Here is a 71,921-nt window from a genome sequence, read left to right as displayed (position 1 = left end):
TACCCAGTAATGGGATCGCTGGGTCAAATGGTATTTCTAGTTCAAGGTCCCTGAGGAATCGCCACACTGACTTCCACAATGGTTGAACTAGTTTACATAATCATGTGATTTTTTCATTGGTTCTGTTTATATGCTGGATTACATTTATTGATTTACGTATGTTGAACCAACCTTGCATCCCAGGGATGAAGCCCAATTGATCATGGTGGATAAGTTTAATGCCCACAAGAGAAAGCAGGAAAAATCTAAAATTGACACCCTAACATCACAATTAAAAGAACTAGAGAAGCAAGAGCAAACATATTCAAAAGCTAGCAGAAGGCATTGAATAACTAAGATCAGAGCAGAACTGAAGGAGATAGAGACACAAAAAACCCTTCAAAAAATCAACGAATCCAGGAGCTGGTTTTTTGAAAAGAGCAACAAAATTGATAGACCACTAGCAAGACTAATAAAGAAAAAAAGAGAGAAGAATCAAATAGATACAATAAAAAATGATAAAGGGGATATCACCACCGATCCCATAGAAATACAAACTACCGTCAGAGAATACTATAAACACCTCTATGCAAATAAACTAGAAAATCTAGAAGAAATGGATAAATTCCTCGACACATACACCCTCCCAAGACTAAACCAGGAAGAAGTTGAATCTCTGAATAGACCAATAACAGGCTCTGAAATTGAGGCAATAATTAATAGCCTACCAACCAAAAAAAGTCCAGGACCAGATGGATTCACAGCCGAATTCTACCAGAGGTCCAAGGAGGAGCTGGTACCATTCCTTCTGAAACTATTCTAATCAATAGAAAAAGAGGGAATCCTCCCTAACTCAATTTATGAGGCCAGCACCATCCTGATACCAAAGACTGGCAGAGACACAACAAAAAAAGAGAATTATAGACCAATATCCCTGATGAACATCGATGCAAAAATCCCCAATAAAATACTGGCAAACCGAATCCAGCAACACATCAAGAAATTTCTCTCTTAAATGAACTTACTTTTGAGAGGATTCACAGCCTAGGCCCGAGCTTTCCATTCGCAGCTGCGCAATCGAATCACTTGGAGCTTTTAAAATATACTGACTCCCCAGGTTTCTCTCTCTGGGGATTTTGATTCAGTAGCGTTGGGTTGACTCCCTGATTCCTACACTGTTTAAACTGCTCTGGTGTTTCTGATGGGCAGGAGGGCTGAAAACCACACAGAAAGACATGTATGTAAAGAGGGGACCTTATGGGCTGTGTCATCAGAGACAACTTGGCAGGTTTGTTTGAGCCCCAGCTGAGGGCAACAGTGGCTGTCACTTCCATCACACAGGATCATGAGGAAATCCCTGAGCCAGCTCTTCCGCCACCACCAAGGAGTGGGAGGGCCAGTGGTGAGGCTCACAGATACAAGGCTCACAGATACAGCCTCATTTGTGGGCTCTTGGACCTTAAGAAAATTATTCAGCTTATGTAACCTCAGTTTTCCTATTTGTCAAAGTAGGCTAGTAATTGTGCCTACATCATTGGGTTCATAGATGATCAAATGAGTGTGTTCATGGGGGTGTGTGTGTTTAAAGTTAACTAAGTTCTGGTACATAGTAGTTCTCAATAAATTCTAACTCCCATTATCTTGTCCCACTTGTCATATATGTCATGGTTTGCCAGTAGTTCCTAGTTTAGAGCACAGCCAAAATCCACTAAATCACCTACTTTCAGAACTACATGGACACCTAGATACACCATTTCTCTCTGACATAAATGGAAAAAGAAATCCAGTTCATGATCTCTGAGTCTACAGACCCATGGACTTGGGCTTCAGGACTGAGACGTCTTTCACAGCAGACAGGTCTGTGAGGCATTCATCCTAACTGTGGACCAGAGCTTGTCCTGGCACAGGCTTGGCATTCACCTTGTCAGCTCTATGGTCCACCGGGGAGGATGTGTATCTCTGAGAGAGGACTGTTTGCTTGTACTTTTATCATTCCTATTGCCCTTAACACCTGCACAGGGTTTTTTAGTTTTCATCATTGATATTTTTAATGGGTCCCTCCTCCTTACCGAGTTCATGCAATATTTCAGTTCATTCTTTCCACCCACGGGCATTGTTGCCTGACCCCGATGCTTTGGTCAGTGTTGCCCTTTACAGACACTGCTGGAACCATGCACCTCTCATTTGCAGCAATTCCAAGGCTGTTATTTTACAAATGTGTAATCAGTTCATGGATACAAGTTTTCCTGGACTGTTAGCTCCATAATCACAGGGCCAGTATCTGCTTTTGCTCATCTTGGCTCAGCACAGCGGCTGGCATGGAGAAGAAGATCAGCAAACAATCTTTTAACAAATACATCATAAAATTATGAATCAACAAACTGCTAAATGGGTGACATTCATGTTCAGTGTAAAAGAATGCTCATGGTGCCAGGCTTCCCTGTGGGCAGTTGAGGGTGAAAGATGAGTAGTGTGGTGGTGACTGTGAAAGAAACTCATCGGTTTTCCACATCCCTAGAGAGAACAGTGAAACGAGGATTTTGCCGCATCAACCACTCCAACTCCTAATCTTCTAGTGGAAGCCAAGACTTCTAAAACAATTTCAGGGAAATTTAATATCAACTCACCAAGCTCTATATTGACTAATAGGAGCTCCTGTTTAGTTTCTCTTCTAATTAGGAGGTTCAGAGCTTCTGAGTTCCCAGGGTCCCAGCAGCAAAGCAGCCCATGGGGACAACTCCTCTGCCCTTCCCCAGCCATGAGCAGAGTGCTCCAGGGAAACAGGGGGAGGCATGGAACGTTCTGGGTGAAGGCACTGAGACGTGTTGCTGGGAATATAAAGGAGCATATCTGAGTGCCGCTCAGGGACACATCGGATTTGATTCACACACACACACACACACACATACACCCACACACAACACACACACACACAGACACACACATATGCACACATACACACAGACACACACATACACACAAATACACACACACAGATACACATACACACAGCCACACATACACACACAGACACACACAAAACATACACACATACACACACAGACACACACAAACACACACACATACACACATGCACACAGACACACACATACATGCAAATGCACACATACACACATACACGTACACACACACACACACACAAAGTGTGGAAGAAGCCCAGGGAACAACATGAGAGAAATCGACAATGTATAAACCAAGTGGCTTGTGAGGGACACCAGATAGCCAGGTGAACCTGAAACAGACAGGTGCACATGGTAAAACAGGGATGGGTTTGTGGCTGGAGAACAGGATGGGCCAAATGGAGGGGAGCTTCCACTTTCCTCTATGGCTTATGACAGCAGAATGGGTGTGAGAGGTGAGACACCTTCAGATTTTGCTACCCCACTGATTTTTTTGGTTTTCAAATCTCAGGTCAAAATAACATAGACTTTTCATACCCCTTAGGGTGCTATTATAAAACAGACCAACAAGCAAACTAATAAATTAGAATATAATATTGTAACAAGGATGTACAGAGGTAGCAATTCTTGTGCACATTTGGTGGGAATGTAAAATCTGCAGCTGCCATGGAAGAGTATGGGGGCCTCTCAAATTAAAATAGAAAATATCATAGGATGAAGGAATTTCTCCTTTGAGGATACATCCACAAAAACTGAAATCAGGATCTTGTAGAGATATTGCATACGCATGTCTTTAAGGACACTATTCACATCCATCAGGAAGGGGATCCAATCCATTGTTCATCCCCAGATAAATGGATGAAGCAAATCTGTGCATTCATGGAATAGAATCTTATTCAGACTCAAAAGGGAAGAAGATTCAGACACAGGCTGTAGAATTCTATATAGATGAACTAGAGTACATTATGCTATATGAAATAATCCAGTCACAAAAACAAACATAGTATGATTCCACTTATGCATGGTATTTACAGTAGCCAGATTCATAGAAACAGAAATTAGAATAGTGGTTTCCAGGAAAAAGATATTGAGAGTTATCATTTAGTGATAGAGAGTTTCAGGTTTTTAAGAGAAAGTTTCTAGAGATTGGTTGCACAACAAATCTCTCTCATGAATGTACTTAATACCACTAAGGTGCACACTAAGAAATGCTTAAAATGGCACTTTTTACATTTTCGTACCACAATGAAAAAAACTTAAATCACCTAAGCTTGAAATCAAAATTACACTTTCCAAGCACCTCAATTCTGAGCTACCTGCTTCTGTAAAGCCAAAGATTTACAGAAGGCCAAAAGAGCCTTGAGCACATTCTTTCCTAAGCCCTTTCTTTTTCTTGGCTCATTCATTCAGCAAACAAACCACTTTTTATTATTGATCACACAAACATTCACTTAACTTCATAGAATAGAATGTTCCATGAAAATCCAGCCACCAAACCAACAGTGAGTTCATTCTATTTAGAAACAGGGAGGTCCTGCAAGTTGCAAAATCTTCTGTAGCTAATGAGAATAGTGGTAACAAAAAATGGTAGCAATAGTTTTCGGTTTGTATGTCCAAACCTGCAAAACACAATTTATCATAATCACGTCCTTGTCACAAAATTATAAGATATAAGCTATTACATTTCCAAAATTATAGTGGAGGCAACTTACTTGCAGAAAAAAGAAACCTGTCCACAGTTGCACAGCTTGAAAGCCTGAAGGTCTGGCTCTGGCACTGATGGTGTGTGAGTTGTCAAGTAACCAAGTGCTTCTCTCAGTTGTACATCTGGCAATGGTGACATGTGAGGTGGGATGAAGTTGGATACAGATTAATTTCAATCTCAGCTCCTCCTTGCATTTCACTTTTGGACTCAAATGAATTCTTCTAATGATGACTCATACTAGCTCCTTCATTTAGTTGATTTCTTTTTTTATTCTTTATTTTTTTTCCTTTTAAGCAAACATCCTATACTGACAACACCATATGCTGGCGAGATGATGAGCAACAGGAACTCTCATTCATTGACTGGTGGGAATGCAAAATGGTACAACCATTTGGAAGACAACGTGGCAGTTTCTTACTAAAGTGAGCATATTCTCACCATAAATTCCAGTGAGTTTGCTCCTTGATATTGACCTAAATTAATTGCAATGTTATTTCTACACAAAAATGTGGACACAGATACTCATAGCAGCTTGATTGAAAATTGTCAAAACTGGGAAGCAACTGAGAAGTCCTTTAAGAGGTACAGGGATTATTAACCTTTGGTACACACAGTGGAAGATGATTCGCCACCAAGAAGAAATGAGCTATTATGCCATGAAAAGACAAAGAGGACTCTCAAATGCATATGACTAAGTGAAAGAAGCCAATCTGAAAGGGTTACCTACTGTAGGATTCCAACAGTATGGCATTCTGAAAAGCACATATGGAGACAAAGATCAGTGATTGGCAGAGGTTAGTGAGGAGGGGGCACAAAAAGGGAATGCACAGAGGATTTTTTAGGGCAAGGAAATGATTCTGAATTTTTTTTAAAATTTTTATTTCCTTAGGTTTTTGGGGAACCGGTGGTATTTGGATACATGAGTAAGTTCTTTAGTGGTGATCTATGAGATAATGGTGCACCCATCATCCAAATAGTATACACTGAACCGAATTTGTAGTCTTTTATCCCTCACCCCCTTCCACTCTTTCTGCCAAGTCCCCAATGTCCATTGTATCATTCTTATGCCTTTGCATCCCCATGGCTTAGCTCCCAATCATGAGTGAGAGCATACGATGTTTGGTCTTCCATTCCTGAGTGACTTCACTTGGAATAATAGTCTCCAGTTCCATCCAGGTTGCTGCAAATGCCATTAATTCATTCCTTTTTATGGCCATTGTGTATATATATATATACCACAATTTCTTTGTCCACTCATTGACTTATGGGCATTTGGGCTGGTCCACATTTTTGCAATAACAAATTGTGCTGCTATAAACATGTGTGTGCAAGTATCTTTTGCATATAATGTCTTCTTTTCCTCTGGGCAGATAACAAGTAGTGGGATTGCTGGAAGTTTTACTCTTAGTTATTTAAGGAACCTCCACACTCTTTTCCATAGTGGTTGTCCTAGCTTACATTCCCACCAACAGCGTAGACGTGTTTTCGTTTCACCACATCCATGCCAATATCTATTATTTTTTATTTTTTGATAATGGCCATTTTTGTGGGAGTAAGGAGGTATTTTATTGTGGTTTTGATTTGTGTTTCCCTGATTATTAGTGATGTTGAGCATTTTTTCATGTTTGTTGTCCATTTGTATATCTTCTTTTGAGAATTGTCTATTCATGTCTTTAGCCCACTTTTTGATGGGATTGTTTGTATTTTTCTTGTAAATTTGCTTGAGTTCCTGGTAGATTCTGCATAATAGTCCTTTGTTGGATGTATAGATTGTGAAGATTTTCTCCTACTCTGTGGGCTATTTACTCTGTTGTTTCTTTTGCTGTGCAGAAGCTTATTAGTTTAATTAAGTCCTGTCTATTTATGTTTGTTTTTGTTGCATTTGCTTTTGGGTTCTTGGTCATGCAGTCTTTGCCTAAGCTAATGTCTAGAAGGGGTTTTCCAATGTTATCTTTTAGAATTTTTATAGTTTCAGGTCTTAGATTTAAGTCCTTGATCCTTCTTGAGTTGGTTTTTGTGAGAGATGAGGATACAGTTTAATTCTCCTAAAGGTGGCTTGCCAATCATACCAGCACCATTTATTGAATAGGGTGTCCATCCTATCATTTCATTTTAGTCACTTTGAGATTTGCATCTGGTTATGAAAGTTAAGGCCTCCCTCTAGTGACTGGTGGCATATTGCAAATGTTCAAGGAGACTCCAGATTTTACACAAATGTCACCACACTGAGGTTAACAGTTTACACTCACTGTCAATTTAAGGAAAACTCATTATTCTAGTTCTGGTGCTAGACTTGGTGATTTAAAGATTAAAAAGACACTTTTTTGTAACCAAAGATTTCAAGCTCCTGGGATAGGCAGACCCACAAAGATATCCCTTGGTCACTATTGTACTGAATGCAACTGAACATCTGCAAAGGTCTTCTACGTAGGTGAGTTCAGTGCTTGGATGAAGCTGTGATCCAAGAATTACAAGAACGTGGAAAACGGTTACCTAAACCAGGGGGGCACTCAGAGGAGGTCTTTGGAGGGTGTGAATGAAAAGAAATGAAGAAAGGATGTAGGCTGGAATAACAGTCAGCCTTCAGCAACTTCACACACAATGAAAACAGGAAGACCTGATCTCAGTGCATTCTCAGTACTGAGCAACATGGACTTCTGGGGTAGGAGAGAAACTATAGATTGGCACAAAAGTAATTGCAGTTTTCGCCACTAAAGGTAATTGCAAAACTGCAATTACTTTTGCACCAAACTAATACAAGTGGTTGAAACTAAGGTTGGTGAAACTGCCATTCCTTTCGTCTATGGAGCAGGATGCAGCCTCTGTGTGTGTGTGTAGGTAGGTGTGGTGAGGGGATTGACAATAACCAGGCATGAGGGAAATACTCCATGGATCCTAAGTTCCAGGGAGGAGTGAAGTTCTTGTGAAATCTCTGGATCTATTTGGAGAGGCAGACAGGACCTATCTTGTGAGTTAGGACAACATAGCAGTGATTTGAGGAGAAGTTTTTGGGGTGTGCTACAAGCTCATTGTGGACTAGAAATCTTGAGTGGTTTGGCATCTGGTTAATAAGAAGTCATCAGAAATTCCTGGACGTCTGGCATCTGTGGTTTGCTCACCAGTGATAAAGGAGGGTGTTGTGAATCAGGAATCAATCACTGATTTTTCAGCTGACAGTGATTCACCAAGGAAGGGTACAGAATCTACTTTCCCCATCTCCACTGAGGAACAAAACAACCACTTGTCCTGTGTTTGTCAAAGTCCTGATGTCTCCTTCTGACCATCATCAGCATATTCACCTTCTACCCACATGCAAACATAGCATTAGTGCCTGTCCTAGATTGCGGTAAAAGCAGGCCAAGGCCAATTTTCGTGTCCTCAACTCCTGAGCACCTCCCACGCTAGGGACTGTGGATGGTGCCAGGGACTCCAGTGGATCGGGGAACAAAAACACCTCGCCCAAGACAGAGATAGACTTTCCTCTAAAGATTGAGGGCAAAGGAAAAAGGGTGAAAAAAATATACAGGAAATAGGGGAAAAAAAGAAAATGATAATTCTTCTCCACAATTTGGAGCAACTTTACACTTGTGAAAACAAAGGACAACAAACAATTTTTAAAAACCTCAAAACACCCACAGAAAAGACTTTTTAAATTTCTGTGGGAAATGGCAACTGTCACCCAATTTCAGGGATAACAGTGACAATGGTGAGGATATTCAATACCCAAAGAATAATGGATTCTGAGACAGGGACTGGCAGCATCGTATCTGCTGGTCCATAATCCCTATGAACCAAATCCTCATTCAGAGAGGTGGACTTCATCAGTGACTCAACTCTGCAGCCAACAAAGGACCCAATGTTATGCTTGCACACAGCAGGTGTGCACTAAATACAAGATAAACATATTAATATGATTGGAGTTCATTTCAGTCTGTTTTGCTGGAGTCTAGATTCTAGTTTCTGAACTTAATTTGGGCTTCTAAGTTAGTTTCCCTACAAAGCTGTCCCAGTTTAATGAAGATCCATTTGTGAATTTTTATTTTTGTTGCAACTCCCTTTGAGGACTTATTCATAAATTATTTCCCAAGGCTGATGTCCAGAATGGTGTGACTTAGGTTTTCTTCTAGGATTATCATAGTTGGAGGTATTACATTTAAATCTGTAATCCATCTTGATTTAACTTTTGTATATGGTGAAATGTAGGGGTCCAGTTTTAATCTGCATATGGCTAGACAGCTATCCCAGCACTATTTATTAACTATGGAGTCCTTTCCCCATTGCTTAATTTTGTTGACTTTGTCAAAGATCAGATGGCTGAAGGTGGATGGCTTTATTCCTGGGATGCATTGGTCTATGTGTCTATTTCAGTACATAACTCACAGACCCTATAAAACAACAACACAGTAGAAAATACAAAGTAACCAGCTAACAACTTCATGATAGGATCAAAACTACACATATCAATATCAACCTTGAATGTAAATGGTCTAAACATCCCACTTAAAATGCACAGAGTTGCAAGTTGGATTTAAAAAAAAGACCCATTCATCTGCTCTCTTCAAGAGCCCCATTTCACACATAAAGACACCCATAGCTTAAAGGGTTGTACAGAGATCTAGCATGGAAATGAACTCTTAACTTTGGATGGAAAGAAACCTAGGAATAAAAATGAAATAGAAGACAGGCCCTTCTGGCAGGGTGTGGTGATTCATGCCTCTAATCCCAGCACTTTGGGAGGCCGAGGCAGGTGGATCACCTGAGATCAGGAGTTCGAGACCAGTCTGACCAACATGGTGAAACCCCGTGTCTACTAAAAATACAAAATTAGCCAGGCGTGGTGATGCATGCTTGTAATCCCAGCTACTTGGGAGGCTGAGGCAGGAGAATCACTTGAACCCGGGAGGCGGAGGTTGCAGTGAGCCAAGATCGTGCCATTGCACTCCAGCCTGGGCAACTGAGCAAGACTATGTCACAAAAAAAAAAAAAAAAAAAAAGAAAAGAAAAAGAAGACAGGCCCTTGTAAGAGAGTATAGCTCAATGCAAATGGGATGAGGAGATCACAGAGTGTAATGATTCCAGGCATCACAATGCAGCCACAGTTGCTTGTAAGAAGAAAATGTAAATAGAGGATGATGACGCTCTCTCAGGCCTCATAGCATGAGATTAATGCTGTGCTTCACAGTTTCTGGTCCTCTCAAAAAACCAGAGGCCCTCTAGGAAGTGAAAGAGCATTGTCCCCAACCATCCCAGCAGGAGGCCAGAGTAGAGAAGGGCTTATCCACTGTTCTTGCCCGCCTATACCTGTCATCTCAGTGTTAGACAAAGATACTTAATACAAATTTCAGAAAGTATTTAATGACTCATTGATTGTTTAGTAGTCAGATGTTTAATTTCCAAGTTATTGGAGGATTTCTTGTTATCCTGTTCTTGATTTTAATTTGACTCAATTATGGTCACAGAACATGGTTTATATGATCTCAATTATTTTATTTGCTTTTATTTGTTTGTTTCTTTTTGAGACAGGGTCTCACTCCATTGTCCATTCTGGAGCACAATGGCATGATTTCAGCTCACTGCAGCCTCAACCTCCCTGGCTCAGGTGATCCTCTTGCTTCAGCCTTCTGAGTAGCTGAGACTACAGACATGCACCACCATGCCCAGCTAATTTTTGTACTTTTTGTAGAGATGGGGTTTGCCATGTTGTCCAGGCTGGTCTGGAACTCCTGGGCTCACACGATCCACTCACCTCAGCCTCCCAAAGTGCTGGTATTACAGGCATTGTTAATGGTGGAGGGTGTCCAGGTTCTTGGCATCTTGAATGAAGAATTGGACAAAACGCACAAATAAAGCAAGCAAGGAATGAAGGGATTTACTGAAAATGAAAGTATGTTCCACAGCGTGGGAGTGGGCCCGAGCATAGGGGCTCAAAGGCCCCACTACAGAATTTTTGGGAGTTTAAATACCTGCTAGAGGATTCCATTGGTTACTTGGGGTAAGCCCTATGTAAATGGAGAGGATGAAGTAAAATGACAAAGTCATTGAGTTGGCCTACGCCCTATGGAGAGGATATTTCCTCTCATAGCTGAAGTGTGAATTGGCCTTATGTTCTCTGCCTCCAGAACCTATTTTTCTGCATCATCTCCCCCGTGAGGGATGTGATCTCCATAAGTCTTTATGGGAGGCAGAGGGACTGATGGTCTTTTTTCTGTAACTGCTTCATGTTGACTTGGGGATCATGGAACTCTCACCCTGTTCTGTCTAGTGGAGGTGGAGTAGCTTCTTGATGGCATTGGGGCGGTGTCTTCACCTGGAATTGGCTGGAACCTTTGTTGCATGATTATCTGAAGCTTGAAGGTCTCTAGGCAAGAGGAAATGAATTTGGTTAAAAGATTTAATGGGAACTTCAGGGGGCAGATACCTCCGCTCTTAGAAATTTTCATTATAGAGATTTGCAAGAGAAAAAACAAAACCTGGTCTGTTCTAGAATCTATGTGTTTCCTTAAAGTCTTAGCACAAGCAACTCCATTTTGGTTTGGTTTGGTTTGTTGGGGCCTAGTGCATGACCTTAGTCCAAAACAATGACCGCCCTAGAATTTTGTTTTTAAAATTCCCCCTTTATGGACAAGTTCTCACTTAGGTGAGAGTGTGACACAAACTTAGGGGCTTAACGCCACTCTCAGTTACCATTATTTTGGGTTTCTGGTCTCAGCACATCATTTATAGGTTACAGGGTCCTCATGGTCGCACATTTCTTTTAGCCCCTGTTATTCCAGTTGAAGGGAGACCATATGACATTCTAGAGATGGCTGAGTAAAAGTATTTAAAACCTTTGAGAGAATACAGTGCACCAGAGAGACTACTGGGAGGATAATACCAAGAGTTTGCAGTATGCTCCTCACCCAAGGTCTCCATAAACCAAACCACTTCAAATTAAATAGATCAAATAATGAGCTAGATAAAGTTTACTCTCTTGACTAAGCAATTTCTTCATCAATCCCCTACCACTGAATTTCTCTAATCTTCATTTGATGTAATTCCCCATAGGCCAAAATTGCCAGCAGCTGCACAGGTACTTTTCTGGTTAGCTAATTCTATTATTTAGCATAACTTTCAGAAGAGAATTTAAAGTCTGTTGTGTAAGTGTGGCCTATACAGTAAAGTTTGCTATGGAACCTATCATGAGGGATACATTTCTAATCATTGTCTCTTTTACTTTAAACCACATAAAAAGGACCAAACAAATGATACCCTTCTGGAAGTGTGAAGGCCTCCTGGCAATGTTCTCTTTCAACCCATGATATGGGTTAAGAGGAGTGAACCAAGGTTTTGTTTTTGATGATTGTGAGGCAACGTGTGTACCATTAAAGTTTCTTACCTACCTTGGCCGTTCACCTTTTATCTATCAAAGTATAAGATTACCCAGGTATAAGGCTGGCTGCAAACTCCTTCACAAATAAGAGTATACCCCATAAGGGTGCATAACAGACCCCTTTTCCATTTCTATTGTTCATAGAGGCATAAGCAAGAAAAAAAATTCAAAGATAAGAGTTTCATGATAGTAGAAGTCTCGATCTGTGAACTTGGGAAAAGCTGTTCACATCAAGGATGTCATCTTCTTCTTGGGAGAAGTTTCCGTGGTTAGCTTTTCCTCAAGGGTTCCAATGAATGCACAGTTCCAAAAGCGGGGAGGGACCCCTTCTCAGTTGTGAGACCATGAACCCGAATCCCAAGGCCCCAAAATTTTGTTGTAGTGTGGATGGCAAGGATAGTCTTTTTCTGACGTTTCCAGGAGATTCAAACCATAAAAAGCTTTCTTTACCTGGTGAAAATACACTGTAGCATAATAATCTACTGTTATAACATCATCCCTCTTGCATGGGAAAGCTTTTATACAACCAGAAAACATGCACTGAAAATTAAAATGGGATGAAATCCCTTTATAAAATGTTTAAGTTGCCCACCAGGCGACCAAATGTACCTGAAGCTTTAATTGTTTTCCCAGGAATATGGGATCAAGCATCGGTTATAAATTATTTTAGTAATTTGTAAGCCACTTTACCAATGTATTCAATTGGGATCATTATATCTTTTCCACGATGAGTCATGGAATGCAGAAGTTTTAATAATAAAAGCTTTAAGGACTCAGGAAGGACAAGATGGCCATCCTGTTTCTCCATGAGTCCATGTTTAGTTAACATTAGACTTATATCCTCTTGGATACCAGTTGTTTATCCAAATTAGGCACATAACACTGGCAAGAAAATTTCATTATTTTTGTGGTTTACAATAACTTAACATAATAACCATAATTATAATTGATAGCATATACTTAGACATTAGAATTTTAGAAATCCCATACAATTTAGGAATATATATTAGTATTATTCACAAAAATATAACCTAAAGAAGATTGAACATCATTTTGGCCCATGTACCTAAACACATCAAATAATCCTGTTTACCTCTTTTCAAGATGTTTTCAGGGGCCCTCTGATTCATCTAGAAAGCCAGGAATTAGGAAAGACAATTTTGAAACTGAAGTTTGATTTTGGAATTCCAGATTACCATAAATTATTTATTTTGCCAAAATGATGACTCAGAAATCTTAAAGATGTAAAAACCTTTTATAGCCTCTTACAAGGAAAAAAAAACACATTCTACTTACATATCTTGCATGTAAAACTGTTTCTAGTGGTCTTAATTTCATGTTGTAATGAAGAATTTTAAGGTAAAACCTGGTAAATTACATTCTGATAAGTTTTGACTATTTGCAGCATAGCTAGGGTGTGGCCAATTCCACATGTTCCCAGACCTTACCTAGCTGGAAAGCAGGTAAGTTAAACAATTTTCAAAAGCCAAAGAAACAGTTTATGACCTTACAGCATTTAGCAAACCTAATATTTGAACATAATTTAGACTACATGTTTACATTTTGAAGACATTTGTATTTTACCCATAATCTTTTTCTTTTTTTCTTTCTTTCTTTTTTTTTTTTTTTTGAGATGGAGTCTTGCTCTGTTGCCAGGCTGGAGTGCAGTAGTGCAATCTTGGCTCACTGCAACCTCCACCTCCCAGGTTCAAGCGATTCTCCTGCCTCAGCCTCCCGAGTAGCTGGGACTACAGGCATGCGCCACCATGCCTAGCTAATTTTTGTATTTTTAGTAGAGATGGGGTTTCAGCATGTTGGCAAGGATGGTCTCGATCTCTTGACCTCGTGATCTGCCCACCTCAGCCTCCCAAAGTGCTGGCATTACAGGCGTGACCCACCACTCCCAGCCACCCATAATCTTGAAAAACATCTTTATTTCTCAAAGATTGCTAAAGTCACATGAACTAAAAGGCATTACACCTTCTACTTTTCTGACAAAATATTTAATTTAAGGTTTTATTATTATTAAACCAACTAATTTAAAACTTCACAGAGGAGATTAACCAGTTTGCACAGAGAGAAAGAGGCCAGAGACTGCCTGGTAAGAAATTCTTACCCTTTGGCTGGCATGCCAGGTTTCTGGGTTCTCTCTCCCTGAGCGGCCCTGGCAGCCCTGCTTGACTGTATGCAAACAAACACATTGCCATGAATTAAAAATATTCATAGACAGTTTACAAATTTTGGAGAAACTAGGCAGAGAGAGAAATATGACTTAAATTCTATTTGTAAGTGTATACTCAACACACTTAAAGTATCAGGAAGCCTAAAATCCAAAAAGTTAGTTTAAGGATGAAAAGCTGGTGTGCTCCAGTAATTCCTGCACCCCAAAAAAGGTTGCTTAGGAATTCCAGATAAATGGAATGAATGATGCCTTGCTAGAAATGCATAGGAAACAAAATAACTATTGACAGAACCAAATAAAAGCCTTCCACTGGAAACTAAAAAGCCTCACGGTTTTATATACATGCAGACACAAGCAAAACCAGAGAAGAATAAAAAGCAAATGAATGAAAATAGAAGCCAAAACAAATAAACAGGAAACCAACCCTAAATTTTCCTACTTAATTTACTCTAGAGGCTACAGTGTTACCTAGGGCCCCCAAAAAACCAACATAATGAATACTTTCTTTCTTTCTTCTTCTTTTTTTTTTTTTTTTTTTTGAGACAGGGTCTTACACCGTCACGCAGGCTGGAGTGCAATGGCACAATCTCGGCTCACTGCAACCTCCACCTCCACCTCCCAGGTTCAAGTGATTCTCCTGCCTCAGCCTCCCCCGTAGCTGGGATTACAGGTGCCCACCACCACACCTGGCTAATTTTTTGTATTGTTAGTAGAGACAGGGTTTCACTATGTTGACCAGCCTGATCCTTGAACTCCTGACCTCGTGATCCACCCACCTCGGCCTCCTAAAGTGCTGGGATTACAGGTGTGAGCCACCATGCCCAGCCTTGAATATTTTATTTCTGATATACAATTCAATATCTTAAGTTCACCAATATTATCATACATTCTGAGCAATCAAGAAATCCACTTTTAGCACATGGCCAATAAGTACTCCAACACTATCCATGCAAAACAGTAGACATAGTGTGAAGCAATGCAAGCATGTATGTGAAATTTGGCTCCACACTAAGTCCAGCTTCATGTTTAACTATATCAAAAAGAGAATTGCCAAACTGCTGATGCATTTTTGCAATACTTTTTATTTAACTTTAATTAAGACTAAGAGCTTTACTTATGAAAATGTTAATTAGCAAAATGTCTCCAATTCCCTATCAGGATTTGGAGAATGTTTTATTATTTAAACTTTTTTCACATCTTTCTCCTCTACTTAATGATTTCTCACTACATTGTTTCATAAATAACCTTTTCAGTCTGTAATTTGAACTAACTTTTAGATAATTTCTGAATTGCACAAAATTACTCTTTTTTCCACTAATAACATAACCCTTTCTGGGCACATTTTGTATACACAATTACATGTTAACTAAAATGTTTATCCTTAGTAACCTAAAACTTTAGTGAAACCCTAAAAAGCAAGAAATCCTGAACTATCAGATATGGACATTTATAGATAAGAATAATTCCACAACTTTAGAAACATATTTTCCCTATCACAACGCTTTCCTAATTGGAAAGACCCAGATATTAAATGAGCATCAAAAATAACTTTAAGATTTTAATTTACACAAAAAGTTTACCTAAAAAATTTATCCCAATCATTGTACTTAAATTTTACTTTTAACAAGAGAGACAGGAGATATCAATCAACATAGGTAAAATACATTGGTTTGGTCCAGAAAGGCAGGACAACTTGAGGCAGAGAAGGGGATTGGGGCCTTTCAGATCACAGGTGTGAGACAAATGGTTGCATTCTTTTGAGTTTCTGATCAGACTTTCCAAAGGAAGCAATCAGATATGCATTTATCTCAGTGAGACTTTGAATAGAATAGGAGGCAGGCTCTCCCCAAGCAGCTCCTAGCTTGAATTAACATTGACATTTTAAAATATCTAGCCAAGACAAACATAAAATTTAGACAGAATGTATGCTGACAACCCTGAAGGCATTTCTATTTTTATTCCACCAATAATTTTAAAGCTAGCTTGTTTAGTAAAGTCATACTTAGGTCATGTGAGCTTGAAAATTACTTAGACTTATTTACTTAATTTATGATGCCCTTATAAGCCAATTGGTAGACACAACATGTAACAATAAGTGTACATACAAATAAACACATCTGGACATGTATACACACACATAAATGAAGATTCAGTAGCTTGGAACCTTAGCCATGAGATAGCAATACAAGCTTGCCTGTTTTACTTTGCCCCAATAGATAATCCAAGGAAGGCTGTGAACCAAAATTTCAGGTAATGCAGTCTCCATGGCAGTTTGATTTTTAAAGGCTAAATGTCCCAAGACTCCAAGAAGCACTGGGGCCAGACAGTACTGCTGGAAGTAAATGTTCAGTGTCACAAAGTGAAACTAGTACTCAGGAAAAAGTTTTTTCAGCAAGGCAATTTACTTCTGTAGAAGGGTGCTGTCTGTGTCAATTACAATCCCAAGAGCCCACTGAACAAAGGAGGGAAGAGGCTTTTATTTTTAACATGTGGTCCCTACCTCTGTGTCACTCTCCCATGGGCTAGGGTCCAACCATACAATTTAAGCTGACCTGATTGGCTACTTGTGAATATTTTTCTCAAATAAGGAAGGGGGAAGGGGAAGGTGAGTTAAAGTGGTGGGATGTGTGGTTTTGGCAGGAGGAATGGGTGTAGAGTGAGTAACCAAGGAAACAGATGTGATGTATTGGTTAGCACTGATGGGAAGGTTGTTTACAGTAACTAGGGGCAAGGAGGCATGGAGAACGAGAAAGTTAGGTTCGAGAATAAAGAACAAGGAAGTCAACAGGCTGAAACTTTGAGGAGGAATTTTATTGTATCTTACAATTCCCCCCTTTTAATTTTTTACAGTCCTTCCTCTTTAAACCGTTTTAGCACATCTTGGCTTTGTTGTTTAACTTGATGTTTTAAAAGGAAAAGCTTATCTGAATAAGGTGGAGGAGAACTAAGGGAGGTTTTAGTAAGTGTTATTTTTATAAGTCTTTGTACTAGTTCACAGATGTATGGTATGACACAACACCCAACAAGAATGAGTACACTTATTACGACTGTAAAGAGAAGTGAGAATTGAGGCCATGATTCCTTTTTATTTACCAAACCATCTTTCTAGTCATTCTTGTTAGAAATCAGTTTTCAGTGTCACAAAGGAAATAGCACTTGAATATGAATTTTCCCAGCAAGGCAATTTTAATTTCTGCAGAAAGGGTGCTTCTTGGAAGCCTGATTGTCATGAGAGCACCCTGAACAAAGAAAAGCAGAGGTTTTTATCCCTGACACATTGGTTCCTTACTGCTGTGTCCTATCTCCATTGGCTGGAGCTGGACTGCACAATGTAGACTGATTCTGATTGGCTAAAAACTTACAACTTTCCTAAATAGGTAAATGTGAGATGGAGAACAAAGAAAGGAAGGAGGTTGTTTATGGGAAACTAGGAGAATAATAACATTTCCAAATAAGGAAGGGATGTAGGCTGTAAGCCAGGAAATGCCTGAGCATGTTGGGACATGTCTAAGCAGGATACATGCCAGAAAAAATAACTTAGTTAAAGTACAAGGACATAAAGTGTACTTATTCCCTTACTATATTTAACAGCTACATAGGGCTTAACAAAGAGTTATTAGCAAAAAGCAAGGAAGCTTGAAGAAAGTTAGCTTTTAAAAGAAACTGTTATTTCTAACACTTATTATTTACTATTAACAAAAAGGGAAACTTTGAAGAGGAACTTTTTACTTTTCACATTCTGAGAAAGGGTTACTGACTCTAGAATTTTTAGCTAGTTTATTGGATAAAGCGGTAAGTCCTTGTAAGGCCTTTGTTATGTTTTCACCAGGGCCAGTATTGTTTGGGATGAAGATATAACATTGAGTTTTAATCATAACACAAACTCCACCTTTTTCAGCTAACATCATGTCTAGGGCCATTTTGTTTTCTCAAGTCATTTTGCTAGTAGGCCCTAATCGTTTGGCTATTTTTTTTGACAGTATCTCTAATGTAATTAATAAATTGCTGTTGGTTATAATAGATGTAACTTATCTAATCTACATTTTTATTAATAGTTACCTGTGGTAATAATGATTTAAATCCTGTAGTTATTTGGTCTCGGGATTTGAATTTATCAGGTACTCCCTGTGGGACTCCAGTTGCATCTAAATAAACTTCAGAGTCAAAAGATCCATAAGATGCTTCTCTTATTTTATGGCGTTGTGATTTTTCTTTCTCTGGCTGATGAAATGTTAGGGTGAAAAAGGGATAGCCAATTGGACAAGAGCGCAAGAGTCGCTCTAGTTACCTGGCAGAGTGTCTAGTAAGGGTCCGTCAGAATACCACCATACATCCACTCGAGGATGGCTGAGGGCAGACTGATGGGGAAGCTCCTGGAAGGGCTTAAGCTCACTGTGTCCCATTAAGCTTTTAAGGAACGCCAAGTTTTCCCTTTGTCATGAGAGACACGAGGTGAAATTGACATTGGGAGATGGAAGTTGGATGGCCCTTGAGGGCTGACCCACAGGGTGTTGGACTTTGGGATATCGCAGAGAGCTTGGCATGATTTATTGTCTCAAGTCATAGAATTCTAGAAGAGACCTACCATGTAACCCATGTCTGGTTGACTGGGAGACCATCCGAGTGGAAAGGGGACAATCTGGGCCTCTGGCCGGCCGTGTGCACAAGCATAACAATTGTTTTTGTTTAACGTGTGGACAGAATATTTGATCCATTTCAACCAGGCATTTATAGCTTGATATTCTATTTTAATTGTTAAAGTTCATCTTAGATCATTTACTTTTACAATATTTTATATTGTAATATAATATAATATATAATACTTTAGTATTATCATTGTTTATTATTATATATTATTTATAATTGTTTATTATTATATATTACATATATAGTAATATAATGTATAATACTTTAGTATTATTGGGTATAGAAGAGATGGCAGTCTGATTAGAAGAAGCCTTAGAAGGAGAAGAGAGGCAATGGGGTGAAGAGGATGAGGGATTAATAAAATGCATTTTCAAAGACCCTATGAAGTCTGTGCCAGCTAAGTTGGCTTTTATGTCATAGAAGTGACTCAAAGTAGATCTAGGGTTGGTAGAGGTGATGTCAATGAGACCTATTCTTGATATTTGGTTGTCCACAGGACATCATTTCAGCTATGGCAGATCTGTTTTTCTATATTTGTTAAGGGGCAAGAGTCTTGGTAGGGGGATCCTCTTATTTTAAAGGGGCAGAGATACTTTTCTGAGGCTGAGAGTTGTCTTTGACTTTGGAGATCTCTACAGGGTATGACTAAACAAGTATCAAAAGTAATAACTTGGGGTGAATTTGATTTAGTTACATTGGTAATAAGGTGGTCAGTAACAGAATGGGAAAAGAAGAAAGATTAATAGAATAAATGGAAGAGAGTTAAACTTTTCTTTGCTTTAGTTTGAGGGAGTTTTCTCCTGGGATAATGGCCCATGACTCTGGAGGTGGTGGTGTTTTCTTGACTTGGGTGAGATGGGTCTATCTTTTTTCTGTTGTCAGGACTGTGGTTTCAGTGATTAGAAGCACCAGGTAAGGTCCTTCCCAGGCCAGCTGAAGTTTTTCTTTTCTTAAGTTTCTGATGAGGACGTGATCCCCAACCTGATGTTGATGTACTGGGAACTCCAGGGGTGGCGTCTGTGTTAGGAGACTTTTGGTTTTAAGAAAAGAGAAAGTTGAGAAGAGACCAAGTATATAATTCTTGAAGAATTGGTCTTTTGTTTTAAATGTAGGAATGTCAGTAGTGCAGTTTAAATAAGGCAATCCGTAAAGCATTTCGTAAGGATGAAAGCCTATATCTTTTCGAGGAGCAGTTCAGATTTTTAAACAAGGCAATAGGAAGATATTTTGTCCATGGCCACTGAGTCTCTAGAACCAATTTGGTTAAGTGGTTTTTTAAGGTCTGATTTATCCTTTTTACTCTCTCTGATGAAGGTGGGCGTCAAGGAGTATGATATTTTCATTTAATGTCTAGGGCTTGGGATAGCTTTTTAATGATATGTGCTGTGAAATCGGTTTTATTGTCTGTCAATGTTTTTTATTAGTCTGAACCTGGGCACTATATTTTTAAATAATGTTTTAACTACATTATTGGCCATTGCATTTGAAAAGGAAATAGCTTTGACCCAGTGAATGAGATGATCTACTATTACTAATAAGTACTTTAGGCGACCAACTGGGGGCATTCCAGTGTAGTCAATTTCAACACCTTGGAATGGTCTTAGTCCTGGATCTCTCCCCACCAGGGGTGATTTTTTTTTTTTATAACTTGTTTGTTGAGGTTTTTTTACATATTGAGCAACTGTCCACAACCTGTTTGGCTAGGGTATAAATTCTTATACACTTATAAAACCTGAGAACTGTATTACACATCGCTTGGGGTCTCCAACGAGTCTCTTGTTGTAGATGAGACAAGATATTTTTCATGAGGGGTTTGGATAGTATTTCTCTTTGATGTTGTAACACCCATTTTCTTTTTGAATTTTCTTTGGCTCCTATTTTTATTAATTTTTTCTCTCCTGCAGCAGAGAAGATAGGGGTTGTAACAGGTGGAGAAAGACAAGGAGTTAAGTGAAAGACAGGTGTTTTAGGTGAAACAGCAGTCTGTTTGGCTACTTTATCTGTAAGGTTATTTTCCTGACTTGTAAAGGAAAAGTCTTTCTGGTGTCCAGGGACATGTACAATGACTATTTCTTTTGGCAACTGGAGATTGTTTAAAACATGGACGATTAGCACTTTGTGGGCAAGATTTTGGCCTTTACTATTAATAGGAACTTGCTCAGCTCAAATTTTTGTAAATGTATGTGCTACTCCAGGTGTACTTAGAATCAGTATAAATAGTCCCTTCCTTGTTTCATAAGCATTTTAAAGTCTGGCTGAGTGTAAATAATTCACAAGCTTGAGTAGACCAACTGTTGGGCAACTTCTCTGACTCTAGTTCTTCAAGAGATTTTCCATCAATTACTGAATATCTATTATGTCTTTCTCCTATAATTACTTGGGAGGAACCATTTAAAAATAAGTGTTGTCCTGTTGTGAAAGGAGTTTTTTCTAGATCTGGCCTGACCTTTGTTTGGTAGTCAATTAAATCTAGACATAAGTGATCTCTTTTTAGATTTGGGTATTTTGTCAAGAAACCTGCCGGATTGAGTGACTTATCAGTAGTCAAGGTTAAATCATCTTTTTTTAGTAAAATGGCCTCATATTTTAAGATTCTGGAGTCAGCGAGTCACCTTCCTGCTTTTTGATTTAAAATTGTTTTAACTTGGTGGGGTGTGTTTACAGTCAATTTTTTTCTAAAAGTTAATTTTCTACTTTCTTTAACTAATATTGTTGTAGTTGTAACAGATTGAATGTATTGAGGCCATCTACAGGTAACTGGGTCTAAAACTTTTGATAGGAAGGCTACAGGCTGCTGGCAGCCACTGTGTTTTTAGGTAAGCACTCCCAAAGTTACTTCATTATTTACATTAACAAAAAGATGGAATGGTTTTTCTAGGGAAGGTAAGGCTAGAGCAGGGGCGGTTATGAGCCTTTCTTTTAGCTCTTTAACCTGATCGACTTTCTCAGACGTCCACAGGAGATGATCAGGTTTTTTTCTGGACAATTTTTTGTTATAGAAGTTTACTGTTTAGTGAGTCAATCCATAGGCCGCAATATCCAACTAACCCTAAAAAATTGCTGAGTTCCTGTTTAGTTTGAGGTGAGGATAAGGACATGATGCCTTTAACTCGTTCAGGCCCTATCCGTTGTTTACCTGTACTTATTAAGTGGCCTAAATATTTAACTTTGGCCTCTACATACTGAAGCTTTCCCTTTGAAACCCATAACCCCTTGAACTCCAGATGGTCAAGAATATGTGTAAAGAAGCCAGAGATTTTCTCTATATTCTCACCAGATATGAAGAATATTATCCACATACTGGAGTAGGCATATTTGCTTTGGGACAACCACTTTTTTCAACACTTGTTCTAAAATTTGACCGAAAATGTTTGGGGAATCTGTAAACCCTTGAGACAAAACTGCCCACTGATACTGTTGTTTTTGTTCTGAATGGGGATCCTCTCACTCGAAAGTAAATATGTCTCGACTGTCTTCAGCCAAGGGGCATGTCCAGAAGGCATCTTTTAAATCTATTATTGTAAACCACTGATGACTATATGGAATTTTGTTGAGAATGGTGTATGGGTTGGGGACAACAGGATGGGTAGTCTGGAATATTTGATTGATGGCCCTAAGATCTTGTACCAGTCGGTATGACCCGTCTGATTTCTTGGCAATATTGGAGTGTTATAAGGGGACATACAGGGTTCAAGAAGCCCAACCTTGATAAGACTTTCAATTATGGGCTTTAACCCTATTCTATCCTCTAGGGTAATGGGGTATTTTTTTTTTACTACTTTCCTGGGGGTCTTTAGTTTGATGTGGATTGGAGGGATTTTGAGTTTCTCTCAGTTTTCTTTCCTTGACCAGACATAGGGGTTAATATATTTTTCATCTGCAGTGGTGAGTAGGTTTAATGAAGTAAGGACTCTTTTAAGGCTAACTTGTAGACCTATACCTAATTTTAGCATTAAGTCTCTTTTTAGTAGATTAGTTTTTGTTTCAGGGATTAAAAAATATTGGATGTTAGTCAATGAATCTTGGTATTTAACTTTTGTACTTTCTAAGATTTTTGTTTTAAATCCTTTTCTTTTTACCCCAGAGACTAAAAGTTCTTCCGAAGAGCAGGCAATGTTGGATGGAGGGAAACAAACAGAGGAGCGAGTCGTCCCTGAATTGACTGAAAAGGTGATAAGCTCATGTTTGGGTCTCACCTCTAAATTTATCAAGGGCTCTTGGTGGGACTTGAGGTAAAAGAAACAGAGTCCCTGACCCCCCTTATTCTTCCTCAAAAGTCATGAGTGGAAGGGTTTTTTCCTCTTTTTTTAGTTTGGGACATTCTCTCTTGAAGTGGCCTGTCCTTTCACGTTTGTAGCACCTATCCTGTCTTTTTTTTCTCTCAGTTTTGGGATTTTGTCACTTTGTCCCCCCATATTTTTTGAGGTTCTGGTAGAAGAGGGCCTGAGTCCTCTAGGTGGAGGCTTGTGTCCTTTAATTGGGGATCTGAACCTTTTATAGTTTTTGGCCCCGTGGAAGCTTTCTTTAGAAGTATGTGGGTTTGGAGCCACCTGTTGGAAAGTGGATGCCATACGTTTTGTCTTTTGTTTTTATTTTTCTTTGTCTCTTCTCACATACACTTTTTGAGCTTTTCTGAGAAGTTCATTTAGAGGTCGGTTCTCCCAATTTTCTAATTTTTGTAACTTTCTGAAATATCTGGGCAACTTTTAGTGACAAAGTGGAGTTTTAACATTCCCTGTCCGAGGGGATCTTTTAAATTTAGGCCTGTATATTGTCTCATTTGATCCTTTAGTCTGTCTAGAAATTTCATAGGCCCTTCATCTTTTTCTTGTTGTATATCAAGTGTTTTAGAGAGGTTTTGGGTTTGGGGTACTGATTCTCTAATTTTCTTTACTATCATTTTTCTTAGGTCTTGTATATTTTCCCTGTGAGCTGTGCTATTATTGTCTTACCGGGCTGAAGGGGGCCAACCCCTCCACACCTGTGGGTATTTCTCGTAGGTGGGATGAGAGACTGAGAAAAGAAATAAGACACGGAGACAAAGTATAGAGAAAGAACAGTGGGCCCAGGGGACCGGCACTCAGCATACGGAGGACCTGCACCAGCACCGTTCTCTGAGTTCCCTCATTATTTATTGATTACCATTTTCACTATCTCAGCAAGAGGAATGTGGTAGGAGAGCAGGGTGATAGTGGGGAGAAGGTCAGCAAGAAAACATATGAGCAAGGAATCTGTGTTACAAGTAAGTTCAAGGGAAGGTACTATGCCTGGATGTGCACGTAGGCCAGATTTATGTTTCTCTCCACCCGAACATCTCAGTGGAGTAAAGAATAATAAAGCAGCATTGCTGCCAACATGTCTCACCTCCCGCCACAGGGCAGTTTTTCCCTTTTTCTCCTATCTCAGAATTGAACAAATGTACAATCGGGTTTTATACTGAGACATTCAGTTCCAGGGGCAGGAGACAGTGGCCTTTCTCTATCTCAACTGCAAAGGCTTTCCTCTTTTACTAATCCTCCTCAGAACAGACCCTTCCCGGGTGTCGGGCTGGGGGACAGTCAGGTCTTTGCCATCCCACGAGGCCATATTTCAGACTATCACATGGGGAGAAACCTTGGATATACCTGGCTTTCCAGGACAGAGGTCCCTGTGGCTTTCCACAGTGCATTGTGCCCCTGGTTTATCAAGACTGGAGAATGGTGATGACTTCTACCAACCATACTGCCTGTAAACATTTTGTTAACAAGGCACATCCTGCACAGCCCTAGATCCCTTAAACCTTGATTCCATACAACACATGTTTTTGTGAGCTCAAGGTTGGGGAAAATTACAGATTAACAGCATCTCAGGGCAAAGCAATTGTTCAGGGTACAGGTCAAAATGGAGTTTCTTATGTCTTCCCTTTCTGCATAGACACAGTAACAGTCTGATCTCTTTCTTTTCCCTACCCCGGGGGTCTTGGGTGGAAAACTTTCGATCTGCATTAGGAATGTTTGACCGGGAGGATATTTACATTTTTAAATTGCCATAGCAGCCCTAGGGATCATGTTTTTTTCCTTCCCTGAAAAGAGGATGTCTAGGATGGACATTAACTCGACCCAAGTGTGTAACCGAGGTCTCAAAAACTGATCAACCTGATCTGTCACTCTGTAAGTGTCATATAACAATGGCTTAAGTTTCTTCTTCAAACTTTAGACCTCCAAACTGGTTAAGGGAGTATTTACAAAGTCAGTAGTTCCATCTCCTTGTGGCACCTCTTTTAAGGGGAAGAGAGTTGGGGCTGACTCCTTAGGTGTGGAGGGAAATGGGAAATTTTGAATATCCTTTTTATATTGTTTTTTCTAATGCTGGAGTCTTTTTAGGGAAGGATACATGGGCTGAGAAGAAATAGGCTACATGGGCTGAGAAGAAATAGGCTCATGGGATGATGATTCCCAGGAATCTGGATTGTAAGGAGGAGGAATAATGTGAGCAAGGGAGGGATCTGGGGCAGGATCTGGGACAGAAGGGCTGTCTGAGGGGAAGGGTTAAGAGCATTCAGCAGGGGAAGATGGTCTAGGGGATCCCATGTGCTGGAGTCTTTAGGCATGAGAACTGGCTTTTCTGACTCTTTATTTTGGGGTTTTTGATTGAGTTTTTTCCTAATTGTCTTTCAGGGAAAAAGGAGAATAGGTCTCTGTCTCTAAAAAAGAATATAGTCCAGCTCTTCTTGAGAAACTAGATTTTTGTCATTTACATATTGAATTACAAGTTGACACATCACATCCTTATTTGACCTAAACTTTGGCCAGAAGATTGAGGGTTTGAGGATAGGTCTCTGAGTCCAAATAAAACAGCAATATTTTATCATCTGTTGCATGGCTTTTGTAGGTCACAGGTATTACATTGCCTTCATAGGCCACTTCTTCATAAGAACATTTTAAACATACTTTACAACTGTATTGGTAAGACGAAGTATAGAATTCAGGCTAGATTCATTGGTATATGTTCATTAATATTACAATCACTTCAGGAAATTATTCTTTAAATTATAACATTTTCATACACCCCTATGTATATTGTGGGCCTGGATCCCTGCCCTTGCCTTGCCTGATGGAAGAGTCGGCCCTGGTGAAGCTGAGTTGTCCAGACACATAGACAGGGTCTTCCTGGGTGAGGGGATAGCCCCAGAAGGAAAAGGGACAGGCAATAACCTAACCCTGGTGACAGGAGTGCTGGGGACAGGACACGATGGAGACCCCGGTTCCATTTAAACATCCCCTTCTGTGCTGGGTCCCTGCATAGCACACTCACTCCCCTCAACCCTCATTGCCTTTGCAGCTCACTGTGGGGCAGGGGAGGATGGACCCACTGGCAGAGACTGGACTGAGAAAAGTTGCACAATTTAAGGTGTCGCTATGCTAGCAAACTCAGTCATCAGGGTAAGTAATATTTTCATGCAATATTTTAAAAGTTCAAAATTAATGCCAACATCCATGAACGACAAATAAAACTCAAAATTTAAAATCCAGACAGGATCCACCTTGCTTTGCAGGCCTCCCCTCCCTGGCTGGCTCTGGTCTGGGCCCTGCACACGTTGGGGAGGCCCAAAGACAACCCAGAGGAGCCTGGCATAACCAGCAGGGCTCAGCATGGATGGGACTGGGGTAAAATCAGGGCTTCTGAGCATGACTCCAAGAGTGTGAGGTCCCCAGAGAAAGTGGCTTAGGGAGGTAGTGGGATGTGGAGAGTGAAACACTCTTCAGAGAAAAATTAGCTAAGCAACAAGAGCTAATACTTTGTTCTGCAGAGAGAGAGAAGTCCAACTCTTGGGCTCGAGATGATGAGAAATAAAGTATTTCCCAGAAACCTCGGACCCTCACTCAACTCCTTCGAGGCTTGTCTCTGTCTGCAACCTACAGCCTGACTGTGCAGCCTGGAAAGCTTCTTTTTTTATAGAAGAACAAGAAAGAATTTTAGTGATTTGCAGTTAGTTTATTGAAATGGAAATGAATTTGAGGTTTCAACAGTTGTCTAGCAGTTTCCACATAAAAAGACAACACAAGAAAGAAAAGTGGTTTCTAGCAATCAACAGATGAGTTCTGGCCATAGTCTGTAGCCCTCTGAGCCAAACGCCTTGGGTAAAGTTAATTACTCTTCATATTACACCAAATGCTGTCGTACACTGTATGCTGGAAAACAAAAGCAGGTCACTTAGGTTTGCAAATTTCACTTATTAAATCAAATATTAAAACTTGTCTTCTTGTTTTCTTGCATTTGTCCACAAACAGCTAACTCTCAGGAGGATTTGCAGTGGAAGCAAAGCCAGCATCCCCTCTCCATTTATTCTGTTATCTAGGAGACACTTCATAATGCCAAACAGGGGCCAGGGTTGTAGGATCTCTTCCCTACCAGTGATCCATGTAATACTTTTTTTCTCCAAAAATTCTATCCTTTGAAATAACTTATCCAATAAATATGCTGCATATACTATTTGTTGAAGACCTGATCATTTGGACTGTTTCTGATACCACTTTTACAACACAGAATTATTAAAAAATCTCAGCTCAGATACAAGAATGTGATGGTTTTGAGTTGCTGCACAGGCATAAAAGGTAGAAATGTTGTAACAGTCTGAGACTCTTCACCATTACCTTTGAGGCCTATGAAATATTGGAGCTGGGCTGGGTGGGATGGCTCATGCCTGTAATCCCAGCACTTTGGGAAGCCAAGGAGGGCAGATTGCTTGACCCCAGGAGTTTAAACCAGCCTGGACAATATGACAAAATGCCATCTCTACAAAAAAAAAAATATATATATATATATGTGTATATATGTGTATATATGTATATATGTGTATATATGTGTATATATGTATATATGTGTGTATATATGTATATATGTGCATATATGTGTACATATATGCATGTATATGTGCACATATATGTGTACATATGTGTACATATGTGTGTACATATGTGTGTATATATGTGTGTGTGTATATATATGTATATATATGCCAGGTGTGTTAGTGTGCACCTGTAGTCGCAGCTACTCAGGAGGCTGAAGCGGGAGGATCACTTGAGCCCAGGAGATGGAGGCTGCAGTGAGCTGTGATTGTACCACTGCATTCCAGCCTGGGCAAAAGAGCAAGACTCTGTCTCAAAAACAAAAACAAAGACAAAAAAACGGAAACAAGAAACACTGGAGTTTTACAATATGAATGATTAATCTGAGGGGTTTTTTTGGTTTGTTTAGGATTTTTGTTTGTTTGTTTGTTTTTGAGATGGAGTCTTACTCTGTTGCCCAGGCTGGAGTGCGGTGGCACTATCTTGGCTCACTGCAATCTCTGCCTCCTGGCTTCAAGTAATTCTTCTGCCTCAGCCACCCAAGCAGCTGGAATTACAGGTGTGCGCCACCACGCCTAGCTAATTTTTGTATTTTTAGTAGAGACAGGGTTTCAGCATGTTGGCCAGGCTGGTCTTGAACTCCTGACCTCAAGTGATCTGCCCGCCTTGGCCTCCTAAAGTGCTGGGATTACAGGTATGAGGGATGCACCTGGCTAATCTGAGTTTTTAAAGAAAAAAATGATTCAACCATCCCAAATTGCAGTTAATATTTATTTTTATCCTTGAGCATTTGATATATCTTTACATTTTTTATTATGGAATGTTTTAAATAAAATTTTAGGGTATTAAATAAATTCTTAAAAAAAAAATGTAATCCCAGCACTTTGGGAGGCTGAAGCGGGCAGATCACCTGAGGTCAGGAGTTTGAGACCAGCCTGGCCAACATGGTGAAACCCCATCTCTACTTAAAATACAAAAATTAGCAGGCTGTGGTGTTGTGTGCCAGTAATTCCAGCTACTCCGAAGACTGAGGCAGGAGAATCACTTGAACTCAGGAGCCGGAGATTGTAGTGAGCCGAGATCGTGCCATTGCACTCCAGCCTGAGCAACAAGAGCTAAACTCCATCTCGAAAAAAACGAAAAACAAAAAACAAAACTCGTAACCAACACATCTTTATAAACAGACAGAAATACTCCTTGTTATAACCACTGACTTTTGTTTTAAACAATTCTAGCACTCGTGCTGTTTCATACCCATAATCTGCACTTCCCACTTCATGAGGCACTTAATTAAGTGGTGCATGACTTCCAGTCATGTATGCTAACAAATCTTGGTTGCTTGGACTTGCATTTTAAATTCTTTATTTTAGGCCGGGAGCAGTGGCTCACACCTGTAATCCCAGCACTTTGGGAGGCCGAGGCGGGCAGATCACCTGAGGTCAGGAGTTCAAGACCAGCCTGGCCAACATGGTAAAATCTCATCTCTACTAAAAATACAAAAATTAGCTGGGCATGGTGGTACATGCCTGTAGTCCCAGCTACCTGAGAGTCTGAGGCACAAGAATTGCTTGATCCCAGGAGGCAGAGGTTGCAGTGAACGAAGATCATGCCACTGCACTCCAGCCTGGGCAACAGAGTGAAACTCCATCTCAAAAAAATTTTTTTCTTTATTTTAGAAAATGCAGAATTTGCACAAATTGTATTTTCTGAGCTAGATAAAAAAAAATAAGAATGTTTTGAATATTTGTTTTTGTGAAAGTAGGAAATTTCTTAGTAGATTGCTCCTACAAGTGTGTGATCTCTTGAGAACCAGATATTTTCTCTTGATAAAAATGTGCATGTTCTGGCTGGGTGCGGGGGCTCAGACCTGTAATCTCAGAACTCTGGGAGGCCAAGGGAGGCAGATCACTTGAGGTTAGGAGTTTGAGACCAGCCTGGCCAACATGGTGAAACTCCTTCTCTAGTTAAAATACAAAAATTAGCCCGGCGTGGTGGCGCACACCTGTAATCCCAACTACTCGGGAGGTGGAGGCAGGCAAATCTCTTGAACCCGGGAGGTGGAGGTTGCAGTGAGCCGAGATTCACGCCACTACACTCCAGCCTGAGTGACAGAGCGAAACTCCGTCTCAAAAAAAAAAAAAAAAATGCCGATGCCTGTCCCCGTGTGTCTGTGTGTGTCTATACTTGTGTGCTTATGTGTGTCTGTGTCTGTGTGAGAAGGGACTGGTGAGGTCAGAGGTAGACGGGTGATCTCTAAGGCTTTCTTTTCTCCTTTTTGCCTTTTCCATTTATCACTCCCTAAAGATTCTCAATGTGAAGTGGCAAAGCAGCCTGGAGACAAAGTTTAATGAATTGATATATAAAGAAAGTTTGTTCACCAGTTGCTTGGCATTCTTGGTGCCAAATTTAGAGCCCGCTGGTTCTGATCAGTGATTTTCAAAGGGTACATAAGAAGAAACCCAAATTACCATCATCAGTCCAAAGTTTTTCAGAGTTCTATGTGACTGGTTGAGGAAACACTGCTTGAATTTCCCCATAGCCTCTGCAGCGGCATCACTGTCTATGAACTCTTGAAGAAGCTCTTTGTATTCAGGTATAGATATGTCGGAATTGATGGTCTTTTCAACCATGTCCTCCAGGAGTTTGCAGCCAGAATCTGGAAAAAAAAAAAAAAAAAAAAAAGACACAAGAACATGGGCCATTACTAGAGGTGTGATTCATTCTACAGATGAATTGGGAAGCTGGCTATCTTCGTACCTCCAGGGACAGACCGAGGTTCAGAAAGATTTTGGTGCAGTATGCAGAGTTCTCAATTCTGGGAGTGTAAACTCAGGCTCTGCAAATTCTCTCTGACCTTCCAAACCCAGAGAAGCCCAACCCTGTGTATTCTTGGTGAAGAGGACCCTCGAGAAATGAGGTGTTCTGACTGGGGGGACATAGCAAACACTACTTGGACTTTCTTGGTTCAAAGTCATGCAATGCTTCCCTGTTATCATGCCCAGCATCAGGTAGGGTTTCCAAGGATTTCAGATGAATGGGTCTAGGACATTGTCCATTAGTTCTGTTGACTCTACTGCAATAAAAGGGAATGTGTGGCCAGGTATGGTGGCTCACGCCTGTAATCCCAGCACTTAGGGAGGCCAAGGCAGGCGAATTGCTTGAGCTCAGGAGTTTAAGACCAGCCTGGACAACACAGGGAGACCTCATCTCTACAAAAAATTTAAAAATTAGCCAGGCATAGTGGTGTCCACCTGTAGTCCCAGCTACTCGGGAGGCTGAGGCAGGAGCATTACTTGAGCCTTCGAGGAAGAGGTTGCAGTGAGCTGAGACTGTGCCATTGCACACCAGTCCCAGTCCCAGCCTGGGTGACAGAGCAAGACCCTGTCTCAAACACACACACACACACACACACACACACACACACACACACACATGAATGTGAAATAGAGCTTGTTCATGAGGGGATCTGAGGTCACCTCCCACTGTAAGGGAGAGGAACGAGCTCAGGACGTGGCTTCATGTGAGCTGGTTGTGCTCTGGACTTTGTGATTTTCCAGTTAGTTGACTGTGAGCTTGTCACCCTTCTACACATCTGCACCTACCTTGGATGCCAATACGGTAGGGTTTGGAATCCACCTTTGTGAACTGCACAAGGCAGGCTACCTATGGAAATATTAGCGCTGATTCCAGCAGCCGGGGCTTTTTCCTCCCACTGAATCTTTAGTGCTGGAAGGAGACTCCAGGGGTTGTGAGTTCTCACCTGTCTGCCTTGAGCCTGAAGCAACTGGGAGGGTAAGGGCATCCCAGAAGGACCCAGATCAACTCTGAGAACACAGAGTGAGCCACACAGGGTGAGAGACACTGGGTCACACTCTGCAGCCTGGGCCTTCTGTCCTGGGAGGTTTCCTATTTCGTTCCATATTCAAGGAGACCCATGATTATTTCCTGATTTCTAGGTGTAGATGCCATCTCTCCCTTGCCCCACTGAAATAGTTCATTTCAATATTTAATCCTGAGACTCATCCTGGTTTCTATGGTCACCGTGACCATGGTGAGACGCTGAGTGCCATGATACACTGTGTGCAGCTCCAATGCAGGGGACAGCCCATGAGGACACTGCATGCTTGATTGTCAGGAACTCATGGGGATCCTAAGGCCTATCGCACCCAGGCCCTTCACACTGGGGCTCGTCTGTGCTGGGGATTAGAGGTTGGGAGTTCTTCTACAGGGGCCCAGGTGACAATTCCTAGCCCAGAAGCAGCCCTCTCTGCCCAGAACTCACCTGCATAGCAGTGCAGGAGGAGGGCCGCCAGCATGAGGACCATCAGCAGCTTCATGGCGAGGCGGCTGCTGTCTGTGTTCAGTCGTGCGTGGCAGGGATCAAGGAAGTTGCTGTGGAGGTGAGTACCCAGCCCTGCTCTATTTATTCCCCAGGGAGGCACCTTAGTCCCTCCCAGGAATGAGGCAATGTGTCAACCTGGCATGGGACCAGGACACAATAGTGTACACCAATGGGAACACAGCCAGCCTGTGCTCTGTTTGTAGAAACCAAGAAGGCAGTAATATTTGGATCCCTGACAATCTGGGGACTACAATAATGATACATGGCTTTTAGTAAAATGGATGTGACAGTGTTTTCCAAAATATAAAGCAAAACCCAGTGGCGTGATCTTGTGGTCTCAACAATGTTGTTATTATTGTAGTTTTCTTCTAGTCCTCCTTCCCTTCTTCCTCCTCCTCCTTCTATTCTTTTTCTTCTATTCCTCTTGGTCTCCTCCTCTTCTCGTTATTCTTCAAGGTACAAACAGTTTCATAACTTGTGTATCTGCCGGTCCTGGAATCATCAAATATTTGGGCTATGTGCAATACCTGCATCTTCCTATGGGAGGCAGACCTTCCTAATCCATAGACATTTCTTTTTCAGAAAAGCGGGTTTTTTTGTTTTTGTTTTTTGGGGTTTTGTTGCTGTTGTTGTTGTTGTTTTGAGACAGAGTCTCACTCTATTGCCCAGGCTGGAGTGCAGTGGTGCGATCTTGGCTCACTGCAGCCTCCGCCTCCCGGGTTCCAGAAATTCTCCTGCCTCAGCCTCCTGGGTAGCTGGGATTACAGGCATGCGCCAGGACACCTGGCTAATTTTTGTATTTTTAGTAGAGACAGGGTTTCACCATTTTGGCCAGGCTGGTCTCGAACTTCTGACCTCAGGAGATCCACCTCACTCAGCCTCCCAAAGTGCTGGGATTACAGGCGTGAGCCACCATGCCCAGCCCCGAAAAGTGCTTTAAGTTTTGGGGAAAACATTAATATCTAACCTCTACTGAAAGCTTCTTGTTATTCTTGTTAAGAATTACAACACTAAGTTAATTCAACTTTACAAATTTATTTTACAATATATTTATAATTTAATTTGTGCTTAGTTCTTTGTTAGCCTTTTACGGTTTTCTATCCACTGACTGAGAGGATGCTGTGAGTGAGTGGAGTAACTGACTGCTTGGGCAGGCAGTGCTAGGCAGTGGGTGGCAATGGGGTTGGGTGATGATGAGATTTAGGTGATAAGATTTGGGCAGGTGTGGGTGTGGATCCTGGAGGCCACACGTACTCATGCTGTGTCTTTGGGCAAATTACAATGCTGGTCCCTCTGGGCTTCCTTTCTGTCTTTGTGAAACGGGTATAAGTGATGCTGAATTTTTTTTTTTTTCGAGACAGAGTCTTGCCCTGTTGCCCAGGCTGGAGTTCAGTGGCACGATCTTGGCTCACTGCAACCTCCGCCTCCCGAGTTCAAGCGATTCTCCTGCCTCAACCTTCTGAGTAGCTGGGATTACAGGCATGTGGCACGAGGCCCGGCTAATTTTCGTATTTTTAGTAGAGACGGAGTTTCTCCATGTTGGCCAGGCTGGTCTCGAACTCCTGACCTCAGGTGATCCACCCACCTCGGCCTCCCAAAGTGCTGAGATTACAGGTGTGAGCCACCGTGCCCGCCTGGCCGTGAATTTTTGTAAAGATGAGAGATACTCTGTAAATTTTTTTTTTTGAGATGGAGTCTCACTCTTATTGCCCAGGCTGGAGTGCAGTGGCGTGATCTCAACTCACTGCAACCTCAGCCTTCCCGGGTTCAAGCGATTATCCTGCCTCAGTCTCCTGAGTAGCTGGGATTACAGGTGTGCACCACCACGCCCAGCTAATTTTTATTTATTTATTTATTTATTTATTTATTTATTTATTTATTTATTTTGTATTTTTAGTAGAGATGGGGGTTTCACCATGTTGGCCAGGCTGGTCTCAAACTCCTGACCTCGTGATCCACCCACCTTGGCCTCCCAAAGTGCTGGGATTATAGGTTTGAGCCACCGCTCCCGGCCGACGCTCTGTAAATTTTTAATCACGCAGCCAAGCATGAGATAATTCTGAATAAATGGCAGTTGCATTCATGCGTGGATCCCTTGTTGTACGCATCACTGTTTTGCTTCTCCTGTGAGCTGGGCCTTGCACTAGATTCAGTTATAGAAACAGGTTAGACCAGGTGCTTGCTCCTGTGGACCTTATTTTCTAATGAAGGACACAAAGAACAAGACTAAAGATATATCAGAGGTATGAGAAAGTGGTCATTGCTGCAAAGAACAACAAAATATTCACAACAGCTGAATGCTGTCATAGATGGCCTGCCCAGGGGCAGTGGCCTGTAAGCCCCCCAAGGCAGCCTGTAGGAGCAGGTGCTGTTTCAGCTGAGACTTGGATGAGTGGATGGTGATGTCCAAGGACACATCTGGGGAAGAGAATTCCAGGGAGAGGGAACTGCAAGTACAGAAGCTTGAGGACAGATGGCACTGGCAAGGTAAGGAAGGGAAGGAACGTGGCCACATAGAATCAGGAAAAGGACGGGACAGCCTCACATGATAGAAAGCCCATCCCTGTTTAATTAGGGGCACAGTGAAGGTCATAGGAACAAGAAAAACAAAGTTGGCTCAGGTAAAAAAAGAAAAAAGAAAAAAAAAGAAGTCGATGAAACAGCCAGAGGAATGAATCCATTGTTAATTCCCTGTGAATGCATTGTTTTCTCTCTGGATTACTTGCGACATGTTTCTTTCCACCATTCAGGTGGAGCCTCAGTGGCCAAGAACAAACCTAATTTTGGGGAGGACAGAAAGGAGAAGTGTTGTTTACTTACCACTGTACACAGCTGACCCTGGCTGGTGGCCTTGTTTCCCAAGGGTAGTGAAGGACCTTGATTATGAAATGTGAGAGTGTCTCCTTGGCCAGTACTTATTGGGGCTCTGCCTGGTGCCCCAGTCCTTGTGGCCCTGCCTTGTCAGTCACCTTCTTACACAGAACAGAACTTCAGGAAAGGCCTCTGGTCTTGGAGCCATCTTTGTTGGCAGCAATATGCCTGTTGTTCAAGTCACCAAGGCCTCGTCTAGACCCAGCGCCTCCCTCGCGCCCGAGCCTCATGCTGGGATTCCAAGTCTGAGTTGCTCAGTGTTCAATCCACCCCAGCACCCCCATATTCCAGCTCAGTGTCCCAAAATGTGTCAGAAGCTTGCAAAGACTGACCTCCCCCTGCGTAGGGGTGAATACATCTGGTGACACGGGGTTGGGATTGAGTGAAGGGAACAGGGTGAATCCTCTAAAGAGACCACAAGCATCAGAAACGCTTTCTGGCCTCTCCTTTCTGAAATGGGGCTGAGGAAAGGAGAGGCTGTAGCTTCCATGGGGAGTCTACAGCAACCAAGGAAGAACCCCCTTCCCCTTACACACACACCCAAGATGCACGTGACGGTGGTGCGTTTTTCATACTCACTCAATTGTCAGAAGAGACCTGTGACCCTCTGTACCTCTGAGAGGCCTGGGGAGACACACACAGGAGACTATAAGCCCGGACGGGAAAGGAGAGGTGCAGAGAGAGATGGATGAAGGGCTCTGGAAGGCCAAAGGAGGGAAAGGGTGCTTTCCCTTAAGTGGGAGAAACGTCCTCTGGCTCAGAGGTTGAGGGGAGGCTGTGGGTAGGGAGAGGTAGGTTAAAGATGGATAAATTCAGAAGATGCCGGAGGTGACTCCCAGAGGAGTCAGATGATTGAAAAGTAAGGAAAGGATAAAATCCCTTATTCCATGGGGCAGTCCCATCCCAGCTGGACATTCCCAAGACTCCCAGGAAGGATCTGGGAAGGGAGGGCCTGAGAAGCTGCAGCTCTGCTGAGCGCCGCTGTGTTGCACTGCTGGGTCCCATCTCTGCAGGTTCTGCAGCCCTTTCTCGTAAGGGTTGGATGGCAGGTGGGTGGTGAGTGAGGACTCGGAGCCTGACCACCACTTGTGTTCACATCACAGCTCCTCCGTTTGCTGACTGCCACATTGGACAGGAGACTTAATGCTGTGTGTTCCCTTTAAAATGGGAACAGTCATAGAATTGCTGTGATTCACAAGTAAAAAGTGGAAAGTCCTGAGAACAGTGCTTGGCACAAAGCAGGTGCTATCCAGATGTCAGCTGGTAGCCATTATTTTTGAATAATAAAAAAATGTATTTATGGTAAACTCCAAGGACCACTAGGACTGTTCGACACTACTGAAACTCGGCTTCCACATAATATTCTCTAAAATATTTGAGTAACTATTCAGATATAAGCTAAAACTTTTAAGTTTGAAAACAAAGTTCTGTGTTTTGATCCATGTGTATTTGATTTTTTTTCAGCGTTCCCCTTTCCTCAGAGGTTTTTTGGTTTTATGATTTTTTTTTTTTTTTGGAACAGGGTCTTGCTCTGTCGCCCCAGCTGGAGTGCAGTGGTGCCATCTTGGCTCACTGCACCCTCTGCCTCCTGAGTTCAAGCGATCCTCCTGCCTCAGCCTTTCCAGTAGCCGAGATTACAGGCGCACACCACCACGCCCAGCTATATTTTTGTATTTTTGGTAGAGACAGAGTTTCGCCATGTTGCTCAGGCTGGTCTCGAACTCCTGGGGTCAAGTGATCCGCCCACCTTGGCCTCCCAAAGTGCTGGGATTATAGGCATGAACTACCACGACTAGCCTCAGAGTTTTATTGAAATAATTTACAAATAACTTATCACCCAAGCATCTTCTACTTAGTATTACCATATTAATCTTCCCAGAAACCAGTTCCAATTTATTGAACATGTTTACATACATTTTTTAATTTTTTACCCAGCTTTACTAAGGTAAATTGACAAATAAAAATTATATTTATTTATGGTTTATATGTTTTGATGTATATATGCATTCTGAAATGATTAATTCAAGCTAATTAACACACCATCATCTCACACACTTGTTTTTTTTGTGATAAGAACATTTAAGATCTCATTGTTTAGCAACTTTCAGGAAATGTTCAATAAAATATGAATGAAAAACAATTCTACACCAGTTCCTAAATGACGGGCACTGTTGTAAGCCCCTTTGAATCTCACAGCCATCATCCTATGAGCAGGGTGACCATGCTATTGATTGTAAATGAGGGGCACTTTGGAGAATAAAAGGGAACCCTAAATGGGTGGGATGCCAGGATAACAATGTAAACCAGGCCTGTCCTGAGCAAACTGGATGTGTGATCACCACCCTGTGAAGTGGGCAGATCATTTCACCCCAGCTACAGGAGAAAGGACACAGAGATTCCATAGAACTTTTTGGGACACAGCTGGGAAGTGGCAGAAACAGGATATGAAGCCAGGTGTTCTGCCTCCACAAGCTGCTGTCAACACTATTTCCCTCCTTGGCTGGACACTGAGAAGCCTGCACACCATGGTTCAGGTGGATCCTGGTGACCTTGACACCCACTGCTGCCCTGTGGGAACTCCGTGTGGATTTCTGCACAAGACCCGCAGTTTTCTGCTTGAGAAATTATTGAAATAATTTACGTTTACTTTGCAATTTTACCTTACAGTAATTGAACAATTTTACTCTGCTCCCTGTGGTCTCCACTGCCTTGCCTTAGTCACTCTGGGTTGAAACGCTTCATTCATTCTGGAAGCCACATCAAAGCAGCTCACACCTTGTGTTCTTTGCTGGCCCCTCCAACTCCCTGGATCTCCCCTTTCCCAGGGACCTGTGGCTCTCCGTGGGCAGCTCCGACCTGACATCCCCTGGAGCTGACCTGTCCTCTCTGTTCATGCTCCTGGAGAACATGGCCTCTCTGCATGTCCTGCTTCTGTATGACAACATCATACAATAAGTGCTTAATCAATAATTTTGTAATTTATTTTCTGGGCCAAAATTTGGTGCTTTACAAGAGTTCACTGATGATATCTCTCATGTTTTAGTACAAGGTCTATCTAAAAAGAGGCACTCATTGACATTTGAATCTTTAGTAAAGGCAGGGATTACACACAACACTAACCACACATCTGGGTGACATCCTGGGCACTAACACTAATGTTGTACTTTCTTGGATGAGGGCTTTGGGGTCAGGGTGGGAGGAGACAGGCAAGGGAAGGAGGTAGTTGGAGGCTGTGCCAGCTTGGGGTGGGGCCACCTCAGTGTTCCTTTTTTTTTGAGACAGAGTCTCACTCTGTCACCCAGGCTGGAGTTCAGTGGCTCAATCTCCATCTCAGCTCACTGCAACCTCCGCCTCCTGGATTCAAGCGATTCTCATGCCTCAGCCAAGTAGCTGGGAATACAGGTGTGCACCACCACGGCCAGCTAATTTTTGTATTCTTAGTAGAGATGGGGTTTTGCCATGTTGGTCAGTCTGGTCTTGAACTCCTGACCTCAAGTGATCCACCCACCTCGGCCTCCCAAACTGCTGGGATTACAGGCATGAGCCACCACGCCAGCCCAGTGATCTGTTTCTCAAAAAATGACGATTACCACGATATGATCTGACCTGGATTCATCTAATGAGTTGGGAGATGGAGCTGGATTAGGAAGCAGAGCCGAGGTCAGGTGTCAGCCCCTGGCTAATTCTCCTTGGCTCCTTAACCAAAACTATGAACTTTACTTAACTTGACATTTCCCTATAATGTGTGGTGAAAAGCTTAATCCTGTACCCATGTAACAACTGATTTGGTTCATTAGATATTTACACTAACATCTTCTCCATTAAGTTCATGACTTTTTTTTCTTTTCAATGCCCCATTCGTTTTTCTGGTAACTGTGGTGATCCCAAAGTTGTGAATGCCTGCCTTAGGGCCATTGCAAGAGTCACATAGGAGAACCGACATAAAGTTTTCCACTGTAGAGCAGCGATTGTCAACTAGGGCACACCTACTCCCATCTCCTCCCTATTCCCAAAGACATCAGTCTGGACAGTTTTGGGTGTCACAGCTGGATGGTGGTAGGGTACTATCAGCACCCAGGGGACAGAGGCCAGGGGTACTGCTGAACCTCCTACAATGCAAAGGACAGATCCCACAGAAAAAGGATTACTTACCTTTGATGTCAGTACTGCCAAGTGCTAGAGAAATACCTGCACACATTTGCTCTTGTGATGAATGACCAGTAGCATTCGTGAGCCTCATACTCAGCAAACAGGGAGTGTAGCCCCAGCCTGGCAAGGTGCCAGCAGGAATGTGGGCATCTTTGTCCTCCAGGTGGCTGAGTCAGCCTCATGTCCATGCCTTTGCCCAGGCTGCTCCATGCACCTGGAGGCCCTGCTTCCCCTGCCTGTCATCCTCGTCTTCTAGGTGCTTCATGGTCCAACTCAGCCATCACCTCTTCCACAAGCTTTCCTTTCTATATCCTTGGATTTCTATAGGTTTTTAATTTGCATAATAAGATCTCATCTCAGTGATATACATTGTAACTTTCTTCAGTTCTATATCGTGTCTTCCCATTCAACTTGCTGATTAATTCCTTAAGGAAATTTATGAATCCTTTCAACAAAATGTATCACCCTCCCCCATTTGGTGTGGTGTCGATTCTGCATTGACCTGAGACCTTCTTTCTCTACAGAAGGATTTCCATGTTCCAAATAATCTTTTATTACTGTTCTCTTGATTTATCCACTAACTCCTATTTTCATCACTGTTTACCGAGTCCCATGTCTTTCTCTTTCTTGTTGTACTTGTTTTTGCTGGGGTCTGTCCTCCAGTACCTTTTGGAGAAGAAGTTTATTGGGCATAAAATGTTTGAGGATCTTTATTTTATCTTTGTGTTTGAATGAGTAGGCTGATTACAGATTCATATTTGTATAGAATTAGAGGTTGACAATCCTCTGATTTTTTAGTATTTATCCTCCATCCACCAGTTCTTGTGTTGGTTCCATTATTATTCCCCATCACTGTATGTGCCTCACTGTTTCTTTCTGGGAAAGAAAGACCTTTTCTTAAAGACAATGTTCCAGAATGTTAGCAAAATATTTTTTGGTATGGAAAACAGATGGATGTCTATGGATTTTTCAATACTGTATTTTTTTCTGGGAAATTTTTTGGTATTATTTCCTTGGTGACTTTTTTTTTCTGAGACAGAGTCTTGCTCTGTCATCCCGACTAGAGTGCAGTGGCATGATCTCGGTCCACTGCAACTTCTGCCCCCTGGGCTCAAGTGATCCTCCCACTTCAGCCTCCCCAGTAGCTGGGACTACAGACACGTGCCATCATACCCAGCTAATTTTTGTAGAGATGGGCTTTCACTATGTTGCCCAGGCTGGTCTCAAACTCCTGGGCTCAAGTGGTCTGCCTGCCTTGGCCTCCCAAAGTGCTGGGATTACAAGCATGAGCCACCACAACTGGCCTCTTCGGTGACTTTCTTTCCACCATGATCTCTGTCATTCTGGAATTCTTTCAGTTGGACATAATGGATTCATCCTCCAACCTTCTTTTCTTTTCTCTCATATTTTTTATTGCTTTATCTTTTCCACCACATACATACTGCTTTTCATGACACTATTTTAATTTTTTCTTTCAATTCTATTAATTATTCCAGCTATCATGTTTTAATTTCTCTAAAGTTCTTTGTTGTTGTCTGAATACTTGTTAAACCATAAAACGAAGGAGAGATCTTACTAATCTGGACTTTATAAAGCACTCATGAAACTTACCCATGACATAAAACATCTGTCAGACCCAGAGAAACTGAATGAATTACAAAATAGTGTGTAAATTAAGAACTTTATTTCCTTTTCTCTTCTCTTTTTCTAGCCCCTAAGCTGTTAGAAAACAGCTGAGAGAAAAAAAGTGAAAGAATAAGGATAGAAAGGAAAACACATATTTTTTAACAATGTGAAGCTTAGATTATTATACAGACTTGAATATTCCGATTTCTGAATTGAAATGTTGAGCTTTATTTCATAAAAAAATGGAGATTCATTGAAGGTTCACTTTAATGAAGCTTATGACAAAATGAGAGCTTTGTGTTCAGAATATTGAGCTTGTCATAAAGTGTCAGATGGATCACAGGAAGAAGACATTTGAGGAAAAGAGCCTAGGCAGAGATTGATAATATTTGTGCAGGAGGCAAATTATGAGACTTTACTTAGCTTGGAGGTTATGGGAGAGGCTTTAAGGGATAAAGTCAACAGACCCTGCATGAGTGAATTCTATGTCCCTGGCAAACCTCAATCTCAGCTTTTTGAATGAGAGTTTCTTAAAAATTAGCAATATCTTCAACAAAGAAGACATCCAGCAGGTGAATCAATGAGAGCATGGACACCTAGAGAAGTGCTGACTTTGGAATGCTGACAGGTCCAGGGGGTAAAACACAGGCCTAGCTCCCTTTTGCAGGTATCTTCCTGCTGCCCCTCAGGCAATGGCAGCCCTTGCAGTATTTTTTTGTATTGTGGTAAAATAAGCAAAAAATGTTCATTTCAGCTATTTTTAAGTGTACAGTTCAGCAGCCTTAGGAGCATTTATGATGCCTTTGAAATATTCATTTTCATTGTCGTTATCCCAAACAGAAACTCTGTACCCCTTAAACAATGACTCTCGATACCCTCCCTCCCTGCCCCAGCCTGAGCAGTCTTGCTGGATCTCACTTCACACTCTTTTGTTTTTTGTGATTGTTATTGTTGTTGTTGAGACGGAGTCTCGCTCTGTCGCCAGGCTGGAGTGCGTGGTGATCTCGGCTTACTGCAACCTCTGCCTCCCAGGTTCAAGCAATTCTCCTGCCTCAGCCTCCTGAGTAGCTGGGACTACAGGCGTGCGCCACCATGCCCAGCTAATTTTTGTAATTTTGGTAGAGACAGGGTTTCACCATGTTGGCCAGGATGGTCTCTTGACCTCGTGATCTGCCTGCCTCAGCCTCCCAAAGTGCTGGGATTACAAGCGTGAGCCACCGTGCCCGGCCTTCACACTCTTTTAACAGCAGCTCAGGAAGGAAACTTAACCTTATGTGACCCCCATGTGATTAGAGTGAGCACCTTGAAATCCCCAGGCTTTAAAGACTATGGAAGTAGCTAAGGGAAAGGCCTCAAGGTAACAGCCGGGTGATGTCCGGAGTCCTGTGAGTATCATGGGGGACTCCTGTCCCAGCTACTCCCTCCCCAGTTCACTGGATGCCTGCACCTATAAGAGCGGGAGGTCCAAGACCAGGGACTGCATGGACTCTATTTGCACACAAATACACACGTGCACCCCGGATGGAGCCTGGACACTGATTGCTTTTGACAGCTTCCCAGTGAATTCTAAAACAGAGCCAGTGTTGAGGGGCACTGGGTAGAGCATTTGTCATTCTCAGGTTCATTAGTGGGAACAATCTCAGACCTTCTTGGGAACTAGTGAGGACTAAGTCATACAGAACTTGGAAGGCTTCTGGCAAAACGCATATTAGGGTGCTCAATAAACAGAAAGGTATTAATTGTAAGCATTATAGTAAAGATTGCTAAGATTTGTTGAATGCTTTCTAGTATTCATGTAATATGTTCTTATCACAATGCTATGATATGTGTCCTGTATCACAGGAAGAAAAAGTGATGATAAAACAGGGATATCCATCAGAGTGAACTGGCAAATTTTTGCAATCTAGCCATCTGACGAAGGGCTAATATCCAGAATCTACAAAGAACTTAAACAAATTTACAAGAAAAAAAATCAAAAAGTGGGCAAAGGATATGAACAGACACTTCGCAAAAGAAGACATTTATGCAGCCAACAAACATACGAAAAAAGGCTCATCATCACTGGTTATTAGAGAAATGCAAATCAAAACCACAGTGAGATACCATCTCACGCCAGTTAGAATGGCAATCATTAAAAAGTCAGGAAACAACAGATACTGGAGAGGATACGGAGAAAGAGGAATGCTTTTACACTGTTGGTAGGAGTGTAAATTAGTTCAACTATTGTGGAAGACAGTGTGGTGATTCCTCAAGGATCTAGAACCAGAAATACCATTTGACCCAGCAATTGCATTACTGGGTATATACCCAAAGGATTATAAATCATTCTACTATAAAAACACATGCACATGTATGTTTACTATGGCACTGTTCACAATAGCAAAGATTTGGAACCAACCCAAATGTCCATCAATAATAGACTGGATAAAGAAAATGTGGCACACATGCACCATGGAATACTATGCAGCCATAAAAAGGATGAGTTCATGACCTTTGCAGGGACATGGATGAAGCTGGAAACCATCTTTCTCAGCAAACCAACACAAGAACAGAAAGCCGAACACCGCATGTTCTCACTCATAATTGGGAGTTGAACAATGAGAACACATGGCCACAGAGAGGGGAACATCACACACCAGGGCCTGTCAGGAGTTGGGGGGCTACTGCAGGGATAACATTAGGAGAAATACCTAATGTAGATGACGGGTTGATGGGTGCAACAAACCACCATGGCACATGTATACCTATGTAACAAACCTGCACGTTATGCCATGTATCCCAGAACTTAATGTATAATTTAAAAAAAACAGATATCTATGCATGTGAATGCACGTGTGTGTAAAGATTTGATGTAATATGTGAGTATCCAAGAAAGCTTTACAGAGGAGAAGTGGATTCTAAAGATGGGGTTGTCAGATGTCATAGGAACAAAAAGCTATAGAGGGAAAGGGAAACCCATATACCCTGGTGCAAGGGTGTGACTCATGTGAGGCCTAAGAAATGAAATATAAACAGCAATGGCTGAGCATGGAGCACCTGGGAGAAAGGAGAGGAAGGGACAGGGGCTGGCAGGAAAAGGGCCTTGGAAGTCCTTGTGTGCAACATAAGGGTGTGGACTTGCTCCCCCGGCAGTGGTTCCTTCTAGGTGTCTCTGAGTGCTGGAAGAACTCCATGAATCCTTGTTTCCAGCACACATAGTGTGTAGTAGGCTGAACTGGTCATGAGTTTCACACATTAGGTTCTACTTCTAAGTGTACATATTTCCTGATGTGATTAAAAATACAAATTTCCCTTAAGATCAATGCTTACCTAATAATAACTGTTATCGACCAGGCACAGTGGCTCATGCCTGTAATCCCAGCACTTTGGGAGGCCGAGATGGGCGGATCACCTAAGGTCGGGAGTTTGAGACCAGCCTGACCAACATGGAGAAACCCCGTCTCTACTAAAAAAACCCAAAAAATTAGCTGGGCGTGGTGGTGCATGGCTGTAATCCCAACTACTTGGGAGGCTGAAGCAGGAGAATTGCTTGAACCTGGGAACCAGAGGTTACAGTGAGCTGAGATCGTGCCATTGCACTCCAGCCTGGGCGACAAGAGCGAAACTCTGTCTCAAATAATAATAATAATAATAATAATAATTGTCATCTACTATTTTCTCCACTGTATAAAAATAACCACTATTTATGAAAGTGTGTTTTCAGTATTGTGTTCCCTTACTTGAAACCCTTGAGAACAAGTGCCTTCTGGTCATGCAGGGTTGTTGAACAGATGATAGTGTCACATTTCAGTTTTAGGGGGCTCACTTTGGCGTGAATGAGGAGGATGTATTACAGGAAGCGTTCTCGGAGGCTGCAAGACAATTTAGGGACTTAGTCTGAGCTGGGAAGGATGTGGACTGGGCTGTGATGTGACGTCTGATGGGAATGGAGCGACTCTTAGAGGTGATGCTGTGGCCATGGAGGGAATAGAATGTAGAGCACTGTTAGGGCGCAGGAGGGAGGGGAGCTGTGGTTGGCTGATTCTTGCCCCCATTCCCCCAAAGATATCTACTTCCTAATCCCTGGAATCTGTGAATGTTCCGTTACATGATCCAAAAACAGCACTTTGCAGATGTGATGAAGGTAAGGGTCATAAGATGGGAAGATTGTTTTGAATATTCTGGTGGTGCCTAAACTCAAACCCTATATTTTGTAATTATAAGTCGCAGCGGGGAGCGTTAACCTGGAAGAAAAAGGAGATGAGAATGTATCATGGAGGCAGAGGTTGGAGTAATGTGGCCACAGGACCAGGACGGTCAGCAGCCCAGAAGCCAGAAGCAGCCCTTAGTGAACTCTCCCTGAGAGCCCCCAGCGCAAGTGGAGCCCTCCTGCCTCCAACCTCCTGAGCGTGATACTAATGTTGGGCTTCTGACCCCCAGACATGCAAGAGAATCAGTTGGTGTTTTGTTTTTTGAAGGGGTGGGTTGCCCCTCCACACCTGTGGGTGTTTCTCGTAAGGTGGAACGAGACACTTAGGAAAGAAAAAGACAAAGAGACAAAGTATAGAGAAAGAAATAAGGGGACCCGGGGAACCAGCGTTCAGCATATGGAGGATCCCGCCAGCCTCTGAGTTCCCTTAGTATTTATTGATCATTCGTGGGTGTTTCTCTGAGAGGGGGATGTGTCAGGGTCACAAGACAATAGTGGGGAGAGGTTCAGCAGACAAACACGTGAACAAAGGTCTTTGCATCATAGACAAGGTAAAGGATTAAGTGCTGTGCTTTTAGATATGCATACACATAAACATCTCAATGCTTTACAAAGCAGTATTGCTGCCCGCATGTCCCACCTCCAGCCCTAAGGCAGTTTTGCCCTATCTCAGTAGATAGAACGTACAATCAGGTTTTATACCGAGACATTCCATTGCCCAGGGACGGGCAGGAAACAGATGCCTTCCTCTTGTCTCAACTGTAAGAGGCATGCCTTCCTCTTATACTAATCCTCCTCAGCACAGACCCTTTACGGGTGTCGGGCTGGGGGATGGTCAGGTCTTTCCCTTCCCACGAGGCCGTATTTCAGACTATCACATGGGGAGAAACCTTGGACAATACCTGGCTTTCCTAGGCAGAGGTCCCTGCGGCCTTCCGCAGTTTTTGTGTCCCTGGGTACTTGAGATTAGGGAGTGGTGATGACTCTTAAGGAGCATGCTGCCTTCAAGCATCTGTTTAACAAAGCACATCTTGCACTGCCCTTAATCCATTTAACTCTTGAGTTGACACAGCACATGTTTCAGAGAGCACGGGGTTGGGGGTAAGGTTATAGATTAACAGAATCTCAAGGCAGAAGAATTTTTCTTAGTACAGAACAAAATGGAGTCTCCTATGTCTACTTCTTTCTACACAGACACAGTAACAATCTGATCTCTCTTGCTTTTCCCCACAGTTTTTGTTTTGTTTTGTTTTCTTGAGACGGAGTCTCACTCTGTCGCCAGGCTGGAGTGCCGTGGCACGATCTCGGCTCACTGCAACCTCCGCCTCCCAGGTGCAAGTAATTCTCCTGCCTCAGCCTCCTGAGTAGCTGGGACCACAGTTTTGCGCCTCTATGCCCAGCTAATTTTTGTATTTTTAGTAGAGACGGGGTTTCACCATGTTGGCCAGGATGGCCTCGATCTCTTGACCTTGTGATCTGCCTGCCTTGCACTCCCAAAGTGCTGGGATTACAGGTGTGAGCCACCCCACCCAGCCGAATCAGTTGTTTTAAGTCACCAAGCTTGTGGAGGTTTTTTGCAGCAGACACAGAACACCAAGCCAGGAACCTGTGGCGTCTCCCTGTGTCCTGGTCAGGGGACTTGCTGGGTGGGTGCCTTAGCCTGGATGGGCTCATGGAAGGGAGAGCAGGTTGAGGGCGGACCCTGTGTTCAGTTTTACATCCTGCTCCTGAAATGAGTGTGGAATGTGCGCTTGGAGCTGTCCAATTGGCAGGGGGTGCTGGTCTCTGGAGCTCTTGGGGTGGCTTGAGGGAGGGAAGGAAGCATTCACCTCAGGTGCTGGTGAGTGATGCAGACGCTGAGGAGTCCTCTGAGTGTGGGGAGTGAACAAATGTGAAATCCAGGTTGAAACCTGGAGATGTCCTCAAATTATGGTAAATGGAAAAGAAAGTATACTGGACATGAGAGGGGAGATAAACCACAGTGCAGAGGTGGCACCAAGCAGGCTGACTGTGGGTCTGAGGGGACATCCACTAGGGTCCCTGCTAGGTGGGAACCCTGGGCCTGGACAATCAGGCAGGCTTGGGGTTCCCTCAGTACAAGACCAGCAGGAACATTGTAATTCCTGTGTCCTCATTACCATGGTTTTCATTTACGGCTGCAGGATGGAAAATCTGTAAGGAATGCAGGATGATTCCTACCAAATATTTCCTTCTGGGATGCCTGGACTCAGGCCCCATTGATAACGGGATGCTGGTTCTCTGGAGTTGATTGTCAGCCAAAGGCCACTCCCCTATGGAAACCACTCTCAACTCAAGGCCCAAGACTGCAGGATAACACGACCAGTGGAGAAGTTCAGGGCAAGTGATTTATTAGAGCAAGACGTTGAAACCTTTACATTCTGCAGTGAAGATCAGGGTATCATTGAAAGATGGTGGAAACTAGCATTAAAAACTTTTTACATCTCAGCGATCACATTTCTCTGCTATTTTTCCCTGAAATAGAAAAGGAAAGAAAGGAAGGTGAGGTCGGTCATGCAGCTCCTGGAGACAACAGGTTAACATCCAAGTGGCCGATGGAATTCTGCTCCCAAAGACAATTGAAGGGTAGAGGCAGGAACCCAGTGTGTGTGGGAAACCAGGGCCTAGACCTAGACCAGCCTTTCCTTGCCAGGCCAATAGCCCTGGGGGGACACAAGCATAAGGCCCAGGGTCCTCATAGAGGGGGGACAGAGCAGAGCAGCAAGAGGTTATTGTCTGGGCTGTCCCAGGACTTGGAGTCTCCTGTTCCCCGCAATGAAAGACCCAGTGCTGAGAGGTTGGTCAGGGCTGGGAGGGCCTCTGGGAAGCTTGGCTTCCAGGAGACTCCAGCCTCCCCATGTGGGAATTCTGCCTCAGGGCCTGAGCACCTCAATCCTGAGCCTGCAGCTTCCATGAGCATTTGCAGCTAAACCTCAGGACAGCAACCCAGAGGCAGCCAGGCTGAGAGGCCCCTGGAAAACCTCTGATTTCTTGAGAAAGACAGAGTGAGAACATCCCGCTTCCATGGCACTGCAGGAGGTAGAGTAGCGAGGGTCTTGGCCCACTGGCCGTGGTCAGGAGAGCATCGTGGGTGAGGAGGGGAGCGTGGAGTCTGAGGAGCTGGGAGGGGCTCCTTCCTGGTTCTGCAGAAGCTGCAGAGAAGTCCAGCCCTCCAGCGCAGCATCTGCAGGAGCCCCTGCTCTAGGTCCCTCCCTGCCTTCTTCTCCCTGTTCAAGGCTCCCACACTCCCCAGTACATTCCACAGTGACTGTGTGAGGTCCACTTGGCCTCAGGAAAGTCCCCAGGTGGAGAGACAGTTGTGCTTGGCCCTTCACCACCCCTGCCTGGACCCAGGCTCACTCCCCATGTCCTCAGCACACTCTGGGGACACGGCATCCAGGTAGGTGACCTGAGAAGGAGGAACATGCAGGAGGCTGTGTGCAGCTGAGTTGAATTCTGCAGGTGAAATGGTAGCACCCACCCTGTGGTCCCAGGTGACCTTCTCAAGCGGTGACCAGTAAGGCAGGTGCCCCACCACCTGTGTCCCTCACAGAGCAGCAAGCAAGCTGACCTCACTTCACACTGTGCCGCTGACCAGAAGCCTGGACACATGAAAGAGACAGAAATTACCAATGTTTTTGTAATTAGCACTCTTTTCTCATAGGCCATCGTATCCACGCATTTCTTCACTTCCATCTTGGCTGCAACAGCTTCCAGAGGTGCCTTAAATTTGGCAAGTTGGAACTTGAACACAGGTTTTCCAGCTAATAAGAAGCCTGTGATTTCAGAACCAAGAGCTTGGCAGACCACTGCATTTGCTGGAGCAAAAGAATAAAAATATAATTTGTGTAAGGAAATCAGTGTTTCTCCCATGCCTCCCTGATGTCAGACCAGACAGGAACCCCAGGGTTTTAGGCTTCTATTCAATAACTATGCCAATGACAATGTCAGACCCAGGAGGTTGTGACTTCCTTGAGGTCACACAGCAAAGGGTAGAGCTAGAACTGGAGAACCAACTTCCTGATCACTCATTCAGTCTTTGTTTTTTTTTTAAAGCACACTCATTACTTTCCAAAGCTTCTCTGGATGGATGGCCAACGTTCTCTTTTCTAGATTTGAAAATAATCACTTTTCTATGCCAGTTAAGTGACACTTTATTAGTCTTGGACATTGGTGAAGAGGAGGCTTTGAGTAATCAAATTTTGAAGTGGAATGGTAGAGTCAGAATCCTATCAGAAATTAGAGAAATGAGTAAATCTGGAACAGAAGAAGTTAAAATTATTGAAATGTTGAAGGTGATGTTTTGAGAACAAGTTGTAGAATTTAGGCTTATGTGATTCAATACAGACAGAGCTAAAAGGTAAACAAATTAAAACAAAATAAAATAATGTGAATCAGTTTTAACACACATTAGAAGCTTATACAGGAAATTGTACTTGGCCCATATTCTGCAGCAGCATCTAGAATATTTGGAGAGGATGAGAGGAGGGAACTGAGGCTCATTCCTGCTCCCACTGGGAATTTTGGAAAGACCTGGAGTAATCATTTTGCTTGGTCTGGAATCTCCATTCACCTAAGTCTTTTGCAAACACCATGCATCCAGAAAGCGCCCCACCATGCTCAACATGACCCCTGACTACCCGACTTCAAACTGTGGGGAGAATTTGGAGAGGGTAGGATCGGGGTGTCACAGGGAAACAGGGAGAGGTTCAGAAAAGAAGAGGAAAGAGAAAAATCAGAGTCTGGATCGGTCCTGACAGGGGAAAGGAAAGTACCCAAATGAACTGGGGAAAAATCAGCCAGAATTAATTTTAGAAAAATAGAAGTTCTGAGGCTAACCATTGTAGTATTTCTACCACCATTACGGTAGGACCCCTAGAAGATATATTGAGTGCTGCTTATTCTAAGAATTCATTTGCAGGCTTCTTATTGAGAGAATCAGAAAGCACCATCTCTTCTTGGACTGAGAGTTCTCCAAGGATCCTTCGAGATGTAACATTTTATGAGTCTGAATTTACAATGTAAGAAGCTGTGAGCTCAATTGGCACCTAAAGGTCTGGGGACGAGAATGTCTGACAGTACAGTGATTGGCTTCACATCCACAGCTAGACCCTTGGCACAATAATCCCACTCCATTCCCATTGCCACTCCCGGAAGAAGCTCTAAGCACCAGAGATAGGAGGAGGCGCGGGGAGGGTGAGCATCTTGCCCACGGTGAAAGGGCTGAGAAGTGGCTGAGCCCAGAGTCACCCCAGACCTCACATTACATCATCTGACACAGATCCCATCCAAGAGTGAAGCTCAGGCAGAATTCCTAACGTTCGCCTGCATTGATTTTCTGCAAAACTTCCTAGGTACTGGGGATTTGATGAAATGAGGCCCGAGCTTTATGAGCAGTTCCTTCAACAAGCACAGGATAAGGTTTGGAATTTTGGTTTGTTCCAGACCCCAACCTTAACCTTAATAGGTGACCTCGTGCTCAGAGAAGGGTGTGTCCCAAGGGCTGGTGCTGGACTCATGACTGATGTACTCACCCCGGTAGCAGCAAAGGGCCAGCGTGAGCAGCAGGAGACACACCGACAGCCTCATGGTGGCTTATTCTGCTGTGAGCTCGGCTTTAACCAATGATGAGTGATTTAGACTCAGCCCCGGGAGCCTGTGGAGCCGTGGAGCCCAGGGCTATTTGTACCTAGGGAGCCTGGCTGGTCCTGCCCACATGGGCATCTGGCAGGTGATGAGGCCTGGCTTCCAGCCCTCCCTTCCTAGCCAGGGCTGCTGCCATCCATCAGTGTCACATCCCCACACCTCCCTGCATCCTGAGTGGGGCGGAGCACGGGAGGGCAGCCCTGCAGAAACTCTGCTCTGTGCTCCAGGTGAGTGTCCAGGTGCCTCTGGCAATGTTCCCTGGAACCTCAGTTTGCTTTTGGGCTTTTGAGGATTATCTCTCTGTTCTTTATGTCAGTGCAAGGGCAAATGTGAGTTCTCATTTCAGGAGGACAGAAACCGGGGGTGCAGGAAGCTAGGGGCTGTGGTTTGGTTATAGGAGAGCAGGCACAGAAGAGACCCCACTTTGACCTCCACTGCATGTCTGACAATCAGCCACACGTGTTTCAGCTGCACATAGATCAAGTCTGAACCAGACCTATCCTCCCACTCAGCCCCTTCCATCCCCACCATCTTCACCACATAGGTACCTAAAACATAGCTGCATACACCCCACCTTTGGAGGATTTCCTTGGGGAAAACAACCACTCCCCCTGTCCTCTACTCTGTCTCACTCCAAGATCTGTGTCTTTATTTATGGGTGGAGTTGTCAACATAGCACAGGTTCAAATTTTCTGTCTACTAAAAGCAAGCCTCCAGTGACCTCTAGCCACCCATATCTCCTCATAGGGCTGATGGGATGATTAAATTGCCCAACTTTTTTTACCCAAGGAGCTGCTGGGGTGTCTGGAGGCAAACAGGCATCAGAAATACTGGTCTTCGCTTCTAGGCAGGGACGATAATGGAAAGGAAGAGATGGATGAACAGGGTGGGTGGTCACTTCCCTCTAACCTCTGGGCTCAAGTTTTCCACTTCTAACCCAGCTCTGCTGCCTGGGTCATCTCATTGTTGATGGAAAGCGAAGGCCATCCCCAGCAAAAGCAATAGACACCCTTCTGCCCTTCCACTGCAGTGCCATCATTTGGTGAGTAGGAAATCACCAGAAATTTGGCTCTTAAGTGAACACACATTTGAGAACAGTCACAGCCCAGGCCAGAGCTTTCCATTCTCTGCTCTGCAATCAAATCACTTGGGGCTCTTAAACTATACTGACTCCCCGCAGGCTGCTTCCCTTTCTGGGGATTTTGATTCAGTAGTTCTAGGGCGAGGTCCTCTTCTGTTTAAACTGCTCTGGTGGGTCTGATGGGCAGCAGTACTGAGAACCACCCAGAAAGACCTTTATGAAGGAAGCGGACCTTATGGTCTGTGTCATCAGAGACACCTTGGCAGGTCTGGCTGAGTCCCAGCTGAGGGCGACAATGCCTCTCACTTCCATCACCCAAAATGGTGGGGAAGCCCCTGATGCCACCTCTGCCTCCAACCCTAAGGAGTGGAAGGTCCAGTGGCAAAGCCCATGGCTAGGAGGGTTCAGATCCATGTCTATGGGCTATTGAACCCTCTGAAAATTAGTTTATGTAAACACAGTTTTCTCGTTTGTAAAAGTAGGTTAAAAATGGTGCCTACATCATTGGGTTGATAGATGTTCAAATGAGTGTGTGTGTGTGTGTGTGTGTGTAAAATTTACCAGGTCTGGCCAGGCGCAGTGGCTCACACTTATAATCCCAGCACTTTGGGAGGCCGAGGCGGGTGGATCACCTGAGGTCAGGAGGTTGAGACCAGTCTGGCCAACATGGTGAAACCCCGTCTCTACTAAAAATACAAAAAATTAGCTGGGTGTGGTGGCATGTGCCTATAGTCCCAGCTACTCAGGAGACTGAGGCAGGAGAATCTCTTGAACAAGGGAGGCAGAGTTGTGGTGAGCTGAGATGGCACCACTGCACTCCAGCCTGGGCAACAAGAGCAAAACTCCATCTCAAAAAAGAAAAAAAAATTAACAAGGTCTGACATGTAGTAAACGCTCAATAAATGTTGACTACTATTACCTTGTCCCACCTGTCATACATTTCATGGATCATTACCAGTTCCTAGTTTAAAGCACAGCCAACCCCTCAAAAAAAAAAATCACTGATTTTCAGAACTACAATTCATGGGCCACATAAGGACATATTAGTTAATATCAGACCCCACATACAACAGGGGTCCCCTAAAATTATAATACTGTGTTTTTACTGCACCTTTTCTGTTTTGATATGTTTAGATACACAAATACTTGTCATTGTATTACAACTGCCTACAGTGTTCAGAACAGTAATATGCTGTACAGGTTTGTGGTCCAGGAGCAACAGGCTTACCTATTAATAGCTGAGGTGTGCAGTAGGCTATGCCATCTAGGTTTGTATAACTGCATTTTATGATGTTCACACAATGACAATTGCCTATGCATTTCTCAGAATGTGTCCCAGTCACTAAGTGACACACAACTGTCTAAGGAAACCTGGATACACCCCCACTATCTGAAATAAATGGAGGAAACCCAGCTCATGGTCTCTGAGACTGCAGACCCAGGGACACGAATTTAGGTTCTTACAGATGACAGATGGGTGAGGAATTTTCCATAGCTGTTGAACAGAGCTTTCCTGATGTGGGCTTGGCCTTCATCTGTATATTCCATTAGGAAGGATGTGTATATCTGAAAGAGGATTGCTTCCCACATATTTTTATCATTCCTGTAGCTCTTAACATCTGCTCGGGGCTTTTTCTAGTTTTCATAGGTGGTACTTTTGATGACTGCTCTACTCCTTCCCTGGTTGGCTTAAGATCTTCTCATTTTGGCCGGGCATGGTGGCTCACACCTGTAATCCCAGCGCTTTGGGAGGCCAAGGCAGGTGGATCATTTGAGGCCAGGAGTTCGAGACCAGCCTGGGCAACATACAAGACCTTGTCTCTATAAACAATTTTAAAAATTAGCCAGGCATGGTGGTGGGTGCCTGTATTCACAGCCACTAAAGAGGTTGAGGTGGGAGGATTGCATGAGCCCAGGAGTTTCAGGCTACAGTGAGCCCTGATTATGCCACTGCACTCCAGCCTGGGCAACAGAGCAAGAATTTGTCTCTAAAAACATGAAATAAAATAAAATAAACGTTTTTAATGCAAAAAAAAGTATGTGAAGTGATGGATTTGTTAATTAATTTGATTGTATTTGATGTGTGTATTGTAAACATACATCAAAACATTATATTGTATGCCATAAAAATATACAAGTTTAGGTCAGGCTCAGTGGCTCGTGCCTATAATCACAGCACTTTGGGAGACTGAGGTGGGCAGATTACCTGAGGTCAGGAGTTTGAGACCAGCCTGACCAACATAGCAAAACCTTGTCTCTACTAAAAATACAAAAATTAACTAGGTTTGGTGCTGGGTGTCTGTAATCCCAGCTGCTTGGGAGGCTGAGGCAAGAGAATGGCTTGAACCTGGGAGGCGGAGGTTGCAGTGAGCCAAGATCATACCACTGCACTCCAGCCTGGATGACAGAATGAGACTCTGTCTCAAAAAAAAAATTAAAGAAAAATATATATATACAATTATTATTTGTCTATTTAAATTAAAAAAATTGTATGGAGAGAAACATGATGTTAACAATATTCTCTTCAAACAAAGGGCAAAATTCATATAAAAGATAAATCCATGAACATAAATTGGTCATTATTTATAGATAGTTATTCAACTATCAGGGAAATTTAAGACAATCCACTAGAAAAACTGTCAATATTGATTTGCCACCACAGCTGCCAGCATGCATTCACATGAGCACAGATCCTGCTGCCACTGCTCTGATGAAGTGCTTTGGCAGGGTGTTGTTGCCAGCAGACTGGGAACACCTCCACCTCACCAGCACAGCGGGTGCTTAACCTCAAGGGGCCGGAGAACAAAGCAATGGGCCTGGTACCAGGCCTCCAGGGTTAGAGCAAGCAGCCCAGGAGTGCTGAACTGAACTGAACCTTGGCCTTCTGAAATCTTCCAGAAACAAAGCCCAGTCAACTGAACCCAACTGATACCACAGTCAAACCCTCAAGGGCATCAAAGAATGCAAAAGAAAAAAACCGGGCCGGGTGCAGTGGCTCACACCTGTAATCCCAGCATTTTCGGAGGCCGAGGCAGGCGGATCATGAGGTCAAGAGATCAAGACCATCCTGGCTAACATGGTGAAACTTCGTCTCTAATAAAAATACAAAAATTAGCTGGGCGCGGTGGTGCATGCCTGTAGTCCCAGTTACTTTGGAGGCTGAGGCCCATCCAAGGGACAGCAACTTCAAAGATTAAAAGAACATCAGTCCACTCAGATGAGAAAGAATCAGCACAAAAACTCTGGCAACTCAAAAAGCCAGAGTGTCGTCTTACCTCCAAATGACCACACTAGTTCCCCAGCAATGGTTCTTAATCAGCTCTGTGGGAAAGAGAGTTTCTGGGATGCCAGATGAGTTGGTCTCCCCTGTGTGAGACACCCATGGGAAGCCATGGGTGGCCTTTGAGGAGAAAAGTCTCCTTATTGCCTTCATGTCTTTTTGCCCCTAAAGCATAACAGCTCAGCGGCATTCCAGAGGTTGCTTGGGGAGATAACACTCCCTTGAAGCAGTGGAGTATAATCAAACATCTTGGCTCCCCCTGAAACCCACTCCCACCCATTTCATTCCGGATAAGTTAAAGATCTTAAGTAGTTTAGACACACGCCTTTGCTCAAGGAAATTCACAGAAACCGCCACTGCTATACATCTTATTGAACGACGCACGAATTCTCCTTCGTTGATTAATCCTTTTCCTCATCCCTTCCTACCCTTCCCATCTGCCCTAAGAACAAAGAACTTGTAAACCAATAAATTAGGTGGAGCCGAAGAGCTCTGGGCCCTGAGCAAGCCTCTGACGCTCCGGTCCCTTGGACCTGCCTTTTAAAATTTTATTCTGTCTCTTTCTAACTCCTTTGTCTCGGCTGGACTCGGGGTACCCGCCAGGTGGTGTGGGGCTGGTTTCCCCAACAAGCTCAAATGGCTGAAACGACAGACACAGAATTCACAATCTGAATAGGAACGAAGATCAATGACATTCAGGAGAAGGCCAAAACCCAATTCAAGGAATCTAAGGAATCCAATAAAATGAGACAAGAGCTGAAAGAGAAAATAGTCGTTTTAAGAAAGAACCAAACTGATCTGATAGAGCTGAAAAACTCACTACAAAAAATTGTGTAATACAATCGGAAGTATTAACAACAGAATACACCAAGCTGAGGAAAGAATCTCAGAGCTCAAAGAACGATTCTTCAAATCAACTCAGTCAGACAAAAATAAAGAAAAAGGAATAAAAAAGAATGAACAAAACCTCTAAGAAATATGGGATTATGTAAAAAGACCAAACGCACAGCTCACTGGCATCCCTGAAAGAAAAGGGGAGAGAGCAAGCAACTTGGAAAACATTTTTATTTTTTTGAGACAGAGTCTCACTCTGTTGTCCAGGTTGGAGTGCAATGGCATGATCTCAGCTCACTGCAACCTCTGCCTCCCAGGTTCAAGCGATTCTCCTGCCTTAGCCTCCCGAGTAGCTGGGATTACAGGCACTCACCACCACTCCTGGCTAATTTTTTTGTATTTTTAATAGAGACGGGGTTTTACCATGTTGGCCAGGCTGGTCTTGAACTCCTGACCTCAGGTGATCCACCCACCTCGGCCTCCCAAAGTGCTGGGATTATGGGCATGAGCCACCGTGCCTGGCCGGAAAACATATTTGAGGATATTCTCTGCAAAAATTTCTGCAACCTTGCTAAAGAGGTCAACATTGAAATTCAGGAAATGCAGGGAACCCCTGTTAGATGATAGTATACAAGGTGACCATCCTCAAGACTCATAATTGTCAGATTAACCAAGGTTAACATGGAAGAAAAAAAGGCAGCTAGAGAGAAGGGGCAGGTCATCAACAAAGGGAACCTCATCAAGCTAACTGTACCTTTCAGCAAAAACTCTACAAGCCAGAAAAGACTGGGAACCTATATTCAGAATTCTTAAAGAAAATAAATCCCAACCAAGAATTTCATATCCAGCCAAACTAAGGTTCATAAGTGAAGGAGAAATAAGATTCTTTTCAGACAAGCAACTGCTAAGGAAATTTAGTACCACGAGACCTGCCTTACAAGAAGTCCTTAACAGAATGCCAAACATGGAAATGAAAAACCACTACTGGCCACCACAAAAACACACTTAAGTACATGACCATTGACACTATAAAACAATGACACAATCAAGTCTATATGACAACCAGCTAATAACACAATGACAATCAAATCTGCACATATCAATATTAACTTTGAACATAAACAGGCTAAATACTCCAATTAAAAGGCACAGACTGGCAAGTTGGATAAAGAAGAACGACCCAACTGTATGCTGTCTTCAAGAAACTCATCTCATAGGCATGATACCCATAGGCTCAAAGAAATGGAAAAAATCTACCAAGCAAACAGAAAACATAAAAGAGCAGGCATTGCTATTCTAATTTTAGACAAAAAAGGCTTTAAACCAACAATGATCAAAAAAAGACAAAGAAAGCCAGGCACAGTGGCTCACCCCTGTAATCCCAGCACTTTGGGAGGCCAAGGCAGGCAGATCATTTGAGGCTAGGAGCTTGAGACTAGCCTGGCCAACATGGCAAAACCCCATCTCTACTAAAAAAAAAAAATACAAAAATTAGGCCAGGAGCAATAGCCCATGCTTGTAATCTCAGCACTTTGGGAGGCTGAGGTGGGCAGATCACCTGAGGTCAGGAGTTTGAGACCAGCCTGGCCAACATGGTAAAACCCCATCTCTACTAAAAATACAAAAAATTAGCCATGCGTGATGGTGCACACCTGTAATCCCAGCTACTCAGGAGGCTGAAGCATGAAAATCACTTGAACCCTGGAGGTGGCGGTTGCAGTGAGCCAAGATTGTGCCACTGTACCCAAGCCTGAGTGACAGAGTGAGACTCTGCCTAAAAAAAAATACAAAAATTAGCTCGGTGTGGTGGCACACGCCTGTAATCCCAGCTACTTAGTAGGCTGAGGCAGGAGAATCACTTGAGGCAGAGGTCACAGTGAGCCAAGATTGCACCACTGCACTCCAGCCTGGGTAGCAGAGTGGGACTCTGTCTCAAAAAAAAAAAAAAAAAAAAGACAAAGAAGGGCATTACGTAATGATAAAGGGTTCAATTCAACAGGAAGACTTAACTGTCCTACTTATATATGCACCCAACACTGGAGCACCTATTTATACAACAAGTTTTCAGAGACTCACAAAGAGACTTACATAACCACATAATAATAGTGGGAGACTTCAACACCCTACTGACAGTATTAGACAGGTCATCGAAGCAGAAAACTAACAGTGATATTCAGGACCAGAACTCAACACTTGATCAAATAGACCTAACAGACATCTGCAGAACACTCCACCAGAAAACAACAGAATATACATTCTTCTCATCTGCACATGACACATACTCTAAAATTGACCACATGATTGGCCATAAAACAATTCCCAGCAAATTCAAACCAAGTGAAATCGTACTAGCCACACCCTTGAACGACAGTGCAATAAAAATAGAAATCAACACTAAGATCTCTCAACACCATACAATTACATGGAAAGTAAACAACATGCTCCTGAATGACTTTTGGGTAAACAATTAAATGAAGGCAGAAATCAAGAAATTCTTTGAAACTAGTGAAAATGGATAAAACATACCAGAATCTCTGGAACAGAAGTGTTAAGTAAAGAAGTGTTAAAAGGAAAGCTTATAGTGCTAAATGCCCACATCGAAAAGTTAGAAAGATCTCAAATAAAACCTAACGTGATCCCCAGAAGAACTATAAAAACAACAGCAAACCAACCCCAAAGCTGGCAGAAGAAAAGAAATAACCAAATTCAGAGCTGAACTGAATGAAACTGAGATGTGAAAAACCACACAAAAGCTGAATGAAACCAAAATTTCGTTATTTGAAAGAATAAATAAGATTGATAGACTGCTAGCTAGACTAATAAAGAAAAAAGAGAGAAGATCCAAATAAATACAATCGGAAATGACAAAGGGACATTACCACCGACCCCCTCCCCCCGACCCCAACAAAATACAAAAACCCTCAGAGAGTATTACACACCTCTATGCACACAAACTAGAAAACCAAGAAGAAATGGATAAATTCCTGGAAGCATACAACCTCTCAAGATTGAACCAGGAAGAAATTGAAACTCTGAACAGACCAATAACAAGTTCTAGGAGAACTTGTAATAAAAAGCCTACCAACCAGAAAAAGCCCTGGAAAAGATGGATTCACAGCCTAATTCTGTTACACATATAGAGTTGCACCAATCCTATAGAAACTATTCCGAAAAATTGAGGGGAGGGACTCCTCCCCAACTCATTCTATAAGGCCAGAATCATTCCGATACCAAAACCTCACAGAGACACAATGAAAAAAAGAAAACTTCAGGTCAACATTCCTGATGAACATAGATGCAAAATCCTCAACAAAATACTAGCAAACCAAATCCAGCAGCACATCAAAAAACTAACCCACCATGATCAAGTAGGTATTTCCAGGATGCAAGTTTGGTTGAACATATGTAAATCAATACATGTGATTTATCACATAAACAGAACTAAAAACAAAAACCACATAATGACCTCAAAAGAGGCAGAAAAGGCTTCTGATAAAAACCCTCAACAAACTAGGCTTTAAAGGAACATACCTCAAAATAATAACAGCCATCTGTAACAAACCCACAGACAACATACTGAATGGGCAAACACTGTAAGCATTCCCCTTGAGAACCAGAACAAGACAAGGATGCCCACTCTCACCACTCCTATTTAACATAGTACTAGAAGTCCTAGCCAGAGCAATCAGGCAAGAGAAAGAAACTGCATCCAAATAGGAAAAGAGGAAGTCAAACTACCCCTGTTTGCAGATGATTTGATTCTGTACCTATAAAACCCCATAGTCTCTGCCCAAAAGCTCCAATTGCTATTAAACAACTTTAGGAAAGTTTCAGGATACAAAATCAGTGCACAAAAATCAGTAGCATATCTATACACCAATATCGTCCAAGATGAGAGCTAACTCAAAAACACAATCTCGTTCACAATAGCCATCCATAAAAATAAAATACCTAGGAATACAGCTAACCAGGGAGGTAAAATATCTCTACAATGAGAATTATAAAACACCACTGAAGGAAATCAGAGACAACACAAACATATGGAAAAACATTTCATATTCCATATTCATGGATGGAAAGGCTCCATATTGTTAAAATGGCCATACACCCAAAGCAATTTACAGATTCAATGCTATTCCTAGCAAACCACCAATAACATCTTTCACAGAATTGGAAAAAGTTATTCTAAAATTCATATGGAACCAAAAAAGAGTCTGACTAGCCAAAGCAATCCTAAGCAAAAAGAACAAAGCTGGAGACATAACATTACCTACTTCAAACAAGGCTACAGTAACCAAAACAGTCTGGCACTGGTACAAAAACAGACACATAGACCAGTGGAACAGAATGGAGAACTCAGAAACAAAGTCACACACCTACAACCATCGAATCTTAGACAAGGTTGATAAAAACAAGCAAGGAAAAAAGGACTCCCTATTCAATTAATCATGCTGGGATAACTGGTTAGCTATATGCAGAAGATTGAAACGAGACCCTTCCTTTCACCATATGCAAAAGTCAACTCAAAATATATTAAAGACTTAACTGTAAAACCTGAAACTATAAAAACTCTAAAAGAAAACCTAGGAAATACGATTCTAGACATAGGCCCTACCAAAGGTTTCGTGATGAAGATGGCAAAAGTAATTGCAAAAAAAAAAAAAAATTGACACATGGGACCTAGTTAAACTAAAGAGCTTCTGCACAACGAAATATACTATCATCAGAGTAAACAGACAATCTACAAAATGGAAGAAAATATTTGCACACTACGCATCCAACAAAGGTCTATCCAGAATCTAAAAGGAACTTAAACAAATTAACAAGCAAAAAACAAACAATCCCATTAAAAAGTTGGCAAAGGCCAGGCACAGTGGCTCATGCCTGTAATCCCCAGCAGTTTGAGAGGCCGACGTGGGAGGATCGCTTAAGCCTGGGAGGCTGAGGTTGCAGTTTGGAGCCATGACTGCAATTTGGAGCCATGACTGTGCCACTGCACTCCAGCCTGGGCAACAGGGCAAGACCCTGCCTAAAAACAAACAAACAAACAAACAAACAAAAACACAAAAAAAAGTTGGCAAAAGACATGAACAGACACTTCTCAAAAGAAGACATGCTCGTGGCCAACAAGCATACAAAAAATGCCCAACATCACTAATCATTAGAGAAATGCAAATCAAAGCCACAATGTGATACCGTCTTACACCAGTCAGAATGGCTATTACTAACAGATGCAGACAAGTTTGCAGAGAAATAGGAATGTTTGTACGCTGCTGGTGGGAATGTAAATTAGTTCAGCCATTGTGGAAAGCAGTTTGGAAATTTCTCAAAGAACTTAAAGCAGAACTACCATTCGACCCAGCAATCTCATTACTGGATATATACCCAAAGGAATATGAATTATTCTGCCCTAAAGACATATGCATGCATATGTTCATTGCCACACTATTCGCAATAGCAAAGGCCTGGAATTAACCTAGACGCCCATCAGCGGTGGACTGGGTAAAGAAAACGTGGTACATATAGACTGTGGAATACTATACATCCGTAAAAAAGAATGAGATCATGTTTTTTTGCAGCAATGAAGTTAGAGGCCATTATCCTAAACAAATTAACATTGAAACAGAAAATGAAATATTGCATGTTCTCACTTACAAGTGGGGGCTAAACATTGAATACATATGGACACAAAGAAGGGAACAAGAGATACCAGGGCCTACCTGAGGGTGGAGAGTGGGAGGAGGGTGAAGATTGAAAAACTACCTATTGGGTACTACGCTTATTACCTGATGATGAAATAATCTGTACACCAAACCCCCACGCCATGCAATTTACCCATATAGCAAACCTGGACATGTACCCTCTGAACCTAAAAAAAACAAAGTTGGAAAGAAAAAAAAAAGCCATCTATCATGGCTTTTAAATATTTCAACTGGAAACTTAGGGAGTACAGTAATAGATGCTGAATGAATTCCATCATCCATCGTTCTGGTGTCTGATAATTTTGTATTTTATTTTCCTTAAGAAAAAAATTACATAATATTAATTAGAAAATAAATAAATAATGAAACTGATGAGTTTATCAAGTTAGCTGAATAATGATCACCAATTTGGAAATGAATCACTTTCCTGTAAGCAGCTATTGCATTACATAACAGGAAAAAAATTATACCATCGACAATAGTAACGACAGTAGCAACAAAAATATACTGAAACATATGTATTGGAAATATACAAACTTTTAACAATAAAATCATGAAATTTTACGTGAAATTTACACAAAGATAAAAGGGAATCTAAACAAATGGAGACACACACCTTGTTCTGAAGCAAATTTTGGAAAATTTTAAGATGTCAACTATTCTCAATTATTCTACAAATTCAGGCAGCCCCCATCAGAATCCGAATAGGGTAGCTGTATGCTTTGTTTTGAATTCTGAAGTGGTGTTTGGAATATGAATTGTTCTCTGGATATATACCCAACTTGTGAGTTTTTCAGCTCGTTGCTTAGCCTTGCAGCCACAGTTTCCTCATCTGTAAAATAAGGTGATAAAAAAAGCATCTACCTCATAGGATTTGTATAAAGAATAAATGAATTAGTAAAGGAAAAGTACCCAGTACAGTGCCTAGCAGTAAATGTCAATGATTGCAATTATGTAACAACAAGGGGAGAGAAAGTCAAATAAAATAAATCACCTCAATCCCAAAGTAAAATATCAAACTAAATCTGAGTCTATTAATAAGGAATGTTTATTTATCCTATGCTACCAAAGTGTGCTTCAGAATCTGGCTTTGGTTTCATTGACATTTCTCACAGTTAAGATAATTACTCACATATGGTCAAGTCCAAGTGAATATCATTGTGCTGTTAATATCCTTAATGAATCTTGGACCAAAGGACATAGAAGGGTCGGAAGTTGGGTAAACATTACCAATCCCCAAGACACACAGAGTCTCTGGACTCCCGTCCTCAGCAGGATGTGCTGGTCGCAAGTGTCCTTTTGGCTGAGGTTATCATCCAAGGATATTCTAGGGACACAGTGTTCAAATTGATGAACACACACTTGGGGGATGGAGACTTTTAAGGGATCACTTTGAGATCCTCACATCATATAGGCTTTTACTATTTATGGATCATGTGGTCACATTGGTTCTCCTTCCTACCTCCCTTCCATAATCACTCTCGTTCCATTTCACTAAAGACAGAAGGCATATGCATCCTTCATCAGAATCTTAACACAGAGCATGGACTCTGCAGGTAGAAATCTCTAGACTTCAAAGAAACTATTTAAAGTATTGTTTTGTGATAACAACATTTTTTCCATATCAAGTGGTATCTAATTTATCGTTTTTAATAAACTCAAAGGAGGTCTTAATTTAGCAGTGGCTGATAAATCATTAAAAATAATGTTTAAAATAGGCAAAAGACCTTAATAGACCTAAGACTTAATAGACCTTAATAGACTGATCAGAGAAGTGCAAATCAAAACCACAATTAGGTCATACCTGTTAGAATGGCTATTACAAGTATTATCGAGGATGTGGAGAAAAGAAAACCTTTTACCCACTATTGGTGGAAATATAAATTAGTACGGTCATGAAAAACAGTATGGAGTTTCCTCAAAAAATTAAAAATAAAACAACCATATGATCCAGCAATCCTACCACAGAGTATACAATCATTCTTCTCTATACTCAGGGGATTGGTTCCAGGCACTCACCCCTTACATATATCAAAAACTGCACAAACTCATGTCCTGCATTCGGCCCTGTGGAACCCCTATATTCAAAAGGTCAGCCCTCCATATACACAAGTTTCACATGCCTCAAACACTGCATTTTCAACTGACATTTGGTTGAAAAAAGCGGTGTGTAAGTGGACCTGCACAGTTCAAACCCATGTTGCTCAAGGGTCAACCTTGTATGCAAAGGAAACAAAATCAGTATGTTCAAGAGACATCTACAATCCCATGCTTATTGCAGAACTATTTACAATAGCTAAGATATGGAATCAACCTCAGTGTTGAAAAGCAAATAAATGGATTTTTTTAATGTGGTATATGTACACAAAGAAATACTATTAGGTCATAAAAAAAGAATGAAATACTGTCATTTGTGACAACATGGATGACCCTGAAGAACATTATGTAAAGTGAAATAAGCCAGACACAGTAGATAAATAACACATGTTCTCACTCATAAGTGGAATCTAAAGTTTTTGATCTGGCCGGGCACAGTGGCTCACGCCTGTAATCCCAGCACTTCGGGAGGCCAAGGTGGGTGGATCACTTGAGGCTAGGAGTTCGAGACCAGCCTGGCCAACATGGTGAGACCCTGTTTCTACTAAAAATACAAAACTTAGCCGGGCTTGGTGACACGTGCCTGTAATCCCAGCTACTCGGGAGGCTGAGGCAGGAGAATCGCTTGAACCCAGGAGGCAGAGGTTGCAGTGAGCCCAGATTGCCCCACTGCACTCCAGCCTGGGCAACAGAGCAAGACTTCATTTCAAAAAAATTTAAAAATAAATAAATAAATAAAATAAAAATGTTGATCTCATAGAAGTAGAGAGTAGAACAGTGGTTACCAGATACTGGAGAGGGTACGGAATGGAAGAGAGAGGATGGAGAGCGGTTGGTCAACAGGTACAAAGTTACAATTAGGAAAAATGAGTTCTGATGTCCTATCACTCAGTGGGCGACTGTAGTTAATAATAACATATTGGGTATCTTAAAATAGCTAGAAGAGAAGATTTTGAATGTTCTCACCACAAAGAAATGATAAATGTTTGAGATGATGGATATGTTAATTACCCTGATTGATCATTATGCAATGTATACATTTATTAAAACATCACATTTTTGTATTAGGTGTCAATTAAAAATTAAAAATAATAATTTTGAGTGATAAATCACTATGTCATCTTTAGCCTATAGCTCAGAGGAATTCAGAGAACCAAGTGGTATCACTATCGCAATAGTCATTCTTTTCCCATCTGCCCATTTATGTAACAAGTATTTACAGATTTTACATCTTTGAAGATGAGAAACATGAATAAAATTGTCTCATTTTAGCAATAAAAAATATAATCCATGAATATACAAAATCAAAAAGGGCTTCATTAAGCCCTCAGCTTATTAAGAGATATATTAACATGTTACTTCATTTATTTAATGATTATCAAAAATTGAAATACATATGTCAGGTCATTAGTCAAAGCTTCAAGAATCTCTGCTGGTACCCAGGTCACCAATGTATCACATGTCACAAACTCCTTGCAGACCTCATACATACTCAGAATTCTTGCTGCAAGTTCTGAGTTGTAAGTCCCACAATATGGAAAAGGACCTCTGAAGTCGTTTCCTTCACTTTATTCACCAAATCTTGCCGTGATCAACTGGTCCTGTGCTGTCTAAATCCTTTACCTGTGTCATACCCTAGGAAGAAGAATAAAGGAAAGAAATCAGAAATTCTTAGTTTGGGGCCAGGTGCAGTAGTTCACGCCTGTAATCCCAGTTCTTTGGGAGGTTGAAGGGGGCAGATCGCTTAAGCCCAAGAGTTTGAGACCAGCCTGGGCAATATGGCAAGACCCTGTCTCTGCAAAAACAAACAAACAAAAAGTTTTAACTTAGACAGGTGTGGTGGCACTTGCCTGTAGGCCCATCTACTCAGGAGGCTGAGGTGGGAGAGTTGCTTGAGCCCAGGAGTTCAAGGATGCACTGAGGTACGATCATGCTGCTGCACTCCAGCCCAGGCAACAGAGCAAGAGTCCGTCTCAAAAAAAAAAGAAAAAAGAAAAGGAAAAGATTCTTAGTTTGTTCTTGAATTTTCCAAAATAATATTTTCTCACTGTATGCACTACCCTATTTGTTTTGTTTATTTGTTTGTTTGTTTGTTTTTGAGACAGAGTCTTACTCTGTTGCCCAGGCTGGAGTGCAGTGGTGCGATCTCAATCTCGGCTCACTGCAACCTCCACCTCCCGGGTTTGAGCAATTCTCGTGCCTCAGCCTCCCAAGTAGCTGGGATTACAGGCACACGCCACCACGCCAGGCTAATTTTTGTATTTTTAGTAGCGATCGGTTTTTACCATATTGGGCAGGCTCGTCTCGAACTCCCGACCTCAAGCAATCCGCCCACCTCAGCCTCCTAAAGTGCTGGGATTACAGGCATGAGCCACCGTGCCCAGCTGCACTACCCTACTTGTGCTGTTCATAATGCTGCAAACCAGTGCAGATACCATTTGGGACACCACCTAGAGTTTGGGGACCCTTCTTCATCCACCTTTAAATTGACTTCATACATCATCTCCCATTAGTGGAGTACATCCATAACCCAGATCTAAAGAGTACGTTCTCTGGATGGCCTGAAGCTTCTGGAAAGCAGGCACTTTTTAATCGTGATACCTTTTACCTCAGTAATACAATACAATTCCATAACTTTGTATTTGGAATTAACTTCAAACTCCAATCGATGTTGCAATGATATGTCTGTATAGCTTTACCCAATTCCATTTATTGTTGAGGGCTTATTCCATTTGCTTTAGTAATACAGTCTCCTTGGGGCAATTCTATTCAACAGAGACTCAGAACAAGGGTCTCATTTTACGGAATTTTCCAACGGGTATGCAAAGCCTCAGACATCAAATTACAACCATATATCCCACACCCTCCCCAGAGCTCTGACAAGGCTATATACAAATTCAGTGGCAAAACAGAGGTGACATAAACTATAGTGAACAGACTTTATGTGGCCTAAAACCCTCCTAATGTCTTGATGAACATGCAGGATGTGTTCAAATCAGCTGTGGGGCTCTGCTCCTGTGAAATCATCATGGCCCCAGGAGAGGTCCAGCAATTTTCCTCTGCAATAGAGCAGATTCTTGAAAGTCAAGGAGTTTTGGCCGGGCATGGTGGCTCACGCCTGCAATCCTAGCACTTTGGGAGGCCAAGGCGGGTGGATCACGAGGTCAGGAGTTTGAGACCAGCCTGGCCAACATAGTGAAACCCCGTCTCTACTATAAACACAAAAAAATTAGCTGGGTGGGGTAGCAGGCACCTGTAATCCTAGCTACTCGGGAAGCTGAGGCACGAGAATCGCTTGAACCCGGGAGGCAGAGGTTGCAGTGAGCTGAGATCGCGCCACTGCACTTCAGCCTGGGCAACAGAGTGATTCTTTGTCTCAAAATAAAAAAAGAAAGAAAGAGAGAGAGAAGAAGGAAGGAAGGAAGGAAGGAAGGAAGTCAATCAGTCAGTCAAGGAGTCTCCTTCATCCTAAGTTCCTGTCAAGGCTGACACCAACGTGAGGCTCTCTTCCAATACATCTCTTCTACCTGGGGAACTGATCTTACCTAAAGGAATGTCAGAGAAAGAACTGCCTGGCAGCGAAGTAAGCCAGGCCCTAACACCCTATCTTGACCATCCCCGCAGTTAGTAAGTCGTGCTGGACCTTGCTTGAGATACCTGCATCTCATGGTAAGTCTGTCCCACCTTGAAAACCAGAGACTTGAGAACGTCAAGCACAACCACATCAAAGGTACCACCCAAAGAAGGGGAGTCTGAGACCACCCAAAAGAGGCAGTTGGTATCCTCTGCAAAAACAGGTGCCACTTAGGATGATGAAAATCAGATTTTTTTTCATATTTAGCCTAGAAGGAAAAGGGGTTACCCCTTTGGCACCCATAATGAGTTGATGGCTTTTTTTTTTTAACAGAATTCTAGAAGAACTGCACAGAGAAGCAGACTGAATAACCCCAAGACTTGTAATGGACCAGCAAACTTCTGAACTCATACTCACCTAGGATCCTTGATAGCAATTATTTTTGCTTAATCTCACGGTTTTCTGCTGCCCACTGGGAAGACCCTTCTTCCCCAATAGTCCTTTGCACTGAAGGGAACAATAAAAACATTATGTGAAAAAAAACATATATTGCAGAAGAACAGAGCAAAGTGGTGTGAGGTCGCTGTCCACATCTCATTGTGTATTTCAACTCTCATCCTGCCTGTATTCAATTTCAATAATTATCCAAGACCTATCTTAAACCTAATTTCCTCTTTCTTTCCAAAAGCTCCTCTATCTGAAGGTTTTTTCTCCAGCACATGTTTGAACTTCAGTTTCCTCTCATCTTATTTCTCTGTAGATTTCATCCTATCTGCTCTCCATCCATCAGAAAAGCTTAAATATTTCTCATCAAATATTGTCACTTGCTTGTTTCCACTATACTGTAGAGTTTGCCACTTTGTTCTTTTGTTGTCATTTTAAGTTGTTATTTTTTTCAGATTTCTAAAGAGGATGGACAAGGATTAAACTCATGCTCATCCTGTGTTCTTTATCCGGTCTCAAGTGATGCGTTTTATTTGTTGACTTCCATTACGGTCAGGTGCTTGACTGACAGATAACTGTGACGATCATGGGCTTGTGATGGCAAAGGGCAGGGGTTTTTTTTTTTTTAAGCAACTGTAACTCCCTCTAAATCTCCTTTTGACATTTGCTTCTGTAATAGAAATGCTAATCTTTCTAGATGTGTGGTAGTGACAAAGAGGAAAATAATCCAGGGAAGGGAATTGGAGCAACAGCAGGGAAAGAAGTTCCAGTATTATTTCTTGTTTTGTTTTGTTTTCAGACAGAGTCTTGCTCTGTTGCCAGGCTGCAGTGCAGTGGCGTGATTTTGGCTCACTGCAATCTCCGCCTCCCAGGTTCAACCGATTCCCCTGCCTCAGTCTCCCGAGTAGCTGGGACTACAGGCAGGCGCCATCGTGCCCAGCTAATTTACTTTTTGTATTTTAGAAGAGACGGGGTTTCACCATGCTGGCCAGGATGGTCTCGATCTCCTGACCTCATGATCTGCCTGCCTCAGCCTCCCAAAGTGCTGGGATTACAGACATGAGCCACCACGCCCGGCCCCAGTATTGTTTAAGTAAGAAAGCTAATCCAGCTTTTCGTAATCCAGGGTAAAATTTGTCTATCTGTGGGACACCACTAACAGGATGCCCTGATGCCTCCCCAGGTTCAACAGGGAAGAGGCGGGCAGGCAGACAAGTAAAATTAAGGATTTGGGGTCCAGATATATTTTCCCATCTCTGGGTTATATGGACTGTGTGAGCTTGGAAAAGCCATTTAATCTTTTTAAGTCTCAGTAAATAAAGACTACACTTTCTTTACGTGAAAGTCAGTAGAATTAAATAATAGTATGTGTGAAAAACCCTCAGCTGTGCTGAGACGATCCCTTTAACATGAACCATCCAGTCAGTCTCATCCCGCTCCAAATAAGGCACTTTGGAGTCATCTTCACTTCCCTTCTAGTTTTATCCTTCAAATCTTCCTTTTCATCCCACACACCACAAACACAGTCGCAGCTACCCCCTTCTTTCCCTCTGTCCTTGATAGACAACCCCTAATCTCATTTCTTCTCAGCTTCTGTCTCCTTGGTAAGAAATCTGACGAGATAAATAGTATATACACCTGCTAGGATAACGCACAGTCCTCTCAAGAAGAAACGACCCTGTCAGTTGTTTTGACCTTATGCAAACACGAGTGAAACTTGTATTTCATTGTGTTCACTTTGAGAACGGCATCCAGGAACGGAACGCAAGGGCTCCTGCTAGTGACGGATGGTCTATTTCAAGTGTTCAGAGATTCCAGACTCTACATGAAATGGCGCCACCTTGAGGCTCAAACCTTATTGTTGGCGTTCAATTTAAGAAAAACTCATCAGACATCTCCTACTACAGGCCAGCCTTTGGTAATTAAAAGAATAAAACGGGCCGGGCGCTGTGGCTCACGCCTGTCATCCCAGCACTTTGGGAGGCCGAGGCGGGTGGATCACCGAGGTCAGGAGTTCGAGACCAGCCTGACCAACATGGTGAAACCCTGTCTCTACTAAAAATACAAAAATTAGCCAGGCCTGATGGCGCGCGCCTATAATCCCAGCTACTCTGGAGGCTGAGGCAGGAGAATCGCTTGAGCCTGGGAGGCAGAGGTTGCAGTGAGACGAGATCGCACCACTGCACTCCAGCCTGGGTGATAGAGCCAGACCCCGTCTCAAAAAACAAACAAACAAAAAAAACAAAACAAAACAAAAGAAAGAAAGAAAGAAAAAAAAAATGGCCACGTAAACCAACCTATACATAGGAGGCTTTTTGGAGGACATGATGAAGAGGTGAAGAAAGAAAGTACCTAGGCTGAAGGAACAGTCTAACCTCCAGCTACCTGGCATAGAGTCAGTGCAGAAGAAGACCTGATGGGAACTCAGCAGAGTGGACTCCTAGGAAGAGGGTGAGAACTGCAACCAGGTGAACCAAGACTAGGGAAACTGCTTCTGATTATGCACAGGGGATAAGATCCAGCCCCTGGGGAGCGGTGGTTAACAACAAGTACACATCATGTAAGTGCCCCGGGCACCCCTTAGTGCAAGGGGAGCTATAATTCTACCAGAACACTCTGGATGTATACATATGTTCACACAAGACCTTCCTTGTGGATTAAGACAATATAACAGCAATTTGAGAAAGAAGGTGGCTCAGGGGACACTATCCCACACAGTGCAGACAGGAAATTCTGAGCGGTTTATCATTTGGTCAGTAGGAAGTCATCAGGAAGTCATCAGAAAGTCATGAAAGTCTAGAATCAGTGGCTTGCTCACCAGCTGTAAAGGAGACAGTCATGAGTTAGGGATCAATAATTGGTAATTATCAGAGATCAATAATTAGTAATTTGACAGAGATTTACCAGGGAGGAATCAAAATTCCCCACCTCTGAAGGGTGGCGGGGGGATATTTTTACTGTGTCTCAAGATCCTGCTGGCTCCTTTAAGCCATATGTGACATATTAATCATCTTTCCACATACAAACATGCACTTGAATGACCCCTCTAGAGTCATTTAAGGACAGGCTAGGGCCATTTTTAATATGCTAAAGAACAGAGCACTTTCCCAGGCTTAGGGACTGTGGATGGTCCCAGAGACTCCAATGGTCCAGGAAGTGGAAAGTCCTCACCCATGACACTTACTTTCCTCCCAGGACTGGAGGGCAAAAGAGGAAAACAAGAAAAATATGGAGAAAATATGAAGAAAAAACAAAAGAATGTGACAATTCTTGTTCCCAATTTTGAAACAACTTCACATATTCCTTAAAACAAAGATGACAACATAAAACTATAAAAAGGTATCAAAAACCTCACAATAAGGCTTTTCTAATTACTGGGGGAAATGGCAGCCATTCCTCCCGCAGCTGTGCTGCCTCCTCGTCCTCCTCCTCATTGTTGCTGCCAAAAAGGTCAATGTCATTGCCCTTGTCATCCTCTGCTGGTGTGGTTGGCTTCTTGGCCAGGGCTCCACTTGGCACATGGGAGACACGTGCTGGGTCTGAGGGACTGTGGCCCGGTGGCCAGCAGAGCTCTTCTCCAGCACGTTCAGCTGGGCCTCCAGCCTGGACATGGCCTGCTGCAGCTCCTGCACCACGCTGCTCAGCCTCTGGTTCTCCACTTCCAGACTGGCGATCAGGACAACAAGCTCGCTGTGTTCTCCGTTGGGGCCGCTGGAGACCCTGGGGCCTGAGCTTCTGGCCAGGGATTTCTGGATGTTCTCTCTGGCTCTCGCAATGTCATGGAGGATCACGCTGGCGCCATTCTTCTGGCGGGAGGTGCTGGCCACAGGCCCGTTCATTTGCTCGTACAATCTCCTTTCTGCAATGTCATATTTGAACTTGTCAAACCAGATCTTCTCATATACTGAGAAGTTTGTAGCCATTTTTCTGATGCCAGCCAAGGACTCAGCAACGAGGGAGGAGGAATCGGTGGACGTGGGACGCCTGAGGCAAGAGAACAGAAGACTTAATGTTGTTAAGATGTCAATACTACCCAAAGATTCAATGCAATCCCTATCAAAATCCCAAAAATGGTTTTTCCAGAAATAGAAAAAACAATTATAAAATCCATATGGAATATCAAGGAACCCCAAATAGTGAAAGCAATCTTGAAAAGACGGAACAAAGCTGGAGAACTTGCTACAAAGTGACAGTAATCAAAACAATGTGGTACTGGCATAAAGACAGCCATGTAGACCAATGGAATAAAATAGAAAGGCCAGAAATAGAGTAAAAATAGAGTTACCACATGATCCAGCAATTCCCCTTCAGGGTATACACAAAATAATTGAAAGCAGAGTCTCAAAAAAAGATTTGTACATCCATGTTCACAGCAGCATTATTCACAATAAAACACAGAAGCAACCCAAGTGTCCATCAACAGACACATGAATAATC

The 71,921-nt window shown here is 42.4% G+C and overlaps 2 protein-coding genes and 1 pseudogene across 2 annotated transcripts, besides 2 other annotated features; all 3 read right to left on the bottom strand.

Annotated features, from left to right (window-relative positions):
• Nucleotides 1-26,756: 26,756 nt before the first annotated feature.
• SCGB2A1 (secretoglobin family 2A member 1) lies at nt 26,757-32,027 on the bottom strand. The gene is made up of 3 exons (NM_002407.3): nt 31,914-32,027; nt 30,100-30,287; nt 26,757-26,974 (listed from the first exon to the last, which is right to left on the bottom strand). The coding sequence occupies exons 1-3, from the start codon at nt 31,966-31,968 to the stop codon at nt 26,930-26,932; spliced, it is 288 nt and encodes a 95-aa protein (NP_002398.1). The 5' UTR covers nt 31,969-32,027; the 3' UTR covers nt 26,757-26,929.
• Nucleotides 32,028-47,160: 15,133 nt separating this feature from the next.
• On the bottom strand, nt 47,161-50,484 carry SCGB1D1 (secretoglobin family 1D member 1). The gene is made up of 3 exons (NM_006552.2): nt 50,361-50,484; nt 48,457-48,644; nt 47,161-47,301 (listed from the first exon to the last, which is right to left on the bottom strand). Exons 1-3 carry the CDS (start codon nt 50,413-50,415, stop codon nt 47,272-47,274), a joined length of 273 nt encoding a protein of 90 aa, NP_006543.1. The 5' UTR covers nt 50,416-50,484; the 3' UTR covers nt 47,161-47,271.
• Nucleotides 47,930-48,430: an enhancer, noted in NCBI's record as "H3K4me1 hESC enhancer chr11:61959742-61960242 (GRCh37/hg19 assembly coordinates)". NCBI's record gives its function as "activates a minimal SCP1, AML or CMV promoter by ChIP-STARR-seq in primed H9 embryonic stem cells {active_cell/tissue: H9 hESC(primed)}" and the evidence as "EXISTENCE:reporter gene assay evidence [ECO:0000049][PMID:30033119]".
• Nucleotides 65,090-65,269: a silencer, noted in NCBI's record as "fragment chr11:61942903-61943082 (GRCh37/hg19 assembly coordinates)". NCBI's record gives its function as "represses an EF-1alpha promoter that drives an FKBP-Casp9 reporter gene in an ReSE screen in K562 erythroleukemia cells {active_cell/tissue: K562}" and the evidence as "EXISTENCE:reporter gene assay evidence [ECO:0000049][PMID:32094911]".
• On the bottom strand, nt 70,873-71,481 carry EEF1DP8 (eukaryotic translation elongation factor 1 delta pseudogene 8; annotated as a pseudogene).

The sequence above is a fragment of the Homo sapiens genome, chromosome 11, assembly GCF_000001405.40.
Source record: "Homo sapiens chromosome 11, GRCh38.p14 Primary Assembly".
Taxonomy (NCBI): Eukaryota; Metazoa; Chordata; class Mammalia; order Primates; family Hominidae; genus Homo; species Homo sapiens.
This window is presented reverse-complemented; position numbering and strand designations above follow the sequence as displayed.

Excerpts from the sequence above, each read along its gene's own strand:
- SCGB2A1 (NM_002407.3), bottom strand. The coding sequence starts at position 31,968 with ATGAAGCTGCTGATGGTCCTCATGCTGGCGGCCCTCCTCCTGCACTGC. Across the intron at positions 30,288-31,913 it reads CCTCCTGCACTGCTATGCAG|ATTCTGGCTGCAAACTCCTG; the intron begins GTGAGTTCTGGG and ends TTTTTTTTCCAG. Across the intron at positions 26,975-30,099 it reads AAAACTTTGGACTGATGATG|CATACAGTGTACGACAGCAT; the intron begins GTAATTTGGGTT and ends TTTGTTTTCCAG.
- SCGB1D1 (NM_006552.2), bottom strand. The coding sequence starts at position 50,415 with ATGAGGCTGTCGGTGTGTCTCCTGCTGCTCACGCTGGCCCTTTGCTGC. Across the intron at positions 48,645-50,360 it reads GGCCCTTTGCTGCTACCGGG|CAAATGCAGTGGTCTGCCAA; the intron begins GTGAGTACATCA and ends CTTTTGCTCCAG. Across the intron at positions 47,302-48,456 it reads TGCTAATTACAAAAACATTG|GGAAAAATAGCAGAGAAATG; the intron begins GTAATTTCTGTC and ends TTTCTATTTCAG.